We start from the raw sequence: 60948 nt of genomic DNA on the forward strand, positions 1-60948 counted from the left end.
GCTGGGAAAGGGCCTGTCTCAGGGGGCAACCAGCCCCCCCACCTTGCTCCCAGACCCCGGCCCCCTTGGCCAGAGACCAAGGCTGCTTCCTGGCAAACAACGGCAACGAAAGGGGCTGGAAAAAATCCCATTGTTCTTCCAGCCACTTCCCGTCCAGGTGCCGGAGGCACAGGGGATGCGGCCAGGGTTTGGGGTCGGCTGGTGTTTAGGGAGGTTCCATTTTTGCCAGCCCCCCTGGAGGGGCGAGGAAGCCGCCAGGCTGGGCACTCGACAGTGGCACCCCCCCAGCTCAGTGGCACCTCCTAGCTCAGTCCCTGTCTCCCCCAGTCCCAAACAATCCAGGCTTGGAAAAGAACCCACAAACTCTCACGGGTTCCCCCCAGTGTCCGCGGGGGCTGGCCCTGCTCCCTGAGCCTGGCTGCTGCCCTGTTTCCCAGCCGGGCCCTGATAGACTCTCGCCTGCCTGGAGCGCTTGCTTCCTCCCGGCCGTACCCCCAGACCGAGCTGCAATCTCCCCCGCACACTTTACTGCGCTGTCCTATAGCTTGGGAGACCCTGATCCAATCCAGCTGGGCTCATCCTGGCATCAGGCACCCAGCGCCCCAAATGCTTCAGCCAATGGGGCTCCCCTGTAAAAAACCCGTCTGCCTGAAATCATGGGGCAACCTGCCCTGCCACTGGGGAGCGCGGCTCTGCTGGCCCCACGGATCACACCCCTCCCCTGCCCCAGGGCGGCCCGGGAGCGGTTTGGCTCAAGATTCCTCCTAGGGGCCGGCAGCCGGAGGGGAGCTGGGTCACGCCACCCCCTCCAGTCCTCTTGCTGCCTCCGAGGGTTGCCCAAACAGCCCCCTGCATCGAGAGCACATGGCAGGGAGGTGGGAGGGGCACAGCAGGGGGGAGGAGATGTGGGGGGGAGGGGGGAGAGGAGGCTGGAATTAAATCAGAAGATGTGGGGGATGAAGACGCAGGCAGTCTCCAGACTTTGGCTGCAGTATCTAACCGGTCTGCCCGTTCACCCACCTGCCGTGCCCCACTCCAGCGCTACAGGAACCTCAACTTTCCAATCGCACAAAACCAGACACCCTTCTCCTGCACCCTGTCCTGCCCCTTCCCAGAGGCTCCACCCCTTTTCCAAAGCCCCGCCCCCTGCCCATTCCATTCCCCCTCCCTCCCTTGCACCCTCTCTCCCACCCTCACTTTCATTGGTCTGGGGAAGGGGGTTGGGATGCAGGAGGAGGTTCAGGGCTGGGGAAGGGGGTTCGGATGCGGAAGGGGGTTCAGGGCTGGGGACAGGGGTGGGGGTGCGGGACGGGGTGTAGGGCTAAGGCAGGGAGTTGGGATGCAGGAGGGGGTTCAAGGCTGGGGCAGGGGGTTGGGATGCAGGAAGGGAGAGGTCTGCAGATAAGGGCTTGGGATGCAGAAGGGGGTCCAGGGCTGGGGTGCAGGCTCTAGGAGGGAGTTTGGGTGCGGGAGGGTGAAGGGAGCAGGCTCCAGGCAGCACTTACTTTGGGTCTGGGTGGCTCCCGGAAGTGGCCAGTGAACAGCTGACTCCCAACATTCAAGCTCTGGGAAGAAGAGGGGACAGAGCGCGACTCAGTGGATTCGTGGGGCTCCGAAAGTGCTGGGAGGGAGGGGGAGGAGCAGGGAGTGCGGACTCCGGTGCCCCCCTGCACTAGAGTCATGTGGGGGAGGGGAGCAGATGGGGGGGTCCGCAGGCTGCAGGTTGCCCACCACTGGCATGGGGCCTCCTTAGCTGCCCTTGAGCCTAGGAGCTGGAGGGACGCGCCGGCCACTTCCAAGAAGCCAAGACAGGCAGGGAGCCGCTGTGCTGCCGGCGGGACTTTCAGTGACGCCTTTTTGACGTGGCAACCCCATTCCACCCCCGCCCCCACCCCCCCAGCTGTTTCTAAGCCCTGTGCCTGCCCCTGTGTCTGCTGACTGCATCTCCCCACAGAGCACGCTGTCCGCTAACGTGACCGCCCTTCTGCGCGCGCTCGCGGCCACCCAGCTGGAGGGCAGCGAGATGGACACCAGGAACATCGCCTTGCAAGGTGCGGGAGGGCAGGGGCGTCCAGCATGAGGGATGCATGGGATGGAAGAAATATACCCCCCTCCCCACCCCAGTCAGGCTGTGTTCCACTCTGACCAGTGTTCCCTGTAGGCTGGGCGCTTGGGAGACGTGCAGGAGATGTTCAAATGCCACCCAGCTGATGAGCAGAGCACCCACCGCTTGGTTTTTCCTGTGTGCTGGTGGTGCCCATTGGACATTCCTCGGTGCACATAAAATTATTCCGCACATGGATAGAAAAAATCCTGGAAAAGATTAGAGGGAACCTTGCATCAGCCCCATCCTACCCTTAGAGGCTAGGTGCCCCGCATGGGTCCGGCTGCACTGGGAGATCCCGGCGGGGCCCCGGTGGCAGCCCAACCCCCGTCCCAAGCATCATGGAAACTGGCCTCAGTCCATTGTTCACCCTGGGGGAGGCCCCAAGCTGCAGGTGCGGAGGGGAGATGACACATTAAAGGGGGGGAGGGCGACCCCCTCACCCAGCCCCCTGCCTTCCAGTGGAGGTGAGCCCGGCTGTCTGCCTTCCTCCCGCAGTGGAGCTGACTCAGTGGCAGGGGAAAGCCACGGAGCAGGAGCAGCGGCTGGAGGAAGCCCTGCAGCAGCACCAGGCATCGGAGGCATGGAGGGGAGAATGCGAGGCCCGGCAAAGCGAGCTGCAGCACAGCGTGTAAGGAACCGGCACCCCCCCATTCCCAGCCAATCACATCCTGGGGAGATATTAGCTCCCGGCCAATCGGATCATCAGGAAGCCTTCACTGCCTGGCTCCCAGCCAATCATATCCTGGCCAAGCATTAACCCCCATCTCCTAGCCAATCGCATCATCACGGAACCCTGTTCCTATCCCATCATATCATTAGCCCCCAGCTCTCAGCCAATCACAGGCTCCGGAATTGTTCTCTCCCTACTCCCAGCCAATCCCAAGGCTCCTCCCGCTGCAGGGATCTGGAGGCAGAACCCCGCCTTCTCCGCCCCCCTCCCTGGGGAGGATGCAGAGCAGCTGGCTCTTGGGGAGGGACCTGGGGGAGCCAGGGAGTTTGGCCGGAATGCCCTGACCCTCCTGTGCTTTTGCAGGCGGGACTGCAGGGCCGAAATCGACGCCCTCCATCGGCGGCTGAGCTCCCGAGCCACCGGGCGCAGGTGCCCCCCATTCTGGTATTTTGTGTGGGTGATGGCAAGCGCTTCTTGCTTTATTTTCCCGCTTGTAAGTGCCAAGGAAACAAGAGACTTGGAAATAACAGCATGTGTACTGGGGGGAAGGGGGACTGGGTGGAGAGGGTCAGCTGGGATGAGTCACCCCCACAGGATCACCATGGGGATTGCTGGTACTCAGCCCCACACTCAGCCCCACTCCTGGGTCCTGAAAACAGCTGGCATCGTACGGCTGGACAACAGCGCTGGGCTTGGGTAGACAAAGCCGGCGCCCGTATGCACACTGACATGTGCACCCACACTCAAATACCCTCACATGGACATGCACACGCTTGCTGGTCCGTGCGCTCACACATACGCACACAGCCACGTGAACGCACGTGCACAAGCTAAAAGTGGCTCCACAGCGTGACACTGTTGCAAAGAAAAGCAAGCATCATTCTGGGCTGCATTCTCATTGTGAGCAAGTCATTCTTCCGCTCTGCTCTGCTGGAGACTTGTGTCCAGGTCAAAGCACCACATTTCAGGGAAGATGTGGAGAAATTGGAGCTGAGGGTCCAGAGAAGAGCAACAAAAATGATTAAAGGTCTAGAAAAAACAATGATTAAAGAACACAAATGATTAAAGGACTGGAGAACATGAGCTATGAGGGAAGATTGAAAGAACTGGGCTTGTTTAGTTTAGAAAAGAGAAGACTGAGAGGGGACAGGAGAGCAGTTTTCAGGTATCTAAAAGGGTGTTACAAGGAGGAGGGAGAAAAATTGTTCTCCTTGGCCTCTGAGCATAGGACAAGAAGCAATGGGCTTAAACTGCAGCAAGGGAGGTTTAGGTTGGACATTAAGAAAAACTTCCCAACTGTCAGGGGGGTGAAACACTGGAATAAATTGCCCAGGGAGGTTGTGGAATCCCCATCCCTGGAGATAGACTCATAGACTCATAGACTTTAAGGTCAGAAGGGACCATTCTGATCATCTAGTCTGACCCCCTGCACAGCGCAGGCCACAGAATCTCACCCACCCCTCCTAGAATAATCCTCTCACCTATATCTCAGATATTGAAGCCTTCAAATACTTTGAAGACCCCAAGATGCAGAGAATCCTCCAGCTGTGATCTGTGCCCCATGCTACAGAGGAAGGCGAAAAACCTCCAGGGCCTCTGCCAATCTACCCTGGAGGAAAATTCCTTCCCGACCCCAAATATGGCGATCAGCTAAACCCTGAGCATGTGGGCAAGACTCACCAGCCAGACACCCAGAAAGTTCTCTATAGTAACTCCTGTCATCCCTCCATTGACCTTAATGAATGGTCAATTAGTTACCAAGATCATGTTATCTCATCAAACCATCCCCTTCATAAACCCATCTAGTTTAATCTTGAAGCCAGATAGATCTTTTGCCCCCACTACTTCCCTTGGAAGGCCGTTCCAGAACCTCACTCCTCTAATGGTTAGAAACCTTCGTCTAATCTCAAGTCTAAACTACCTACTAGCTAGCTTATATCCATTTGTTCTTGTGTCCACATTGGTATTAAGCTTAAATAATTCCTCTCCCTCCCTGGTATTTGTCCCTCTAATATATTTAAAAAGTGCAATCATGTCCCCCCTCAGCCTTCTTTTGGTTAAGGTAAACAAGCCAAGCTCCTTGAGTCTCCTTTCATAAGACAGGTTTTCCATTCCTCGGATCATCCTAGTGGCCCTTCTTTGTACCTATTTAAGAGCAGGTTAGACAGACACCTGTCAGGGATGATCTAGACGGTGCTGGGTCCTGCCGTGGGACTGGACTTGATGACCTCTCGAGGTCCCTTCCAGTTGCAATGTTCCAAGATTCTATGTATACTCACAGACCCAGGCATGAACATCGGCCCAAATATGGATGCACATGTGCCTTGTGTATACAGCCATGCCTGCACACATGTCCAAACAGTCATGCATGCACCTGGACCCACAAGGATTTCAGACACACATGGCAGGAAGGACGCTGCTTTTTTCACTGCTGCCCGTATTAATCCTAAACCCCGCTCCCGAGTGCGCAGAAAGCCTCTGGCTTCTCCCTGCACATCCAGGCCTGTCGCCAAGGCACCAACTGGAAATCGGCCTGGTCGCCATGGCTGGAAGGGCGGATGGGTCTGGCTTCCCAGTTCTATCCTCAGCTGGTTTCACAGGAGGTGAAGCTACGTTGACTGCACCCCGCCAGCGTGCCCCAGCCAAGGACACAGGCCTGGATGTGCAGACTAGTCTTGCCAGATGCTTTCAACAAAAATCTTGAACATGGCAAACTTGGTCGAGGAAAAAAAAGAGGGGGGGAGGGGGACCAAAGTTATTGAGCAAAAAAAAAAAAAGTCACCGTGTCTTTAAATGGCCTCAAGCTCCTCACTCCCCCCCCACCACACGCGGCAGGGGAAAACTGTCCCCAATGGGCTTCCATCCAAGGAAAACAGGAAATACTGGACATGTGAAATTTTCTGGGTTTTTTGACTGGATGGGAGAGCCAAATACCGAACAGTCTGGCAACCCTAGAAAAGACCCTTCGCATGGGGCTTTGCATGGAGACTACCTAGAACAACAGGCTTTTGCTGTTGCTTTCACTTTGAGTGAACCATTAACCCTCTGTGTGAATGATACAAGCAGCCTGGGCGCAGCCGTGTACAGCCTGTGTCCTGATGTGAATTACTCACGTGACCATGTATGTTCTCTCTAATGTAGGAAGGGCTGAAATCTTCCACCTGAGGCATCACGGGGAAGCCAGGGCTACCTGAGAAACCGTTTCCAGTCTCCCCTTCTCCAGAGAAGGGCCGCTCCACACCAGAGTCAGCTGCCAGGGCCCGAACACAGCGGCAGCACAGAATTGCCACATCCCTCCCCTGGAGCCAGCGGCTGCCTCCAGCAACGGTAACAGCCATCCATGAACTGAAATGACGCCGAATCCACTGGGTCCTACTAGGTCACAGCACCCCAAGGAATGCTGGGAAATCTGTCATTGTCCCGTTCGGAGTCTGTGGCATGGACTTCTTTGTGTCCCGGCTCCGTTGGCTCCCTGTTCCTGGTCCTCCCTTATGCTTCTGCCTGGCGTCTGTGTCTTAGCTGCCTGGTGTATTCACCGTGAGAAAAATCACACCTGATGCTAATTTTCCCTCCGGGACTGGACTCGCCCACGGAATAGCTTGTGTATGCAGATCTGCTTGTTAATATTCAAAAAGTACCTGCCTGCTCTCATTGGTGACACCCGCAACACCCTATTCCCAGCTTCTGGCAAACAGAAGCTGTTGGCTCTGCCCCACACCTCCCTGCACCACTTTGGAAGTCTGGCAGGTTGTACGGGTGTTAACGGGGATTCAGATTTGGCCTCGTCTTCACAGGGATCTTTCCCCTACCACTGAAATCCACCCACCGGTGGGGAAGAACGTCACAATTAACACCAAGCAAGGCAGCAGCGCCACAGCCGGGTTTGGGACAGGAATACCCTCTCCAGCACAAGCAGCAGGGAAGCAGAATTCGATGCTCCAGGTCGGAGCGGGGTTGGGATGTCTGGCGGAGGGCCCCACGTGGATTGGAAGTGTTGTTCTGTGGGTGCGGCTGCTTTTGAGCTGGAATCCCCTGCTCGTGTGGGCATCCCCCTGCGAGCTGAACGTGCACGCCTAAAAATACAGCACCCGCTGGCATGGGCTCGCTACTGCTGTGAGTGCTAGCCCTGCTCAACCTCGGGCGGGCATGTTCTCGGGCAGCAGTCAAAGCTACCACCCCCAGGGATGGTAGCTACCACCCGCTGATTGAGGAGCTAGTGAGATACTGTGTACGTCTAGACGACAGGCTTCTGTCGACAGAATGTCTAGACAGAGTGTCTAGACTGCATCCAGTTCTGTCGACAAAGCAAGCCGCTTTGTTGACATGACAGTGTAGACGCAAAGGACAGAACTCTGGCGACAAAAGGTGTCATTCCTCGTAGAACGAGGTTTACAGCCATCGACAAAACTGCCGAGTTCTGTCGACAGAACTCGGCGGCAGTGTAGACGCAGGTATAGTTTTGTCGACAAAACCCTGTAGTCTAGACACACTCACTGTGCCCCCGTCACAGATGGGCACAGTGACGCCAGCTGGCACGTAGGCGTTCGCTCTGTCTCTGCAAGCAGGTGCTGCTTGATAGGACATTAGTCCAACTCCGACTCGAAGCCCAGCCCTGGGTAACTCCATTCCTCTCTTTTCAAAGTTTCTAAAAGTCATTTCCATCCATATTAAATAACTAGCCAATTAGCCCGTCTTAAGACGGGATTTTCAGGTCTCTCCTCCACGTCGGCCTTCTCTCCTGAGCCTCCCGTCTCTCGCTCCGTCTCTCTCTCTCCTCCACCTCCTGCCTCTCTCTCTGTCTCCTTCTTTCTCTTCTCCTCCCCCTCCTACCTCTCACTTGGGGGACCGCGGAGCTCAAACGACCGTTTGCGCCACTTGCTCCCCTGTGGCAGCCCGGCTGAGAAGTCAGCCGAGTGCCACGACGGGAGGCAACAGCGCCACCCAGAGGGAAGAGCCGGCGGTTCAGCGTTGCAGAATCACAGACATTGGGCTACTATATAGATGATGCTTCTATTTTCACCGCATGGGCCAGCTTTCTCTGCAGGAGCAGGGTAATGAATCGCCCTCGGAAGACTGGTTACTTAGCTAGGTGGGAAACGGAACAAGTCCTAGAACTGCCATTTATCAGCTAAAATGTTAGAAGCAAAGAACTGTGCTGTTCTGTCGCTGGGGACTCTGTCCCAGTGTCCCCTGCATCTGCTTCCCCCCTCACCCCCACCCAATTACTCCTGTGGTTCATACCCGTGAGCATTTAGTGCACTGGTCGGACTTTAGTGCACGGACAGTTTTGTAGTAAAGGCAGGTCAGTTACATAAGACCAACCAGACTGGGTCAGACCAAAGGTCCATCTTGCTTAATATCCTATCTGCCAACAGTAGCCAATGCCAGCTGCCCCAGAACAGCCAAACATCAAATGATCTCTCTTTGGCCATATATTTCCAGCCCCTGACAAACAGAGGCTATCCATTCTGACTAATAAGTATCAATGGACTTAACCTCCATGAATTTCTCTAGCTCTGTTTTGGAAGCCTATTAAAGTCCCGGTCTTCACAACATCCTCCAGCAAGGAGTTCCACAGGTTGACTGTGCTCTGCATGAAGAAAAACTGCCTTTGGTTTGTTTTAAGCCAGCTTGTTTGTCTTACACAGAAAGAATGCCTTGATCTGTGAAGCAAATTGCCTCTTTTCCCCAAGGTCTGTCCTGTCTGTCATGGCCTTGAGGTCACAAAGTTAAACCTGAGGGGTGGCTGGATTTTAATGTTTGCTTTCTCGGTGTCTAAGCCCCCGTGAATTCTCTTCTCCCGATTCCACAGATCATTTATGACCCACAAGGATTTTTCTTATGCCACCTGGGTGCTGCTAATCCAGTCTCATGTTCTCTGCCTCCTAAAGCACTGTGCCACGGGACATCGGCTACCACTTGTGTTGCTGGCAGGATAGGTGCCGTCTCGCCCGCTGGAAGCCGTGGCTCCCATGGGACTAGGAGGGATGGAAATGCAACAGGACAGGCCCCAGAGAGCAGAGATGAGGGATACACAGGCCAGCACTGTTGTCACAGAGTTATTTATTGGCTTCTAGCTGCTCTTCCAACTGAACTCTACAGGTTTCTGGGAAAGCTACAGATTTTTCTGCCACGGCTGTAGCAACTTCCTACGCAGAGGGCAAGCGGTTACTGTTTGCATAAGCGGTTCTGGCCGGCAGCCCGCACAAACCGCCAGTTCCACCCACCACACTGAATTCTGAGAACCACAGTGCAATGGACAGGCAGGGTCCAACTCGGGCAAAAGTATCCCGGCTGGTCAGCCCTCCCGCCCCCCCCCGCTCCACGCAGTGTGGCTGTACGTGTACAGACACTCCCCTGTGCATAGGCTGCCCAGATGGGTGAGCAGTCGTAGCATTTCCATGAACGTGCGACGGTGGGGTTTCTCCACTCCCATGCTTCAGGCCCCCAGCTGATCACCGCAAGGGTCAGGAGGGAATTCTTCCCCCACGTGGGCAGAGCTGACGGGATGCGCAGAGGGCGCTTGCACCTGTTCGTGATGCATCGGACATCAGGCCAAGATGGTAAATCCAGAGTCGCTGAACTCATGCATGTAAACTTCTACGCTCAAGCACAACCACGCACGTGTCCGCATAGTTCTCATATACAGCGGGGGTGAGGAACCTTTTTGGGTTCCTGATCCACAAAAAAATAACCAAACCCAAAACACCCGACTGAGGAGAAGGACTCTCCCCACATTCCTCCTTGCACAGCAGAGCCTCGGGGGGGGGACCCCCCAAATTTTGTGTGCTCCAGCCCTGCCATGGCGGGGAGGGGCTGCGCCTTGGGGGCCAGATCCCGGCAAGCCGGGGGCCACATCTGGCCCCCGGGCCTAAGTTCCCCACCCCTATATCCAGATACACAGTTCTAGATATACACGTCCATGCCCCTGCACACCCCCACGCAGATACACAGCAGGTACACGCTGTTAGAAGTGCTCACGCTCATGCCCCCCACCGACAGATTTTTTTTTAACCCGGCTGATTCGGTCTTTCTCCGTGACGGGACAGTGCACGGAGCTAATATGTCCCTCGCGGCCCTGGCGGGTCCTCCCAGAGACGCAAACGCCCATTGGAGACTCACTTTCACGGCTGGGTTCCTACCTGCGTTTTCCCTCCCCCGGTCGGTAATTACATCTTCTCGGAAGGGTCTTTGCTGGACGTTTCTCTCACTGGTCCACGGAGCAGGTGTTGGGCTGGGGGGGGTGTTCGGGGGGGAGGGCTCGGGAGAGGGAATTCAGTTCCCAGCTGGGAAATAGATTTGGCCTCTCCGGGCCCCGGCTGTCCTACCTGGAGAGGGATTATTCCCTTCTCTCACCCCCTTTGTGTGGGGAAAGGCATCTCTCCCCCAGTGCCTGGAGTGTCCAGCCGGATGGGCCCTTGGCTCCATGGCATAAGGGCCTGGCCACCACACGGGGGAGCTGCAAGCTCAGTGAAAAATGCAGGCCTGGCGCCCCCAGAGAGGCTGGGGCACCTCCAGGAAGGAGGGGGGTAGCCCATTCGCTCGCAGCAGCCTCGCCGGACCCCAGGGGCAATCGAAGGGTGGGATTCGCTCCCCACCAGCTTTGCAACCCTTGCACCCGATCCCAACGGGGTGCCCCCCATAAGGAGCCCTCAGCCCCTTCCCCTGCAAAACAGCGCCCCTGGGACCCCACCGGGGCCAGCACTGACCCCTAGGGGGTGCCCCCCATGCGGGGCCCCCAGTGGAACTCCCAGCGTGGGACAGAGCAATCGCCAGCAGGGACCCCTTCTCCTGTCCCCTGGCTGGGGGGCTGGGCGGGAGGTGACTCACAGTGGCTATTCCCAGTTCAGGAAGGAAGCGGCAGTAGCTAGCCGACAGCAGCCGCCGTAATTACTGACACTTAGCAGCCCCCAGCCAGCCCAGCCCAGCCCAGCCGCCTCTGGGAAGACGCAGGAGAGAGGCCAGGGCTGTTGTGGGATCCGTGCCTGGGTGTGTCTGAGCCCCCCCATAGACACACGCTGCTCCGCCAGGGCTTAGGCCATCTCCGTAACCTGGCCCCCTGCCCCCCGCCTCCAGCTGGGACCGGGGTGGGAGCATGGGAACTTGGGAGCGCTCTCCTTGTGAATGCCCCCCCCCAAAAGACCCAGCTACCCACCCCTGCACCTGGGCACCGCCCAGCCCTGCCCCCCAGCGGGTGCCTGGCTCTCTCCGGCTCACAGCCCCACCTCTAGCTCCCTCTCCACCCACTCCCCACGGCGCCAGCTTCCCGGAGCCCGCTGGAAGAAGCAGCCCTTACCCAAACCTGGCTCCCCCCCGTCTGGGTCATGTGGCGTCACATGCCCGTAGGTCCTCCAAGGTCTCCTTGTGGGAACCTCAGAGACCCACCCGGAGAGGGGCCTCTGGTCTCCTCGGCTCCATCCACGGAGCTGGCAGCCGCCTCTCGGCACGACCTCCCCACTGGGAGCTCTGCATCTCCGGCCACCCCACCGGACACCCCGCTCCCCCCTCCATGCCCCCGCGGGACACGGGCCGGGGAATCCATCCCTGGGGTGGCTCGCTTGGGGCTGGCTTGCCACCGGCATTGGGACTGGCTTGTTGGGAATCTGCTCCTGGAACGAGAAGCGCCACGCACCGGCTGTTTTCGGCTACCTCGCAGGATGAGCCTCAGCCCTAAACAACCCCCAGGGCTCTCGTAGGCTCTGAAAGCTGTTCCCCAGGCCCGGGAGGGAGCCCACTGGGGCCGCTTGGAGAGGCCAGGCCCTTGTCAGCATTTTGATACACGACCCCCGCCGTTTCCTCCAGCCTCCTGGGGACTCAGGGGGCCCTACAAGGGGATGTTGGGACAAAATCCCCCCCAAAGAGCTTCTCCCTGGCCCCGCATTGGGGCTCTGCCCCCCGGATTTGCCGCAGAGCTGTACATTGGACTGTACCTCTCTCCCAGCTCCCTAGTTCGCTGCCGTGTGAGCCGTGTTCATTTTCCAGGTGGGATGCATGGAAGCCCCTCCCCCCGGAGCATCGCTCCCTCTCGGATGCGAGCTGGCATGGGCGCGCAGGAAGAATTTAAGTCCCGCCCACCTCATTAGAGTCCCGCCCACCTCATTAGAGTCCCGCCCACCTCATGGAACATGAGAACTGGAAGGGCCCTCGGGAAGTCGTCGTGTCCTGCCCCCTGCCCTCACAGCAGGCCCAAGCACCATCTAGAGCAGGGTTTTCCAACCGATGGGTCGGGACCCATATATGGGTGGCCATTACATTTCAAAAGGGTGGCCAGGTGTCTCCCCGGGTGGCTCTCCTCCCCTTCCTCCCCCTGTTTTTGAATTGCTCTGGATCACCAAGTCTCTCTGAATTGTCAAAATGGGTCCCCAGCTGGACACGGTTGGGAACCGCTGTTCTAAACCATCCCTGACCGGTGTCTGTCCAACCTGCTCTTAAATCTCTCCAGGGATGGAGATTCCACAACCCCCCTGGGCAGTTTATTCCAGTGCTTCATCACCCCTGACTGTTGGAAAGATTTTCCTAATGTCCAACCTAAACCTCCCCTTCTGCAATTTAACCCCATTGCTTCCTGTCCCATCATCAGAGGCCAAGGAGAACAATTTGTCTTCCTCCTGCTTCTAATGCCCCATTAGGTACTTGAAAACCGCCCTGTTCCCTCTCCATCTTCTCCTTTCCAAACGAAACACGCCCAATTCTTTCAGCCTGCCTTCCTCGCCCATGTCTTCTAGGCCTTTCCTCATTGGTATTGTTTTTTTCTGGCCCCTCTCCAATTTCTCCACATCTTTCTTGAAACGTGGCCCCCAGAATGGGATACAAGCCTCCAACTGAGTCTTGTATTTTGATACACGACCCCAGCCGTTTCCTCCAGCCTCCTGGGGAATCGGGGCCCTACAAGGGGATGTTGGGACAACCCCCCCCCCCCCCCCCGGAAAGCGTCTCCCTGGCCCAGCACTGCACACAACCATGCACTAATGGGCTATGTTTTCACCGGCGGCTTCTTGCACCAGAAATATGCAAATGAGGCTAAGCATGGAATATCGCTGAGCCTCATTTGCATACCTAATGAGCTGCCATTTTTGCAGAAGAGGCTCTTGCGCCAGAAGGAGCATCTACACGGCCCCTTCTTGCGCAAGAAAAACCCTCTTGTGCAATGCTGTTATTCCTGAAAATAATCAGTGTCATGGCATTGCACAAGAGGGGTTTTCTTGCACAAGAAGGGGCCGTGTAGATGCTCCTTCTGGCGCAAGAGCCTCTTCTGCAAAAACGGTGGCTCATTAGGTATGTAAATGAGGCTGGGCAATATTCCACCCTTAGCCTCATTGGCATATTTCTGGCGCAAGAAGCCACCAGTGTAGACATAGCCATGAAGTCCTTCTTCGTACCCGGACGTGGACAAAGACAAGCTGCTGAGCCATAAAAAAAGGCTCAGTCCAGCCAGGTGGCTCTGTGCTGTCCCCAGGGCTGGAGCTGTGGCCAGGGCCACCACAGCTGCCACGTGATGGCAACAGCTGCCACGCTGGAACTGGGGTTGTGGGGAGGCTGCTCCTGGGGCCGGAAGTTCTGAATGTTGTATGTTTAGTTCTAATTCTAATGCTCCTCGTTCATTATCGTTAATTATCCCTTGTGTTTAATACGTTGTCTCCCGCACCACTGAAGTGTTTAAAATGGATATTTGTTCTGTGAAAGTAGAAAGAATTATACTGTAAGAGAAAGATGAACTGTGCTGTAATAATTGAATAAGTTGAAGGAATACTAATAGAAATGGAGCCGTGTTAGTCTGGGGTAGCTGAAGCAAAATGCAGGACAATGTAGCACTTTAAAGACTAACAAGATGCTTTATTAGATGATGAGCTTTCGTGGGCCAGACCCACTTCCTCAGATCAAATAGTGGAAGAAAGTAGTCACAACCATATATACCAAAGGATACAATTTAAAAAAATGAACAAATATGAAAAGGACAAATCACATTTCAGAACAGGAGGGGGATGCGGGGGGGGGGGGGGGGGGAGGAAGGAAGGTAAGTGTCTGTGAATTGATGATATTAGAGGTAGGGAGAGTGGGATGTTTGTGAGTTAATGGTATTACAGGTGATAATTGGGGAAACTATCTTGGTAATGGGTGAGATAGTTCAAGTGTTTGTTGAGTCCTTTTTGGAAAGTGTCGAATTTTAACATGAATGACAGTTCAGAGGATTCCCTTTCAAGTGCAGATGTAAAAGGTCTTTGTAGCAGAATGCAGGTGGTTAAGTCATTGAGGGAGTGTCCTTTCTGGTTAAAATGGCAAGAAACTGTTTTTTCTTTGTGATCTTGTCTGATATCTGTTTTGTGGGCATTAATCCTTTGGCGAAGTGTCTGAGATGAAGGAATACTGTTTGTCTCTGAACAGGAAGACGAAAAGTATGTTAATGTTGTTTGTAGGTATGCAGATCAATGTGCTAGCCAGGTGGGCCTGAGTTAACAGGAAAAGGAACATTGAGGTGTTAAGCAGAAAGCAATTAAAATAATCAGGGAGATATGGACTGGAGATTGCTGTGTGCTTGATGTTGAAATGAAGATACTTGACTAAGTCTCACACTAATCATGTGACGTTTTGGCCCTCCTTTTAATCCTGTTAACTTAGCTTTCTTTTGACTGTATAAATCAAGGGGTTTGAACCTTGTATGGTGCTCACATTTTCTGGGTTAATTTAGCAGAGCAGCTTTGCTGAATAAACAGAGCGGTCTGACAAATCTGTGAGTCCTGTCTGACTTTGACAGTACCTAGGGGTTTTTTTTTTTTATCCCTACAGGGACAGGCTGCACCTTCACATCCACTTCAATATGAGTGAGGCACATAAGAAATTTCAGCCTGCCCAAAAGAAAATTCAACCCGCCCCAGGCTGGAGAGGGTTATAGGGAACGCTGCTCAGGAGTTCGACACCATCTCTTGCTGGCCTTTGCTCTTGGCACCTGCTGCAAACACCTGCGCTGAGAAGGCAGCTTAGTGGCGCGAACTAAAAACATCTGCATGGCTGCCTCCCTGCTGGGAACATCTGCCCTGCATCCTGCCTGCGTGAGCAGACGGGTGCTACACATGGAGACCATCCGCAGTGCCAGCTCCCTGCTAGAAAGCCCTTTCCTGCCTGGGTGGAGAGCCCCGAAGGGAGCAGCCAGATGTGTGGAGGACTCAGAGGTTTGCTCAGCCCCCCTGCAGATCCCCAATGGGCTAGGCTGCATCTTGGCATGGAGCTGGCTGAGAGCAGGAGCCTGGTGGGACCCTCCCCACTGCTGGGTCCTTGCAGCCCCTACGTCAACCCTGCAGATTTGTAGCCCTTCAAAACCCAGCTAGCGCACGCCCCCCACTGCTAGCCTATGCAGCGTCTCCTCTCTGGGCACACCTCAACAAACTAGCCAGTTTCTGGTCATTCAACTTTGTGTCAATTTCAGCCCCCTCAGTTTCTACCTCCTGAGCCATCTGGTTGCAAGCAAAGGGCACAGAACCCTGCAGCCCCAAGGCCCTCCTGAAACCAGCGCTGTGGGGACGCGGCAGGGCTCCCCGAAGAGGCTAGAAAGCAGGCAGGTAAGCAGAGCCAGGCTCAGGCCCCAGGGACAGGAGGAAGAGGACCCATGGAGCAAGGAAAAAACCCCCATGATGTCAAGTCCCAGCTCTGGGCCTCGCACCAGCCTCCCTGCAGCACCTGACTCTCACCAGCCTCAGCGCTTCTCCCTTTGGCCAGCAGGGCTGGGGTAAATCTACCCCTATCTGCCCCCCGTGAGAAGTCAGTCTTTCCCCAAAGCCCAGCTTTGTCTGTTTCCCCTATGGGGCAGGCACATAGCCACTCTGCTGAGAGCTGCTACCCCCAGTGCCTCCCCCTCACTCTCTCTTTCCTTAGTGCAACAGGGGAGGGGTTTTAAAAGGTCTCAGGTAGGCCTTGATTGGACTCAGCTGGCCCTAACCAGCCCAGGAGTTTCCAGTTTTAATCCTGACCCAGCTGAAGAAAATCATTGGTGCCGTGACATAATGTGACTGGAGCGCAGGTGGTGGGGGGGAGCTGAGGATGAACTTTGGGGTGTAGGAGGGGGCTCTGGCTTTGGGGTAGGAGGGGCTGACCTGGAGCAGCTCTTAGGCAGTGATGCAGCTGGGAGGCTAAGGCAGCTTCCTGCCTCTGCAGGCCCTCCTGCACCCCAACAGCAGGTTCCCAGCCAATGCGGGGCTAGTGCTCAGGGCAGGGGCAGTGCACGGAGCCCTGTGAGCTCTCCCCCCACCTAGGAGCTGGGCCTGCTGCAGCCACTTCTGGGGCGCAGCACAAGCTGTGGGGCCAGGACAGGCAGGGAGCTGCCTTAGCCCCCATCCCACTGCTCATCTGATCCCCCTGCAGCCATGAGACCCCAGGCCCAACATTCCACCCTCCACTCCTGGGGCTCGACCCCCTAGGTTGGAAACTGCTGGCCTGGAGCTCACAAACCTGCCTCCCCAGACCCCTTGCAGCGGGCTGCCCGGCATGTCGCTGGTTACATTTCCTCGCAAGCTGCTCCCAGCTTTCTCTCCTGCCACTCCCAGGGCCGGTGTGATGACTTGCAGGGCCTCGCCTGAATGGGGCACTGTGGTCTGGGCTGCGGGTGGCCACGCACCGGGCCTGGGGCCCCTGCAGCTGCTCCACCTGCGGCACAAAACGCTCCCAGGCCAGCAGTGCAGGGGGGCTGGGCCTCCCAGGGCACCCTCGCCACTGGCACCTGCAGCAGCCTCCTCCCCTTCTCCCGCAGGCCGAGGGTCCCGCTGGGCGTGGGGGTCGCTGCCGCTATGCACATCCTGCAGCCTCAGGTAGGACACGCTGTAGGCGGGGCCAATAATAAAGTGCGGGGCCATGTGGGGGGGGGGCAAGGTTGGGGCAGGAGGGGCTTACCTGGAGCAGCTTACCCCAGAAGCAGCCACCAGCTGGTTCCCAGCACACGCCCCCCCGCCTAGGAGACATTTAGTGTAAACGTCCCCTCATCATCCTTCAGATCCCGCCTTCTCCCCCCCCCCCCCCCCCCGGCCCCGGCTGCGAGGCCTGTAGGCCACCCGAGGGCCCTGAGATGTACAGACCAGCACTGTCCGGCTGTATCCTTGCTCTGCCTGTGTCCGTCTGCTGGCTTGTGTTCTGCTTGGATGGTAAGAGTCGTGTTTGTACAGCCCCTGGCACGGCAGGGTCCCGGTTCCCAGCCTACGTTCACACAGGTAAAAAATGACCAACGACAAGCACCTTTGTTCGGCAGGGAATTCAAGAGGCTGGTTGGAGAAGGGACAATAACAATTTAGGTTGGACATTTTAAAGAGAAGCTAGATAATTTCCTGGAGGTTAGGTCCATAAAAGGCTATTAGCCAGGGGATAGAATTGGTGTCCTTGGTCTCTGTTTGTCAGAGGCTGGAGAGGGATGGCAGGAGACAAATCGCTTGATCATTGTCTTCGGTCCACCCCCTCTGGGGCACCTGGTGCTGGCCACTGTCGGAAGACAGGATACTGGGCTAGATGGACCTTTGGTCTGACCCAGTACGGCCGTTCTTATGTTCCTATGACATTAGGAAAAACCTCCTGTTTTAAACCCTGCAATAAGTTGCCATGGGAGGTTGTGGAATCTCCATCTCTGGAGATATTGACAAGCAGGTTGGACAGACACCTCACGGCGCTGGGTCCTGCCGTGAGGGCAGGGGACTGGACTCGATGGCCTCTCGAGGGCCCTTTTAGTTCTAGGATTCTAAGAAGAGGATTTCTGGTCAGGGCCGGCCCACAGCATTTTGACACCCCTCGCTTTGTAAGGTCTCAGTTCTGCCTTCTTCCTGTTCTACTCCTCCGGCTACGTCTAGCCTGGCATGATTTTGCGCAAATGCTTTTCACGGAAAAGTTTTTCCGTGAAAAGCATTTGCGGAAAAGAGCGTCTAGATTGGCACGGACGCTTTTCTGCAAAAGCACTTTTTGCAGAAAAGCGTCCTGCCAATCTAGACGCGGTTTTGCGCAAGAAAGCCCCGATCACCATTTTCGCCATCGGGGCTTTTTTGCACAAAACAGTTTTTAGCTGTCTACACTGGCCCTCTTGTGCAAAAGCATTTGCACAAGAGGGCTTTTTCCCGAGCAGGAGCAGCATAGTATTTGTGCAAGAACACGGACAATCTTACATTAGATCGTCCGTGCTCTTGCACAAATGCAAGCAGCCAGTGTAGACAGCTGGCAACTTGCCAGTCTAGACACAGCCCTCTCTGTGCATCTAGAGCAGAGGGAATACACATGCACCAGCAGTAGACACAATTCTCTACACTCTGGGTCCTAGTAGTACCCCCCCCACCCAGTCTGGCACCTGAGGTGACTGCCTCAGTTTACCCCATGGTAAGGCCGGCCCGGCCTCTGGGTCAGACCAAAGGCCCATCTAGCTCAGTGTCCTGTCCGTGACAGTGGCCAACGCCAGGTGCCCCAGGAGTGAAGAGAACAGGAAACCATCACATGACCCCTCCCCTGTCACCCGTTCCCAGCCTCTGAGAAACAGGCTATGTCTTCACTGCGAGTTCTTCCGGCAGAAAATATGCTAACGAGGGACTCATGAGCATAAGTCGCGACATCATTAGCATATTTTCTGCCATTTCTTTTTGTGCAAAAAGAAGCAGTGGGGGGGGGGGGGGTTTGCACAAAAAACCCATGTTGAACAAGATCCTTACGCCTGTCCGAGGATCGTTTTTGCACCAAAAAAAAGTCCACACTGCTTCTTTTTGCGCAAAAACCCCTTGGGCAAAAAGAAACAGCAGGAAATATGCAAATGATGTTGCGACTTTTGCTAATGAGTCTCTCATTAGCCTATTTTGTGCCGAAAGAACTCACAGTGAAGATGAAGCTACAGAGACTATGGACACTGTTCCTACCCATCCTGGCTAATAGCCATCAATAGACCTAACCTCCATGAATGTGTCAAGCTCCTTTTTGAACCCTAGTAAAGTCCTGGCCTTCACAAACTCCTCTGGCGAGGAGTTCCACAGGTTGACTGTGCGCTCCATGAAGAAATCCTTTGGTTTGTTTTAAACCTGCTGCCTGTTTATTTCTTTTGGTGACCCCTAGGTCTTGTGTTATGGGAACAAGGAAATAACTTGTCCTGATTCACTTTTCCCACACTCGTCATGGCTTTATCTCTGTGCCTATCCCCCCTTAGTTTCCTCTTTTCTGTGCTGAAAAATCCCCATCTTTTGAATCTCTCCTCATAGTGCTGAGCAGTTCCCGCCCCACATCGAGCATACTCAGGCATGCAACTGTGCCAGGGATGGGATGTGGCTTGGCTCTCAATGACCGTGCCTCAGTGGGCCTCAAGCCCACAGCCTGTGTGCGACCAAAATACCCGGCGTTTGAGGGCCAGGCAGAGTCACTGAGGGGCTGAACCTTCACTGCTGTTCCCACAACTGCAGGAGCTGGGTCTCTCTAGCCCAGCCCCGCCCACCCTGAGAGGCACCAACTTCTGCTGGAACTTCCCCTCTGGGTCTGGCTTGCGGCTGGGAAGCCAATCACCCGCATGCAGGGAGCAGGAAAATGCACCGCCGCTGCCGCCGACCCCAGCCTGCTTTGCTGCAAGATTTTGTGCTGATAGAGCCGGAGCCACAGACTGGCCCCAGGCGGATGTAAAACATCAGCCGGCACCCTGCCCAGCAGAAATCGGGCCTTGGTTTCTCAGAACGAAACGCCAAACCTGGCAAGTTTCCACTGGTGTCCCATCAAAACCCTCAGGGCTGCAGACGACATCCCTGCTGACTTTTTCCAGGGGTATGCGGAATAATAATTGTTTTGTGCACCGAGGCAGGTGCGGATGTGCACCCTCAGTACAAACTTCTGCTGCCAGTGGCGGGCGCTCTGTCAATCCACTAGGGGGTGTTTGAATCTCTCCTGCGCAGCCACTGGAGCACTCTGCTTACAGGGAATGCTGGCTGCAGGTGGGAGACAGGCAGTGCGGCTCCCGGATAAACCGGGTGGGCAATCAGAGACGTCCCTTATGGTCAGGTCTACAGTTACCACCTGGCTCAGGGAGCCCTGGTTCCACCACTGGCCGGCTCAGCACTTAGGGCTGGGTTTACACCCCCTCTGATCCGCTGCAGGGCTAGGTGAAGAAGGGTCCCCTTTCGCGTCCCCTCCCGGTCCCTGGCCAGAGCACAGAGCAGGCTGGCAGGACAGGGCACAAGGAGAGCCCTGTACCCGTGTGGTTAACCAACCAGCTCCGAGCCATCCCTCTGAAAAATAACATGCTGTCCCCCCTATGTGCCGGTCACTTTGGCTGGATAATTGAGTCACGGGGTAGAGAAAGTTTGCCATGTAGATCATAGGGAAGAAGACGCCATTCTGCAGGGCCTGGGCCTCATTCTATTCCTGGCTCTGTAACTTCCCCCTTGCTGCCTCAGTTTCTCCTCCTGCCCTTTGTCTTGTAAATGTGGAAGCTTCCTGGGACAAGGGCTGTATCTCACTGTGCGGCAGCCACACGAGGCAGCGTAGGACTCCTGATCTCAGTCGAGGCCTCTAGTCGCTAGCGTAATAACAAGGAAAGCTCCTTAGCGTCTTGTCGACAGGTGCAACAAGCCAGCGTGAGAAGCTGCAGCTTTTGGGGCCTGTCGCTGCGCTGTAGCCGCATCCACATGAGAGGTGACTGTGCAGCCAACAGGTAGGTTCAGTGACTCACCGTGGAGACTGGCCCTAGGAAGAGACCATAGAAAACTCCATTGTGATGTGGTGGGCAGGCCATACCCTCTGGGTATCCATTGGTGGCTGCGTGTGGGCTGGGGCTGACCCCTACTGGCCAGTACCTGTAGCACTGCACAGCAGGACGGCTACCTTAAAAAGATCCAACCGGTCTGACCGGTTGAGGGCAGGCAGGGAACAAAGGAAGGGAGGTTTCGGGGGAAGGGTCAGTTGCTGGCTGGGGAACATGAAGGAAGCAGCCTTAGCTGAGGGTCTAGTGATGACAATGGACCCCCTAATCCAAGGGGTCTGAGGCACCCTGGCCCTGACTCCTGAAACCACATCACGTCTATGCGGTATCCTGGAGGAGCAATAAACCCTTTCTTTACTACTGCTTGGCGGAGTCTCATCTTGCTGCAGATGTGGCCGACGTGCCGCCACACCTATACAATAAGGGCACTGGGCTGTAATATTATTGCACCGTGAAAGTGAAAAGCAGCAGATTTAAAATAACCCAGAAGCAACTCGGGCGTGATTGTCCTGTGGAACTCCCTGCCACTAGGTAGCACCGAGAGAAAATCAGCTGAGCTGATTTCTATTCATCATTAGAGCAACCCTAACAACATTCCAGAGGCTAAAAACCATTAGCAGGACTAAAAATCCACCTGCATCAGGGCATAAACAACGCGAGGCGAGTAGAGTCAGGAACTCTGTTCCCTCTACTTTTTTCTGCCCCATGTGCAGAATACATTTTGTTGCATGCGCCAAAGCATATGCAGCTGTGCACCACCACTAGAAAAACACATGCTGCCAAGTGCATCGGTGGGCGCTCTGCTAATCAGCTAGGTGACCTTTGGATCTCTCCCGGCTGGCTGCCCAAGTGCTCAGCTTACAGGGAACGCTGGTTAGGACAAGAGAGAATTTCCCCCAAGGGGAGATTATTCCACAATTCTCCACTAGGGGCTTTCTTGGCCCTGCCTTTGAAGCAAACGATAGAGACAGGATATGGGACCGGCTGGCCCATCCCAGTATGGGAGTTTCAGGCTCCTTGTTGACACTGATCCTTCGGTACGTGCGTAACTAGTCACACGAGGAGCTCCAGCGAGGCCAAGGCGATGAGTCACCTACGGACAGTCACACGTCAGCTGGCAGGGCCGCATTATGACCTTCGTGGGCCCCTTCCTCCATAAAAAAAAATATTAAAAATTATTTTTGCTATAACTTTAAATACTTCAACATTTTATTTTTTTTCTGTTTTGGGCAAAATGTAATAGATTTTCGTGGGCCCTAAAAGTTTCATTTTTTTCCGATGTGAGAAAAAAATGAACACATTTTCTTCGACCCTGAAAGTTCATTTTTTTCTTCTGATTTTAAAAGAAATGAAAACATTTTCGTGGACCCCTAAAAGTGTCATGGGCCCTAGGCACTGGTCCTAGCTCTGCCTTGCACCACTTGGGTAGGATCCATTGCTTATGTATCCAACCCACTTACTGGGAGGCTCTTTCCCATCTAATGACACAGCACAATGAACGAGTCTACTTGACAGCCAGTGGGGGGGCTTGTGCACTAAGCACCAGGGGGCACAGGGTTGGTTCTGCCCCCCGACGACTGGGATCTGCTGGTGTTATGTTCAGTCCGGTGCAGGTGACTTGGGGAAAACGCCCGTTGAGCCTAAAGCAGATTTTTCCTACTACCTGCGGCACAGGTATAATCCTCCCTTAATTCCATTCTATTGGGGAACATTTTAACTCGCCCGGGGACTCATTTGTGGATCTCAAAGTCACCCGGGTGTTTCAGGCCAATTCCACAAGCCAACGACACATTCATTTACAGCAGTGGACCCTTTTTAAGCATGAGATCACTTTTTAAATTGAAGCACAATCCAAGATCTACCTCAAACCTGAATACCTGTAGAAGGCGAATGGCATATTAGGTTGCATTAGGAGGAGCATTGCCAGCAGATCCAGAGATGTCATTATTCCCCTTTATTCGGCTTTGGGGAGGCCACATCTGGAGTATTATGTCCAGTTCTGGGCCCCCCACTACAAAAAGGATGTGGACGCATTGGAGAGGGTCCAGCGGAGGGCGACCAAAATGATGAGGGGGCTGGAGCATATGACTTATGAGGAGAGGCTGAGGGACTTGGGTCTGTTTAGTCTGCAGAAGTGAAGAGTGAGGGGGGATTTGAGAGCAGCCTTCAACTTCCTGAAGGGAGGTTCCAAAGAGGATGGAGAGAGGCTGTTCTCAGTAGTGACAGATGCAGAACAAGGAGCAACGGCCTCAAGTTGTGGTGGGAGAGGTCCAGGTTGGACATTAGGAAAAACTATTTCCCTAGGAGGGTGGGGAAGCATTGGAATGGGTTCCCTAGGGTAGTAGTGGAGTCTCCATCCCTAGAGGTGTTTAAGTCTCGGCTTGACAAAGCCCTGGCTGGGTTGATTTAGTTGGGATTGGTCCTGCCTAGAGCAGGGGGCTGGACTTGACCTTCTGGGGTCTCTTCCAGTTCTATGATTCTATGACCTTTGCCCCGCCTCCTTTGTGCCCCTTCTCTGAGACCCCACCCCCTGCTCGCTCCATCTTCCCTCCCTCCCCCCATCCTTCCTCACTTTCACCAGGCGGGGCAGCAGGTTGGGGGGCAGGCTCTGGTCTTGGATTAAGGGATCTGGAGCGTGAGAGGGGCTCTGAGCTGCGCTTGCAGCAGGCAGTTGGGATGCCCAAGGGGGTTCTAGGTGCAGGCTTTGGGGGGATGTTTGGATGCAGGGGTGCTTGGGGCTAGGGCAGGGACTTGGGCTGCAGGAGGGGGTTCATGACTGGGGTAGGGCTGCAGGACGTGGGCTCTGACTGGACACGGCTGACCTCAGGTGGCTCCTGGGTTGTGGTTTAGTGGGGCTAAGGCCGGCTCACCCCAGCCCTGGCCCTGCACTGCTCCCAAAGGCAGCCAGCGAACTCCCGCCTAAGTCCTGTTGTGCCCCCCATTCTGTTCTGCAGAGATAGAATACAGCAGTGGTCCCCAAAGTGGTGCCCGCGGGCGCCATGACGCCCACCGGGCCATTTCTGTGTGCCCGCCGAATGATCGGGGCCAGCCCCGCCCCCGGGTGCACAGCGCAAGGGCTGTGCCAGCCCCGGGCGCGTGACGTATGGATGGCACCAGCCTCAGGTGTCTGGCACAGGAGCGACGCTGGCCCCGGGCGCGTGGCACATGGGCGTTCCCACCCCTGGGCATGCAGCACAGGAGCAGCGCTGGCCCCAGGTGTGCGGCACATGGGCACTGCCAGCTCCTGGGCACACAGTGTATGGGTAGCCCCACCCCTGGGAGTGCGGCGCATGGGTAGCGCCAGCGCTGGGCACGCGGTGTATAGGTGGTCCCATCCCCGGGCATGATCCCGCCCCCAGGCGCGGGCGTGGCCCTGCCCCCCGGGTGTCCCGCACATGAGTGGCCCTGCCCCCGGGTGCCCGGCATCCCCTAAAGGTTGGGGACCACTGGAATACAGAGTGGAAGGGGACACCTTGACATCAGCAACCCCTCCTCTTCTTCCCCTGCCCTGCACAGCAAGCAGGAGACTCCCATGGGTGGGGTGAGGCAGCTCAAAGACAAAGGGCAGGAGATATGCAGGGGGGGGGGGGGGCAGCTGAGAGCCTCTTGGCCAAACCAGTCAGGATCCCCTGTCAGAGGCTCCAAGATCTCCCGGTAGATCCCGATCGACTGGTTGGTGACCACCGATTTACAGGGTTGATGCCTATCACAGAGGTATGAATAAAGGACATTATCTAGATGGCCCCGGTACATTCCACATCCTAATGACATAAAAACCAAACAATGGGTACTTAAGAACGCGATGCAACTTCTCTACCAGCTTCATGTAGCACGGAGACTCGCATGCAGTGATTCTCAACCTTTTAAATAAGGTCCCCCATTAAAAATATATATATATATACTTACCCCGAGCACCTACAGTTTTCAGACACACACCATTTTTTTCTGCCATTGCAACACATTTGTTTAAACGACTTAATCGTAGCCAGGCAGGCAATGAAATTCCTGGGTGTAAAAAGTACAGAAATAATCAAGCGCTGTAAAACGTAAAACAAAAATTCCGTTTTCTCCACATTTCAGTTGTGTGGACGTCCCCCCAGACTCCTCTCAAGTACCCCTAAGGGTACTCGTACCACTGGTTGAGAAACACAGCTCTAATTGACTGGTTTTTTTCCTTTTTTCCCCCTCCCGCCATCCCCACCCCTGCTTTAAGCCAACCCAGAGAATGTAAAAAACAACAGAGAGTCTTGCAGCCCCTTAAAGGCGAACGACACACGTCGATGGTATCATGAGCTTTCGTGGGCACAGCCCACTTCAAAATTTGTATTTCAAAAGTTTTTATTTACTTCAAAACTTATTTATTTCAAAACTGGCCCTTTAATCACTCCGGTCATCTGAAGAAGTGGGTTGTGCCCACGAAAGCTCACGATACCATCAACGTGTGTTGTTCGTCTTTAAGGTGCTGCAAGACTATTTGTTGTTTTTTACGATTTTACGTTCTTTGCGTTGGCTTAAAGCAGGGGTGGGGAATCTAAGGCCTGGGGGCCGGATGCAGCCCCCGGCTTTCCTGGATCCAGCCCCTGTAGTTTGGGGCTCTCCAGCATTGGGCAGCCCATGCTGGTGAGAGGTGATTTTTGTTTGTTTCTCACTCGTCTGCAGACCCGGACTGATTGTTCTGTGGGTCAGTGACCCCCGACCCAACAAAGGTTCCCCACCTCTGGCGTAAAGTTTCCACAGAGAGGTCTCGCTCTCCAGTGAGTCTGATGGGACCCAGTGGCCTTCCCTCCAGGCATCCCCCTCTTGGATCAGACCGTTCCCGTAAGAAGTGCCGTGGGCTGTAATAAGAACCAGGCCGTTTCCTGAGAGACAGATCCGGAGGGGAGATTTTTCCAGCCTTGGACCAAGCCGGGAGAGCCCACCCCAGCGAGCACCCCTCACCCACCCACCCACCCAACTCTGCTTCGAAGCAGCAGCCGGGATGTCAGAGCAAATAAAGCTGGGGGAGGAGGAGGGTTGTCCCATGTTTTGCCCCTGCCCATGACAGGCTGGGAACAATAGCACATGTGGGAACGGCAGCAGGGTCGTGATAACTCAGAGCCCAGCGTGTCCGGAGAGGCAGGAAGGAGCCAGGCAGGAGGAAATATTAAATAGAGCAATATAAACACTCCGCTCAGGGGAGAAGGGGCGGGTGGCCCAGCTGGTGGACCCCGCCCAGCCGCCCTTGCTGATGTAAAGGGGAGCCAGTGAGCCGGGAGGCAGTAGCCAAGCCGGCAGCATGGACAAGAACGCCTACGCCATGGCCAAGTTCGGCTTGGAGTCCAGGGACAACCTGATCTCCAAGAAGGACTGCGGCTTCTACGTCAAGTACATCTTCCTCTTCACCTCGGTCATCCAGTTCCTGATCATCCTGGGACTGGTGCTCTTCATGATCTACGGCAACGCCCACGCCGGCACCGACACCCACCTGCGGCACCTGGAGGAGCAGGTGCAGGAGCTGTACGGCAAGGTAATGGAGCTGAACATGAAGAACCGCAACCTGACCCTGCAGCTCAATGCTACCACCAAGGAGAAACTCACCTACTTCCAGATGAAGGTGGCGACGCAGAAGGAGCTGGAGAAATGCAACAACAGCCTCCGGGCCTGCAGCAGCAAAGAGGTAAGCCTGCTTCGGAGGACCAACTAAAAGGGCAGCTAAAATGATGAGGGGTTTGGAACGGGTCCCAGATGGGGAGAGGTTAAAGCGACTGGGACTTTTCAGTTTAGAAAAGAGGAGACTCGGGGGATAGGATAGAGGTCTATAAAATCATGAGTGGTGTGGAGAGGGCGGATAAAGAAAAGTTATTTATTAGTTCCCATAATAGAAGAACTAGAGGACACCAAATGAAGTTAATGAGTAGCAGGTTTAAAACTAATAAAAGAAAGTTCGTCTTCACTCAGCGTGTAGTCAACCTGTGGAACTCCTTGCCAGAGGAGGCTGTGAAGGCTAGGACTATAATAGAGTTTAAAGAGAAGCTAGATAATTTCATGGAGGTTACAACCATAAAAGGCCAGGAGATAAAATGGTGTCCCTGGTGTCCCTGGCCTCTGTTTGTCAGAGGCTGGAGAGGGATGGCAGGAGACAAATCGCTTGATCATTGTCTCCAGTCCACCTTCTCTGGGGCACCTGGTGCTGGCCACTGTCGGCAGACAGGCTACTGGGCTAGATGGACCTTTGGCCTGACCCAATATGGCCCTTCTTATGTTCTTATGACCATCCCCTAGGGGGCACGTGCCCGCTCCGTCCTTCCAACCCTCCATCCTCATGGGCGTCTCTCACCCTTCCTAGAGCCTGGTGTAGCAACCCCGCCATCCCTTGATCCTAGGCTGGTGGGCTGTCTATCCCATAGCCCCCACCAGGACCTCTTCTTGGTCGCAGCCAAGAAAGAACAAATGCAATGCACATTTCAGAGCCAAATTCACCCTCGGGTACAGGGCTGGATTACCCAATAGGCAGACTAAGCACGTGCTTAGGGCACCAGCAAAGCAGGGGCACAAAAAAAAAAAAAGAGAGATTTTACGCTATAGTATTGTTTTTATTTTGAATTACATAATCTTTTCAGTGCTTAGGGCCTCTAAAGGTCTTAATCCAGCCCAGGGGGTAATCCATGGAGTCCCACCATGTCTGGCCAATCCATCCGGCCCTTCAGGGACAGATGAAAATGATATGATTCACTGTGGCATGGAGGTATTTTTCCAAGCAGGAAAGTGACCAATTCAGATTTCATCTCGAAATAGCTTCATCTGCTGATGAGCGCTGTAAATGTTGGGACCGTGCTATTGAGCATTCAATCCATGGGGCTTGGCTGTAATGTACGTAGACATGGTAACACTAGACAAGAGAAATTTGGAATGAAATTTAAAAAAAAATCTCTTCTTGAGGGCGTTCTATGCTGTTAAAACCCTGCCATGTTCCACCCCAGAAATGGCAGCATTTCAATGGTGGTGAGCGAAATTATTCCTTTATTGTCTCTCCATTCGGGTCATGCTCATTGGTGGCATTTTTTAAAGCTTATCTCTTGCTCATGAGCTAGCTAGAGACAGGGGCGGCCCTAGACTAGCTGCCAGCAACGGGAGCCCTAGGCAAACCATGCAATTGGCACCCCCACCTCCAAGCCCCTCAATGATTTGGCTCCCTAGGCGACTGCCCAGTTCACCTATATGGACGGGCCGCCCCTGGCTAGAGAACTGGGAAAGGGATTTTTTTTTGTTAAAAAAAAAAGCCAAGGGGATTTTCATTCAGCCACATTTTCATTCACCCATTTCCAGACAAACAGAGGCCGGGGACACCGTTCCTACCCATCCTGGCTAATAGCCAATGATGGACCCAACCGCCACGCATTTATCTAGCTCTTTTTTAAAGTCCTAGTCTTCACCACATCCTCTAGCAAGGAGTTCCACAGGTTGACTGTGCCCTGCATGAAAAAAAAACTTCCTTTTGTTTGTTTGCAACCTGCTACCTATTCATTTCATTTGGTGATTCCTAGTTCTTATATTATGGGAACAAGTACAGAACTTTTCCTTATTCTCTTTTTCCACACCACTCATGATTTTATAGACCTCTCGCATCTCCCCCTTTAGTCTCCTCTTCTCTAAGATGAAAAGTCCAAGTCTTTTTAATCTTTCTTCCTATGGGACCTGTTCCAGACCCCTCATCATTCGTGTTGCCCTTCTCTGAACCTTTTCCAATGCCAATGTATCTTTCCTGAGATGAGACGACCACATCTGTACGCAGTATTCACGCTGTGGGGGCACCATGGATTTATAGAGGCAATACGATATTTTCTGTCTTATCCTCTATCTCTTTTGTAATTATTCCTCACATTCTGTTTGCTTTTTGGCTGCCGCTGCGCACTGAGTGAATGTTTTCAGAGAACTATCCACAATGATTCCAAGATCTCTCTCCGGAGTAGTTGTAGCTAAATTAGGTCCCCATCATATTGTACGTATAGTGCGGATTATTTTTTTCTAATGTGCATTACTTTACATTTATCAACATGAAATTTCATTTGCCGTTTTGTTGCCCAATCACTTAGTTTGGTGAGATCTTTTTGAAGCTCCTCACAGTCTGGTTTGGTTTCAGCTATCTTGAGCAGTTGAGTATGCTCATGTTTTGTTTTCGGGTTTCGGTTGAAAATGTTTGTTTTCTAAGAGAGGCTGATTTAGGAGCAAAGAAAAAAACAAGTTTTCTTGGGAAAATATCAGCTGAGTTTCGGGTTTCGGTTGAAAATGTTTGTTTTCTAAGAGAGGCTGATTTGGGAGCAAAGAAAAAAACAAGTTTTCTTGGGAAAATATCAGCTACTTTGGGGTGGAGAGCTAATCCGCACTTGTAATCACTCTTCTCACGGTGACTCAGCTGTTATGAGGCCCAGATGGTAATAACCACAATGATAAAGCAGGGGCAAGGAACCTTTTTTGGGTCAGAGGCTGCCGACGAGTGAGAAGCTGGTACGGCAGTGAGGGGGTAGGGGGGCCTGGAGCACCGAGGCGGGTTCCCCAATGCTGGGATAATTTTACGTCCTGTAAAAATCAGCACCAAGATTGGCTTTGAACAGCGACTCAGACTCTCCTCTCTCTAGCTCCGGATCACTCCTAGCCCAGCCCTGCACCAGTCCCGCGGCACCCTGAAGACGGACCCGTTTCTTTGGGCATCAGCTTTCATGGGCGGGAATCTTTCAGAGGCCTCAAGGCTCCTGGCTGATTCTGCTAAGGCAGACTGACCCGGCGGCCCCTCCTGAAGCTTGTGGAGAGGGGGATTAATGCAGAGAGGGCCTGTTCCTACTGCAATCAGGCGCCCGCCACGAGCAGGGGCTGGGACACAGGACTTAGGAGGAGAGGCTGAGGGACCTGGGTGCATTTAGTCTGCAGAGGAGAAGAGGGAGGGGGGATTTGAGAGCAGCCTTCCACTCCCTGCAAGGGGGTTCCAAAGAGGCTGGAGAGAGGCTGGTCTCAGTGGGTACAGACGGCAGAACGAGGAGCAACCGGCTCAAGTTGCAGTGGGGGAGGATATTAGGAAAAACGATTTCCCAGCAGGGCGAGGAAGCGCTGGGCTGGGTTCCCTAGGGAGGGGTGGAATCTCCATCCCTAGAGGTTAAGTCCTGGCTGGACAAAGCCCTGGCCGGGATGATTGAATTGGGGCTGATCCTGCTTTGGGCAGGGGGCCAGATGCGATGGCTCCTGAGGTCTCTGCCAGCTCTGGGATTCTGTGACCCTGGCTCTTTATTTGCAGGGCAGATGTACGCAGAGGTGACAGTGCATGGGGGGGGTGCCCTGGTGCGCCGCTCCGGCAGAGACTGGCTGAGCTGCGGCAAAAGCCAAGAGGGAGCTATTGAAAGAGCAGGCAGGGATCCGGGTTGCAGTCGGACAGGACCTGTAAGCGGGGGTGTCCCTAGATTGGCGCCCTAAGCGACCCATGCAATCGGCACCCCACCGCCAAACCCCTCAATGATATTGCACCACCATTTGGCGCCCCATTTAACTTGGCGCCCTAGACGACTATATGGACGGGCCGCCCCTGCCTGTAAGAAATTGGAAGTTACTTTCACCCTGGGATGTACCCAAAGTGACTCAGCCAGAGCAGGGAAGGTGAACACTCGAATCGCTGGACCATCCTTCCGAGGGCTATAGTCTCCCCTCCCCGAGGATGGTCCCTGCAGGTCCAGGTGAAGCGGCACCCACCTTTGCTGTAGCTGTTTGGGGCAAACGAACGCCCAGAGTCAATCGGGAGCGAGTCCAGTGCTGCCCAGCTGATGAGCCGAACGCCCACAGCGTGTGCTTCTAGCGGTGGTGCACATCCACCCTGCCTTGGTGCACAGAACAAAATTTAGTCTGCACATGGGAGGGGAAAAAATCTGCTCATGGATGAAAAAGAGGGGAGGGAACATTGGAGGGAGGTGTTCACAACACACAGTATCATCTTGCAAGTCCGACCAGTGCAAAAATCTCCCAGGTTCTGCGGTCCGAGACACCCCCCTCCCCCCCCCCGTCTCATTCCCGTGAGCCATTCTGAAGAGAACAAAGAGTCCTTACCTTCTAAGCTCCCCATGGGGATCACGGTGCTGAGCAAACTATTCTGAGCCATAACGAATGCCAGGGAATCCCTGCTTCCCAGAGAAGGGGCTCTGGAACAAAGGACTGCACCAGATCTGGTTTCAAGTTCACTGTGGGGCTTGGATCCAGGAATTTGGCTCAGGTCTTCTTATAAAGACACATTGTACCTGGACCATGTCCCAAGCACCCCACAGCTCCCAGAGGGATGCATGAGACCTATGGGTCAGCACTTTCTGAACATCAGAAAGGAGCCAGCGGGGTTTTATAGTTACCGAGTAAGAACATAAGAACATAAGAACGGCTGTACCGGGTCAGACCAAAAGTCCATCTAGCCCAGTATCCTGTCTGCCGACAGTGGCCAGCACCAGGTGCCCCAGAGAGGGTGGACTGAAGACAATATCAAGCGATTTGTCTCCTGCCATCCCTCTCCAGCCTCTGACAAATAGAGACCAGGGTCACCATTTCTATCCCTGGCTAATAGCCTTTTATGGACCTAACCTCCATGAAATTATCTAGCTTCTCTTTAAACTCTGTTCTAGTCCTAGCCTTCACAGCCTCCTCTGGCAAGGAGTTCCACAGGTTGACTACACGCTGCGTGAAGAAGAACTTTCTTTTATTAGTTTTAAACCTGCTACCCATTAACTTCATTTGGTGTCCTCTAGTTCTTCTATTTAGGGAACTAATAAATAACTTTTCTTTATTTGCCCTATCACACCACTTACGATTTTATAGACCTCTATCCTATCCCCCCTCAGTCTCCTCTTTTCTAAACTGAAAAGTCCCAGTCGCTTTAACCTCTCTTCATATTAAAATAATGGAGATATACCAATCTCCTAAAACTGGAAGGGACCTTGAGAGGTCACGGAGTCCAGTCCCCTGCCTTCACAGCTTAGTCTGATATGTTGCAACATCTGTTTCATCCACAAATGTTTCTCTCCTTTTCTCCTCCCATCTGCCTCCACTCCCCTGCTCCCTGTTTCCCAGACAAACAGACTCACAGGGACTCCCTGCAAAGTTCCCCTGGGGTTTAGACAGATGCCCCAAAAGCAGATGACAGATTTCCCGGTCAACGGGGAAAAGGGGTTTCTGGGGCCGTGTTCCCTGTAAGCTGGGTGCTTGTGCGGCCATGCTGGGGAAATTCAAATGCCGCCCCGCAGATGAGCAGAGCTTGGTGTTGTGTTTTGATGGGTGGTGCACATCCACACATGCCTCGGCGTGCATAAAATTATTCCACACGTGGATGGAAAAGATTAGAGGGATCATTGCTCTGGGGAGACACTGCCTGTCTCATTGCAGGAAAGAACCGTGCTAAGAGGGTGCAGAGACCGGCCCCAAGCGCTTTCCTGCGGCTGCCGGGAACTCGGCACTTTGCCGGGGCGAGCACTCGAGGAAAGCAAACGCACACAAGGCACCACCCTTTGGCCATTGTCTCTCGGCAGCTCCTCCAGCTGCGGAACGCGCCGTTCACGGCTGGCTGCCAGGCCGGCGGCGGGAGGGAAATCGGCCGGAGATCTAGGAGGCCGGGGATTTGTGGGACCTCTCTTCTGATCACTTTGCACCGGACTCTTCTTCCTTTGAGCTCACAAGACTTGGCCTTTCGCTGGCTCCTTCTGCCTGTTTCACCTCCCCCGGGCTCTGTTCCAGGGTGGTCTGGGGAGCTGGGCTGCACAAAACGGCACCCGTGGGCATGGGCCCAGGCCACACAGCATCAGCGGGGCAAAGCTGGGCACGCCTCCCCTCGGGAATGGAATCGGGATGGGGGATGCAAACCAGGACTGAGGGGCACGAGGGCTGTGTATGTGGGGAGCCCAGGGCAGGGCTAGCAGGGGCTGTGGGTCGGGGCTGAGGGGCACTGGTGGAGCTGGGTGTGTGGGGAGCCCAGGGTGGGGCTGTGGGTCGGGGCTGAGGGGCACTGGTGGAGCTGGGTGTGTGGGGAGCCCAGGGTGGGGCTGAGGGGCCCTGAGGGGCTGAGCTATGTGTGTGGGGAGGCCAGGGCAGGGCTAGCAGGGGCCAGCGGGGTGGGAAGGTTCCCAAGGGAGCAGCTTCCGGACGATGGCTTCCCTTCCCGAGGGCCCAGGTTCCTCCTCATGCTGCAGAGGGAGGCCGGCCAATTCCCTGCCTCCATCTCTGCCCTTCCCCCGGTGCCGTGGCCGCGCTGACGCCCCGTCCCCCCTTCTCTCCCCAGCTCCAGTACCAGGGTGTCATCGACTACGCCGTGGTGCTCCGCATGACGGCAGACGAGTGCCTCCGGAACATGAACTTACTGAACGTCACCTGCTACGGTGGGTGAGATCGGCAGCGTCTCTCCCTCCCCGCCCGGACGAGCCCCAAATCCCAGCTGCCCTCCCTCCCCGTGCGCTGAGAGACCCTTCGCCCCCCCCAGTTGGGGGAGCTGCCCCTGGCCCCCTCGGTCCCAATGGCATCTGTGCAGCCAGGCAGGGACATTGTGGGCTCTCCTTGGCACGGGGCCCACTGGCTCTCCATACCATGGTGCCCACTGGCTCTCCTTGGCACGGGTCCTGCTGGCTCTCCATACCATGGTGCCCGCTGGCTCTCCTTGGCACGGGGCCTGCTGGCTCTCCATACCATGGTGCCCACTGGCTCTCCTTGGCACGGGGCCCACTGGCTCTCCATACCATGGTGCCCACTGGCTCTCCTTGGCACGGGGCCTGCTGGCTCTCCATACCATGGTGCCCGCTGGCTCTCCTTGGCACGGGTCCTGCTGGCTCTCCATACCATGGTGCCCGCTGGCTCTCCTTGGCACGGGGCCTGCTGGCTCTCCATACCATGGTGCCCACTGGCTCTCCTTGGCACGGGGCCCACTGGCTCTCCATACCATGGTGCCCACTGGCTCTCCTTGGCACGGGGCCCACTGGCTCTCCATACCATGGTGCCCGCTGGCTCTGCTTGGCACAGGGCCCGCTGGCTCTGCTTGGCACGGGGCCCGCTGGCTCTCCATACCATGGTGCCCGCTGGCTCTCCTTGGCACGGGTCCTGCTGGCTCTCCATACCATGGTGCCCGCTAGCTCTGCTTGGCACGGGGCCCGCTGGCTCTCCATACCATGGTGCCCGCTGGCTCTCCTTGGCACGGGTCCTGCTGGCTCTCCATACCATGGTGCCCGCTGGCTCTCCTTGGCACGGGTCCTGCTGGCTCTCCATACCATGGTGCCCGCTGGCTCTCCTTGGCACGGTGCCCGCTGGCTCTCCTTGGCACGGGGCCTGCTGGCTCTCCATAGCACGGTGCCCGCTGGCTCTCCATACCATGGTGCCCGCTGGCTCTCCTTGGCACGGGGCCCGCTGGCTCTGTTTGCCATGGGTGCATCCCCCAAGATCCCAGGCAGCGAGTGACTTTCCGAGCCTGCTCTCAGCACCTCCCTGACCTCCGAGGTTCTAGCCTGCTCCCCCCTGGCCCCCTCACTGGGGCTAGTCGTCACCTGTGCACCCCTGGGGAGCAGGGCACCGGGAGCTGCAGGGAGCCCCGGGGAGCAGGAAGGTCACATGGCAGCTCTGTGGGGCTCACTGTTGCAGAGTGGGGTATAAACCCTACTTTGTCTGGGCTGCAGGGGTCCTCCTGCCCGGGTTGGAGCCGCCGGGACCCCCCCTTCCACTCCCCAGTTTTAGCACCAGATGGTTTCAGTTTTGTAGGGCCTGCTCCCATCCACTGAATTCCTGCCGGGATCGTCCCCCTCCCTCCCCCGCTGTGGAGCGGGGCGCAGTATTGGCCTGTGGGCACCCTAGAGTGACCCCCCCCCTGCTCACCCCAGAGTTCACACAGCAAGAGTTGCACCCCAGGAGACCACCCCTCCCCCAGCCCAGTAAGCAATTCTGCACCCCACATCCGCCCCTCCCCAGCCTGGCAATTAATGCTGGACCCGTCACTGCCCCTCCCCCACCCAGAAATCAATTCTGCACCCCACATCCGCCCCTCCCCAGACTGGCAATTAATGCTGGACCCCTCACTGCCCCTCCCCCACCCAGAAATCAATTCTGCACCCCACATCCGCCCCTCCCCAGCCTGGCAATTAATGCTGGACCCCTCACTGCCCCTCCCCCACCCAGAAATCAATTCTGCACCCCACATCCGCCCCTTCCCAGCCCGGCAATTAATTTCATGCACACACATCCCCCCCCCCCACATATCACAGCTGCTCCTCTCCCCCATCTCACCCCTCTGCTGCTGTAGCTCCAGGGGCTCTTCACCTCCCCCCCCCCACACTGTTGCAGTGGGGAGGAGGGAGCAGACTGACTCACTGTTGTGGGTGGGGGACGGAAGGAACCATCCTGAGCTGCTAGGCTCTTCCCCTCCCCTCCTGTAGAATGGTGCTGGCTGCTCCCCCCCCCAACCAAGAACCCCTCTGGGTTTTTGGGAGGGAGGAGGGAAGGTTCTGCCTACTTCCTGCAGCAGCTGTGATTGGCTGCTCCTCCCCAGAAAACTCCGCCTCCTCCTCCCCCTCTCTCTCCATGCCCCCCCCCACCCCGCAAGGTGATTGGCTCCAGCTGGGGAGCGGGGTGCAAAGGGTGCAAGGGATGGACGTGCAGGGCAGAGGTAGAATCATGGAACACAACGTCCCTTAGTCCTTGAAAATCGAGGTTTACAGGAGCTTGCGAAAAAGGGGTTTTCCCGACAAACGGTCCCGTCTACACAGGGCTCTTTATGGGCAAAACCCCTTCCGCACAAAGAATCGGAAGAAGATATGCAAATGAGAGCACGATTTGCATATCCTCTTCCACCAAAAACCGGCAACGTCGCTGTCGCCTCAGTTTCCTCTTTTCCAAACTCAACAAGCCCAATTCCTTCAGTCATCCCTCCCAGCTCAGGTTCTCTGGCCCCTCTCCAATTTCTCCCCATCGTTCCTGAAATGTGGGGCCCAGAACTGGACACAACACTCCAGCCGAGGCCCCATCAGCGCAGGGCAGAGCGGCAGAAGGACTTCCCGGGTCTTGCTCACCACACTCCTGTCCATGCAGCCCAGAACCAGGGTTTTTTTGTTTGGTTTGCAACCGTGTGACACTGTTGACTCCTCTTTAGCTCGTGGTCCCCTAGGACTCCAGATCCCTTTCTGCAGGACTCCCTCCTGGACAGTCGCTTCCCATTTCGTATGAGTGGAACTGATCGTTCCTCTTGCTGTGCCCAGGGGGATGGGGGTGCAAGGCATAGGGGAGCTGGAAGTGGAGGCCCAGGGGGTTGGGTACAGGGGAGGGGGGAGCTGGAAGAGGAGGCCCAGGGGAGGTTGGATGCAGGGGAGGGGGGAGCTGGAAGAGGAGGCCCAGGGGAGGTTGGATGCAGGGGAGGGGGAAGCTGGAAGAGGAGGCCCAGTGGAGGTTGGATGCAGGGGAGGGGGGAGCTGGAAGAGGAGGCCCAGGGGAGGTTGGATGCAGGGGAGGGGGGAGCTGGAAGAGGAGGCCCAGGGGAGGTTGGATGCAGGGGAGGGGGGAGCTGGAAGAGAAGGCCCAGGGGGACTGGGTACAGGAGTGGGGGGAGCTGGAAGAGGAGGCCCAGGGGAGGTTGGATGCAGGGGAGGGGGGAGCTGGAAGAGGAGGCCCAGGGGAGGTTGGATGCAGGGGAGGAGGGAGCTGGAAGAGGAGGTCGAGAGGGACTGGGTACAGGAGTGGGGGGAGCTGGAAGAGGAGATCCAGGGGGACTGGGTACAGGAGTGGGGGGAGCTGGAAGAGGAGGCTCAGTGGAGTTGGGAACAGGGGATGGGTGAGCCAGAGGAGCAGAGGCCAGGCGAGCGGGTTCCTAACTCCCCCAGTCGGCCTCACCCCGCCTTGTCTTCTCCCTGCCCAGCGGAGAAGCTGAGCCTGCGGGAGGCGCGGGACCGGCTGTTGCGGGAGGCCCAGCAGCAGCGGGAGAACTGCTCGCAGATGACGGAGACGCTGAAGCAGGCGGCCAGCGCCGCGGGCAGGGAGCGGGAGCAGTGCCGGCTGCAGACCATCGACCTGCGGGCGCAGTACAACGGGCTAGTGCAAAGCCAGGGGGAATGCTGCAGCCTGGGCACGAAGGTGACAGCTGAGATCAAGGCCGCCCGGCAGGGCATCCAGGACAGCGTGGACAAGACGATGAGCTACCAGCCCAGCGACTGCGCCACCCTGCCCCAGCTGGTGAACGCCAAGCTGCAGTCGCTGGGGGACACGCTGCAGCGGGAGATGAAGGACGAGACGCAGGCCCGCGCCCGGCTGCACGGCGAGAAGATGAGCTGCGATATGAAGCTGCAGGATTCCAGGCAGCAGAGCAACATGGAGATCCAGGGCCTCCGGCAGCAGCTGCAAGCCCTGCAGACCTCCTGCGACACGGAGGCCAAGCGCAGCTTCCAGGAGAAGCAGGCGCTGGCGGAGGAGAAGGGGCGCCTGAGCCAGCAGCTGCAGGAGTGGAGCAAGGTGCTGGCCCAGGCTGAGGACATGAAGGCCCAGCTGGAGAGCTGCAGGAAGGTGAGAGCACCCGTGCAGGCACTGGGAGGGGGAGCACGCCCTTGTGGGTCCTCATAGGTTGGGGGCAGAGTTCCCTGTCATCAGGGTGCTCGCCCCGCTACCCCACCCCACCGCCAGCTGATAAGCACAGCGCCTGCAGCGTATGTTTTGATTGGTGGTGCACATCTGCGGCGCACCAAACAAAATTTATTCAACGCACGGCTGGAAAAAACCAGAAAGGGAACTTTGGCTGGGGGAGCTCCACTCCCCTCCCACGCTCCCTTGGAGGAGATCCCTCAAGCTGAACGACTCCCCCAAGGCCTCCTGCAGGTGCGTGGGCTCCCCAGGGCTGGGCCAACACACAGTAGGCACAGAGGCCTTCCCCCCACATCCTTGCCCTGTGTCAGCGGGGGTGGGGGAGGGTCTCCCCAGTTTCTTCCACACACGGCTCTGTCTGGTGCCCCCTGGCCAGAGCGAAGGGTTCCAGGCTGCATGTATGGGGGGCTCCGGGCCCCCGGGTATGGGATCTAGGGGTCTGCGGGTACTGACTTGGGGCTCTGCTGACCAATTGCCTGCCCCTCTGTGACTCCCAGCCAGACAGGGATGAGGACTGACTTGCAGCCCCCTCCTCACCCCCGTAAAACCTTTCCCGCGTGTGACTCTCCTCTCGTCCACAGAGCATCGTCTTCCCCGGGAACCCCGCCCTGAGAATTCCCGCCAACCCTGGCGTCCCCGGCAACCCTCCGTTCCTCCGGAACCCCGGCATCGTCCGGAACCCCAGCATCCTTGGCAATCCCGGGACGTTCGGGAACCTCGGTGAGTGCCCGGGCGAGGAAGGGCCGAAGGCAGCTGCCCGGGGGCGTTCCCGTGGGGGGGGGTCGCTTGCTTTGGCAGGGGGCACCTGCCCCTAGAGCCAGCTTGTGGGCACAGCCCCCCACCAACCCACGCGTCCCTGCTCCTGCTCTAAGCACCCAGCCCCGCTCCCGACTTCGTTATTACAGCGGCTCCAGACTCGGGCAGCTGGGGTACGAGGTTCCTCCAGGAGCGGCCAGGCCAGCCCAGGAGTGTGAGGGAGCAGGGAGCAGGGAGGTCCCCCCCCCCCCCATAGTGGCAGGTGATTCCAGCCACGTGATCTCTGGCGCGTCTCGCCCTGTTAGACCGAACCAGCCTGGAGGCCTGGAGACAGCGCATCCTGGAGGAGGCCAAGCAGCCCAACCAGGTCCCCCGCAAACCCCTGGAGCAGCCCAGGTAAGGCGTGAAGGGCCTGAGCAGCCGTTCAGAGTCGCTGCCCCCCCAGCATCCCCTCCCCTCGCCCCCCTCTGGCATGGGCGGCAGCGTCCCCATCCCACTGGTACGCCCGGTGGACCCCACCGCACAGCGCGTGTCTCGCTCCAGACCCTTCCTGACCCTTCTGACCCTGAAGCATGAGCGTGGAGGGCAGGCAGCCTCTGGGCTCTCCCCCTGGCTCTGGTCAGGAGCCCCAGGCGCTGACGCCACGGCAGCGCAAAGCGGTGGCAGTGCGGGCGGCACGGGGGCCAGACCGAACCGCTCTTGCCCCCCTGCCGCGCCGAGTATGTTTCCCGGGGGGTGGGGGGCAGAGCTCCTGTTTCAGACACGCCCCGGGCCTGCCGGCGTGGGGGGGTCATTAGCGTTGGCGACGTGCTTTGCGCGCCACCGAGGCCAGACGCGGCGTTCTGAGGGCAAAGCCCCCACGGCAGGCGCGGTTACTGCCGGGGTGTCATGAGGGGACCCCCCCTCCCCAAACGTTTCCTGCGCGGCTGGGGGTGGACGTTGCTGGGACACGTTACTAATGCTCAGCGCCGGACAATACCGGGTGGCCAGTGACTCCCGGATCAGGCCTCTGGAGCCAGGGGCCGGCCGGGGGGCATGAGAATCAGCCAGGAGGCCTGCAGCGGCTGCCCCAGACTGTGACGGGGGGAGAGGGCAGGGGCCACGGGAAATCCTGGGCCGGCAGGATGCCCCAGCAGCCGGCGACTTCCTGGCAGGGCGGGAACCCGGGCGCGGGCCCTGGGGCGGTGCACGAGCCCCGGCCTTTCTGCCTGTTTTCTTTCCCACTCCAGCGGCTAACCCGAGCGCGCGGCGGCGGGGCGCGGCGCTGGAGCAAAGGAGAGGAGGCGCGATTCGACCGGCGAGGCACGCGGGGGCCCGGCCTGGAATCTCGCTCCGCCTCACCGACAGACACGGGCCTGGCTGGAGCCTCGCAGACCGACGCGGGCATCGGCACGTGAACGACCCGGCCCCCCCGTGCCGCGGAGCCGAAATCCATCTCACACGCCTGACGTCTCTCACACTCACTCACACTCACCCCCAGCGGCACCCTCTCGTGCACACGCACACTCGTGGCCAGACCCTCTGACTCCCAGCTCACGCTCGCCCCCAGCGCCTGCTCTCTGGATCTCTCCCTGCCCCCCCTTACTACCCCAGCTCACCAGCCCCCCTCCCCCAGCAGCTGGGCATGGGGCAGGAAGGGGGGCTCATCCTGACCTAGTTTCCCTGCCCTTTGGCAGCCCCACCCCCACAACTTGTACCCCTGGGGGGTGGGGCGCTGCTGCACTGACCAAGCCGGGGGGGGGGGGGAGATGGGGACTGGGACTCCCTCTTGTCTGACCCCGCTAACACCCTGGGCTTCCGTCACCCTCACGGCCCTGCTGAGATCCCTCCGTCCTGCCACCTCTGGGCCTGCACCAGCCTCACCCCCGCCCTCCTCCAGTCTTTCAGGCAGCCCTACCCGGACCTCCCTTCCCCGGTCCCCCAGCCGCTGCTCCGCTCCGCTGCCCTGACCCCCCTCCAGCTCCTTTCCCCAGGCCTCCGGGGCCTCGCCCCATCCCAGGCAGCTGCCGGGGCCAGGGGTGGGAACAACATAGGGGCTGCGGGGTAGGGCTGCCAGGTGGACACACGCGACGCGACATCACAATCGACATTCCGTCTGATTGGCAACACGCCGGACAGTTCTATTGTCTCCGTTCTATTGTCTCCGTTCTATTGTCTCCGTTGGTTTCCTGAACAGAAAGCTCAAATACTGGACGGCCCGGTCCAAAACCGGACACCTGGCCACCCTACTGCCGGGGTGGGGTGGGGGTGGGGGTGGGGTGTTCTGTGGGGCTGGATCAGCCAGGAACGTGAACGCATGGGGAGGCCCGGGGAGCCGCCGCAGTGGGTGCAGCTGCTCCCCCGGATTAACCCCCCCCCCCCCTTGCTTTGCTGTAACTTCACCCTCCCTGTGCTGAATACACGCCTGAGGGCAGCCCGGCCTGGCTGTTGCCTGCTTTGTTCTCGCCCCCTGGCAAGCTGGGCCCTGTGGAGGGACACGCTGGCGGGTCTGGTTCTGCTCTCGCGGACCCTGGCCCACCTCGGAGTTCCCATGAGCCCCCAGAGATCCCTGCCCTGAGCCAAAGGTGGGGGAAAGCCCCTTGCACTGGGGAGAGGGGGGTGAAGACCCTGTAGGTGTGGGGGGTGGGGAACACACCTGCCACGTCTTTTCCCCCAGCCTCGTGGCCATCCACCAAGGTCATTGGCCGGCTCTCCCTGCCTTGGGCCCAGCCACGCCATCAGCCCCCCCCCCCGAGCCCCCCGGCCGAGCGGTGTGGCGGATGGCGGCTCAGCGCAGGGCCAAGCTATTGAGCAAACGGGGGAACGTCCCGGAGGAAGGGCCGGCCTGCGTCGCAGGAAGAGCCAGGCCAAGCTGGGACCCAAACCAACAAAAGCTGAAGCACGTTCCCAGAAGTGCGGGGATCGGGCTCCATGCCCGGCCCGGCGGCCTCCGGTCAGGAACTCCCCGTGCTTGGCCTTTGGCCTCCTTCCGGCTCCCTTACCGCTCCGGCCCCGGCCCGGCTGCCAGCTCCAGCCGGGCTGAAGAGGGGTGAGATCCGGAGCCGGCTGTCAGCCCAGGGGGGCAGGTAGAGGAGGGGGGACATGGGCCTGGCTGCAGGAGGGGGAACCGCTCCCCTGCCTGCCCCGGCAAGGGAACACCCCTCTGCTGCTCTACATGCCGGTGACCCAAGGGGGCCAAGGATCCAGGGACTGGTGGCAAACCCATGGGCCTTTTGCTGGCTTAACTGATGGTACCTGGCAGCAACTGGCTTTACCTGCCCCCAGGTAGGTCCCCCCAGAAGCCTACACAGTGACACCCCCTCCAGCCCCACAGCCGTGGCTCGTTGGACAAAGAAAGGGGCCTGAATCTGTCCCATGCCTGAACTTGCCCTGAAGACCTCATGGCTGGTGCCCCCCCCGAGAGGAAACATGCCCCGGCTGGAGAGGTTTGGCCCTCCGAAGCCCCTTCCCCCTCAGCTGGGGCTCAGCGTGCTCTGTGAAAGCCAGTTACGTCCCAGAGCAGCCCCGCGAGGGAGTCATGGGAACCGCTTACAGAGGGGGAAACTGAGGCACGTAGCCGCAGAGCTGGAGGTAAAACCCAGGGCTATGTCTACACTGGCGTGATCTTGTGGCAGAAATATGCAAATGAGGCTAAGCGTGGAATATCGCCGAGCCTCATTTGCATACCTAATAAGCCGCCATTTTGCGGAAGAGCCTCTTGGGCCAGAAGGAGCATCTACCCGGCCCCTTCTTGCGCAAGAAAAACCCTCTTGTGCAACGCCGTTATTCTGGAAAATAATCGCACCAGTGTAGACAGAGCCCAGGAGTCTTTTGACGCCTGTGCCTCTCTACCTGCTAGGCCTCACTGTCCCTCCCCAAGCCAGGCCCAGAGTCCTGCTCCCCAGCGCCACACGATACTACCAGCGTGGCAGGAGGACACCGCGCGAGGGGCACAGCGACTCCCGTTGACTGCGTTAGCCCTGCCGCGCGGCTGGGTCGCTTCGGGCCGCCAGCGGGAGGTTCATTTCGAGACCCGCAGGACAGCAGAGCTGGCAGCCAGCGGGCTGTCGCCGGGCCATGATTTACGGCGGGACTTTATCGCCCCGTGCGAGCGTGTACTCGGCGTTTCCTCGCTGGGCTGACTTGCAAACACCTTGGGGAAGGCCCTGCATCCGCCTCGGGCTTAGATTCCATCCAGCCGCCGTGGCCACCGGAATCGCTCGCTTCCCTCGGCCACCGCAAGGCTCCAGCACAGAGCAGGACTCACGGGTAATTATGGATCCAACTGCCCTTTGGAATCGGGGAGCAGGATTTGGGGGGGTAAAAGGACCCCCCCCAGCGGTGGTATTGGAGCAGGACATGCCGGGGGGGGGGGCATTAAAATGAACCAATGGTTTCATGAGGGGAGAACCACCCCCCTCTTTGAAGCCCCGTAACATGGTGCAGGGACGAGGCCAGCATGGGCTGCGAGGGGAGAGCCCCCCCTTCCTAACCCCCCTTCTTTCCCACCTACATACTCATGGGACTGAACCCCAATTAGCAGATAAGGTTGCAGGGCGCAGGAACGGTTCTCCCCCCCGTCATTGATTGGCTCCGGTTGCACAAGGCCACAGGGTAGGCGCTTGCCAGAGCGGGGGCCTGTAGGTGCTCCCCCCCCCCAGCTGAGACAAACAATTGTCCCCTTGTGGAGGCGGCGGGTACCCCCCGATCCTGCACCCCCGTCTGCAGCAAGACGAGACTCCGCCAGGCAGTAGAATAAAGGGGGTTTAGTGCTTCTCCAGGACACAGCTCAGCACGGACGTGATGTGGTTACAGGAGTCAGGGCCGGGCAGCCTCAGACCCCTTGGGTTAGGGGACCACAAGCCCCCGAACCCTCAGTACTCAGCTGAGTCTCCTCTCTTCATGTTTTCCCAGCACTGTCCAGCTCCCAGTCCCTGCCCCCCAGCCAGGTGGCCGTCTCCAGCTTCCTTCCTGTGTCTCTTCCCTCCCCCCCACCCCCCAAGAGCCTTGTTATCTGCTCCAGCTGGACCTAGGTGTCTGGGCCATACCCATGTGGGTGGGTCACTGGGAATCACATCACAACGCAGGCGAACCCCAGAGGACAGAGCAGACAGCCCCCCCACTACATCACAGCCCTCGCTTGCAGCATTCGGAAACCATGACCCCCCCCCCCTCCTTCCTCGCTCTAGGTGCAGCTACACCCTCCCCTGGAGAGGCAGCACGGCTGGCCTAGCAGAGCCTGGGGGTAGCACCCAAGGGTGCTGGCTACCAGCAGCCTCGCTGCCCCCTGGGAAACTCAGCTGCGTGGCTGCAGCCGTGTGCACCGGGGCTGGAGCTATCGGGAGCAGAGCGCACGTCCGAGCCGCCCCCAGGCTGCTGTGGCTGGCACCAGGCAGGGCCCTGCCCGCGGCCAGCGGGTGCACAAAGGTGGCGTAGCGCCAGGCAGACGCGCCCTCCCCTCGGCACGAGGAGGGAACAGACAATCAGGCCTCCGCCGCGGTTTGCCAGCTCTGCCGCTGCTGGGTCTGGTAGCGCTCACCTAGCTGCTGCCAGGCCCCAGGGCAGCCGCCCTGCAGGGGATGGGCCCGAGGGGGGGGGGGGGGGAGAAAGACGACTTGGCTCTGGGTTCTGCCCCCGCCGCACTTCATGGAAGAGCAGGGGAAAAGCTCGGTACTGGCAGGAGAGTCAGGAAATCCTCTATAAATAACCCGTCAAAACAAGGGCTTCCTCAGCAGGAGGCCGGGAGCCCCACCGTAACGAGCCCCAGGGGAGGGCCCGGGGCCAAGGAGGCAGAGGAGCCAAAGGCCAGGGACGGGAAACTGAGCCCAGCTGCCAAGGCGGGAGGGGGCACAGCCCCTAGAAAGGGCTTGCAGGAAGCAGGCTGCGTCACGGAGCAGGGGCCCAGCCCCCCACGCTCAGCTCCGACCCCGCCCCAGTGGGTCGGGGAGACAGGAATCCTGGCTTCCCTTCCTAGCCGGGACGGGGGGGGGGGGGGGGGAGGAATTCCAGGAGACACACCCTCCGCCACCAGAGAGTGGGTGCAACCAGAGAGTGGGTGCACCTTTGCTGGCTGGATGCTGAACTGCTCAGTCGTGTGTCATAGGCCCCACACAGCTAACAGGGATTCTCCTTCAGCCCCAGCGCTCACAGCACAGAGGCCTGGGGCAGCTGCTTTTGCCCAGCCTGCCTGGAGAGACCTGGGCTCATCCTGAGGCGCAGCCCCCCCCGCTGGTTAGTCTAGGAAGGGCAGCACCAGCTCCTGCCTGGGCACCCACCCCCCTGCTGCCCCTGGAGGCTGGAGGCCAGAGCAGGTGGCCCCCAGAGCCGGCCGCCTGGGTTCCATTCTTGGCTCTGCCCCCACCAGGGCCCGGCAGCTCCAGTTCCCCACCGCAACCGCAGCGCAAGGGGGAACCCGTCCCCGCGCCTCCTGCCCCACCACACCCTGCCTGCTCTATCCCCTCCTGCAGCAGCCAGGCCTAAGCACACAGTTGGCTCAAAGGGGAGACGCCCTCCCCCCTGCCTCAGTTTCCCCCGTCAAGTGGGGCCTTCAGGGCTGAATTCATTCACGCGAGAAAAGCTCTTGGACCCTGCTCTGGCAAAGTATCGTTAACCCTCCTTGTTAAAGGGAGCACCGCCCCCCCCCAAAGCCCTCAGCCAGCCTCCCCCTCGGCTCCTCAGGGCGGTACAGAACAGAGGCCCAGCCGTTTCCCTCCGCACACACGGCTTCCCCGAGGGCCAGGTGTTCCGCCGCCCCTGGAAAGAAGGAAAATAGTCCATGGACAATCTCCCCTGGGCCTCTTCCCCCACCCAGTGCTGCTGGTCACGGCCTAATACCATGAGGTCCGTGGAGGGGCCCTACCCTCTGGTGGGAGGAAAGAACAGATCGCAGGGCAGGGAAAGGGACCCGAGGGGGTTTAATAAACATAACGGGGAGCAAACAGCCCCGAGAGCAAGGGGGGGGGGGAGGCAGGGGAGGGAGCTGTCCTCTGAGCCCCCAGCTGCAGCTGCCCCTCAGTCCTAGCCTGCAAGCCTCCCCCCTCCCCCCCCCCACACTCCCAGCCCTGGGGTCCCCACACTCAGACCCCTGGTCCCTCCAGTTCTCCCACCTCCCGAGCTCACTGCACTCCTGCCCCAGGGACAGCTGCTGCCGGAGTGTTGCTGAGACCCGCAAACTCATCACAGCCACAGCGGCTCAGACCCGGCTCCTCCTGGGCTGCCAGGGCTCAGCTGACACAGCCCCCCGCTCGTCCCACAATGCCATGCACGTGCTCTGACCGGAGCCCCGCCGCCCCTCACTTCCCGACACAGAAGTCCCTGAAGATGATATCCAGGATCTCCTCGGCGCTGACCCGGCCCGTGATCTTCCCCAGGTGCCTGCGAGCCAGCCGCAGCTCCTCAGCAGCCAGCACCAGATCCAGGGCCTTGTAGCTGTGGTACCGGCCCAGCGAGGCCAGGCAGCTGGTGAGGTGGAGGCGGTGCCGTGCCTGCGTGAGGCTCGGGGAGCCGGCCAGAGGGTCGCCGCACCTGGTGGACAAAAAGAGGGGTCACGCCCATTTCCCGGCTCACTTAGGAAACCAAACAGAAGCTTTGGGCAGCTGGTGGCATTGCTGCCTTCTGCACTGCTGTGTGTCATAAGCCCTGTACTGCTTGCAGCTGATGGCGATTCTCCTCTAGCTCCAGGGGCGAGTCCTAGTCCCACTGCCACCAGAGTGGAGCCCGAAGGGGGCACAGACCTGAGACACTACGGGCAGGGAGCCAGTTGCCGGCTTTGCCAGCGGGAACAGCTGGAAATCAGAGGCCTCTCAAAGCTCTTGCCCATTCTCGTGGCTCTGGTTTTCCTGCGGAGCAGTGTTTGTGCTTTGAAGGAGGCGGGGTTGCCTAGTGGTCAGAGCACCAGGCTGGGGCTCCGAGAGCTGGACTCTACTCCCAGCTCTGCCACATCCTGCGGAGTGAGGTTGGGTGAGGACACGTTGCTGCGCCTCAGTTTCCCCTCCCACCATTTATCGATTCAGGCTGCGAGCTCCATGAGGCAAGGCCAGTTATCGGTGCAGCGCCTGGCCCAGCGGGGCCCTGATCTCGCCTGCAATACTGACAACGGGCTGCCCCAGCATGCATGGGGATCAAGGCCCTGCTGGGCTGGGCGCTGTGTGGACACGGAGGGGACGGAGCTCACCAGCGGGCTGGAAGAGGCTCCATTGTTTAGAGCCAAGCCGGCAGCGGAGTTAACTCCCCACAGAGTTTGCAGCATCTTCCCGGATTTCCAACAGCTCCTACCAGCCCTGTTCCCAGTCCCGTACAGCGGCCCCCTGCCAGGGGTCCCACAGCACCCTCCGGCAGAGAATAGCCCCCCAGGGCCCAGCTCCCAAGACCCCACCCCTGCCTCCAAAGCCAGGCTTAGCTTGTCCCACCCATCCCACCCCTCCCCTGTTAATCCCGGGAACTCACAGCTGCTCCAGCTGCATCCCCAGCCGCCCCAGGAGGCTGTCAACGCCCTCCCCGGTCTTGCAGGAGAGCAGGCAGGCGGGAGGCAGCGCCCCCTCCCCGCAGGCTCCCAGCAGGGCCCCCCGGTGCCCCTCCTCCAGCAGGTCGGCCTTGTTCAGGACCAGGATGCAGGGCGCCGGCCGGGCTGGGGTGCCGGGGGGCAGGACGGCTCGCAGGGCGTCGGCGAGGCAGCCGGGCTCCGGGGTGAGATCCACGGCGGCCAGCACGGCCAAAACCACGTCCGCTCGCTGCAGCCTGGAGAGGAAAAGGGCCGTGTCGCTGGCTACGGAGGCAGCCCCAGGCCCGGCGGGACCCCTGCCCCACAGGAGCGGGGCCCGCTGCAGAGACGGCGCTCGCTCCCAACGGGCGGCAAACGTGGGGTTCCTGGTACCATGAGGGCATGGCTCCGCCCTGCTCGGGTGCTGTCCCCCCCCCAAAGGAGCACAACCCCCCCTCACAGCCAGGGGGAGCGGGTCTGGGGACCTGCCCCACACTCAGTGCCTCACTCCCCCACCGGGAGCCCGAATGGACAGGACAGAGAGAGGCAGCAAGTCTGTCCCAAGCCCCCAGCCCCGGTTGTGGCCTGGCCCCCCCCCATGATTCCCCCAGCCTAACTCGCAGACTTGCAATTCCCTCTCGCCTTAGCCAAGTGCCCCCCGCCTCACAGCCCCCCCATTATCCCTATCCTGCTGGCACCCCTCAATCCTGACCCATAGCCCCCCCGTTATCCCACCCTCGCAGCCCCCACTATCCCCACCCTGCCAACACCCCTCAACTCTGACCCACAGCCCCCCGTTTTCCCAGTCTGGCTGCCCCCCCTAAATCCCCTCCCCGCAATTCCTATTTCCCCAAACAAAGCCGGTGGGGGGCATACGACAGGCCCTCCCCCCATCTCACCTCTCCCGAGCTCGGCTCACACCCTCCCGCTCGACGGGGTCCTGGGTCTCCCGCAGCCCGGCCGTGTCGCTCAGCACCACCGGGTAGCCGCCGATGTTCAGCGCCGACTCCACCACGTCCCGCGTCGTCCCGGCAACGGGAGACACGATGGCCGCCGGCCTCTGGCCTGGACGGGGAGAGCGGGGCGGTTAGGGGGGAGTCCGGGGGCCAGGCTGGGAACAATCGGTGGCGAGGCCTGGCACTGGGGGGGAGACACAGGATGGAGGAGCCCGCAGCATGGGGGTGCTGCCCCCCACCACACCTCCCTTGGCCCCGAGACCTAGCAAGCCCTGGCCCCCACCTCCTTGCCAGAGGCGTCCTGCAGTCATCAGACCCTGAACCTGGCGAGGCCAGTGGGGGACAGAGACAAAAGGGGGGGCTGGACCCAACAGCTCCATACAGAGGGGGCCCCTCCACACTAGTCCGAGACCCCTAATCCATCATGTGGTAGCCGGGGTGGTGGGAGGGGGGGGAGGGGAAGGCGGCTGTATCACCCCCCTGCATCCTTCCAAGGCCCTGTCCTGCTGCCGATATCAACCACCCACCCGGCCCAGGACAGCCCGTGGGTACGGAGCCAGGGACTCAGCGCCCACCCTGCACCCGGCAGAGTCCCATGCTGCCCTCTAGCGGGAACTGGGAGCTTCCCAGCACGTCTCCTCCCGAGCCGGTTTCTCCTTAGCAATAACCATCGTCAGCCCAGCCCCTCTCAAACCCAAATAAGCAAATGGAGGCCCCCCCCCCCGGGGAGGGGGTGCCCCGATCCAGAGCCTCACCCCCACCCCGCCCAACCGCAGCACAAACACACAAAACCCAAACAGCAGGGGCTGAAGACTTTGGCTCCGGGGGCCAATTCTGCAGGCGCATGGGGAGAGTGGCAGGATGGTGTCCGGGGTGCTGAGGAAGGGGGCACCAAGGTAACCCACTGGCCGGAGCACCCTGCCTGATCCACGGAGCACACCCCAGCCCCCTGTCCGATCCGGGCTGTCGGGTGCAAGCTACGTAGCCCAGCGCTTTGGGGTCTGGAGGCCCCGGTCCAATCCCCGGGGTCGGCCAAGACGCTAAGGCACTGGGGGGGGGGCCCTGAGAGCTGCGGATGGAGCCCCCCCCGCCCCCGACTCACACAGGAGGTTGAGCAGGCTGCTTTTGCCGGCGTTGGTGGGGCCGGCGATCACCACGTGGACTCCCCCGCGCAGCCGCTCCCCGCGCCGCCCGTCCTGCAGGTGTCCCCTCACCTCCTCCTCCAGCCGCTGCACGGCCGCGTCCACTGAGACCGGGTCACGAGTCGGCATCCCGGAGCGCAGGGAGGGAAGCAGCAAAGTGACACGGGGACACGGTGTGAATGGAGGGACACAAGCAAACCCGAAGCAGCCCCGAGCCTGCAGCGATCGGGCACAGCTGCCTGGGCAGGCTGTTAGGGTTCATGCCGTATGGGAACCCCTCAAAGACAGAAGTGCACAGTGTGGACCCTGCTCAAGGTGGGGCCCCCTTCCTGCAGGCAGTCTCTGCCCCACAGAGCACTCAGTCTGCAAGATAAAGGGAGGACCGGTCACCCCTCCTGCACCACAGAGAGAAATGGAGTCCCAGACTAGATTAAGTGACATGCCCGGGGCCACACAGTGAGTCTGTGGCAGAGCTAGGAATTAACTCAGGCCAGTCCGAAGCCCGTACCACAAGCAGGTCAGCACCTCTATCGGCCACCAGTTTGAGGGCTCAGAGTTTAGATTCCGGTATGAAATCAAGGGGAGTTCGCCCAACAAAAGAGTCATTCTATTTTTCAAAGGCGCTGACCCAGAATTGCTCGGATCCGTCATTGGAGCTATTGAAGAGCAGGTTGGACAGGCAACTATCAGGTGCGTGGTCCTGCCGTGAGGGCAGGGGGTGGGACCGGGTGACCTCGAGTGCCCTTCCAGTTCTACTGTTCTAGGATTTTAATAAAAGAAACCAACACAAAAGCCTCTTCCCTCTGCCACTATGGGAACGCGGCCCTAGCAGCCTCGTGCCCCTGCGTCACCCTCGTGCAAGGCACGGATGGCCTCGGCCCGGGGGATGCTGCCAGCACCGCTCACCTTCAGCCAGCATGCCCTCCTCTAGGTTGTCCTCTTCGCTGAAGTCGATAAAGGCTTCTAGGTGGGCCAGGGCCTGAGGGGCAGACAAGGGGAAGGCCCGTCACGAAGGACGGCCCCGATCCTGCTGTCCGGTCAGACTCCCGCACCCAGGCTCCGACTGCAGGATTCGGGCTCAACCTTTGCTCCCCTCCCTGATCAGCAGCGACGGGCAGACCCGAGCTCCTGGGAGGCCAGGTCTCTTACACGACCCTCTGACGTCCCCCCTCGGCCTGCGGAGTTCGGTCCCTCCAGCTCGGGGTGGGCCTGGTCTGATTCTAACTCTGTCTGGGGAGGGAGTGGGGTGCAGCCAAAGGCAGAGCTTGGGGAGGGGGTAATACCAGGCGGGGCAAAACTATTTAACCCCTCGGCCCCCCAAGGAGCTCCAAGCACGTGGCAAAGGAGGGCTGGTACCGGCACCCCGGTTACCATGGGAACCAAGGCCCACAGGGATGGAGCGACTCAGTCGGAGTCAGGATGAGAGGCCGGGGTCCCCCCCTTCCCTCCCTCTGCTCCCAGCCCAGGCGTTCGGGGCCGGGGACACGGGGCGCTTGCCTTGGTGAGTGCGTCGCTCCAGAGCTGGTACAGCTGCTCCAGCTCCCCCTCCATCTGCCGCAGGGCCTGCCGCCTCTGGGCCTCCGTCTCGGCGTGGATGAGGTCGCCCAGCCCCTCCACCTCGGTCAGGCCCAGCTTGCCATTCTGGAACGCCCGCTTGGTGAACTCGCCGGGGTCGGCCGGGCGCAGGCCGGGCAGGCGCCCTGGGAAAGGCACACGCAGCAAACCTCAGCGGGGCCCCCGGGGCACCCCTCCTCGCGCAGTTCTGGGGGGAGAGCTCCCCCCCAGGAGAAGGGGCCACAGGGGACCCCAGAGGACCCCCCACTCAGGCCCTGCTGCCTGGCGAGCCTCCAGGCTGCTCTAAGAACATAAGAACGACCCGACTGGGTCAGACCAACGGTCCATCCACCCCAGTGTCCTGTCTGCCCACAGTGGCCAGTGCCAAGTGCCCCAGAGGCAGGGAACACAACAGGGAACCCTCATATGATCCCTCCCGTCACCCCATTTCCAGAGAAACAGAGGCTGGGGACACCGTTCCTACCCATCCTGGCTAATAGCCATCGATGGAACGAAACTCCAGAAATATCTAGCTCTTTTTGGTTAAGTTCTAGCCTTCACCACATCCTCTGGCAAGGAGTTCCACAGGTTGACTCTAGCATACACTCAGCTCCTCTTGCACTAGCGAGACACAAAAACAAGCTCTGGTAAGCTCTGGCCACTCCTCAGCATGGCCTGTCGCCTGGGCAGTGCCCTGATGCCTGCTCCACCCCAGCCAGGGAGTCATCCCGTTGTGTGGGCCATACTTCCCCCTCCAAGCCCAGAGCGCAGCGGGGACAGAGCGACCGAGAACCCGGCTCGCTGATTTGCAGAGGGAGGGAAGGAGACGCTCACCCAAGGCCTGGAGCACGCCGCTCACCACCGCCGGCCCGCCATGGACGTGCAGTTCGGCGCAGTCCTCACCGGTGAAGCTGTAGGGCCCTGCAAGGCACAGGACCTGTCAGACACTAGGGCACGTGGCCCCCGGGGGGAGCCGCCCACTCGGGGCTGGCACAGGATTAACCGTCAAAGCAGCTCCGTCTGTGTCCGCGCTGGCGCTGTCAGGATCGGACACGGGCCCGTCAGAGTAAGGACCAAGGTGCTGCCGGGATGGGACAGGCAGCGGAGACGAAGGACGGCCGGGAAGGAATCAAAAGCCCCATCTGCAGATTAGAACCCGACGGGGATGGAGGTGGGGCAGGGGAAGCGGCGCCCCAACAGGTGCCCTCACGCAGAGCCTCGTCCACAAATCGCTTCCCCCGCCACTCAAGGGCGGCCACCTCTGGCTGCAGCTGGTTTGACAGCCCCCATGGCGAGCTCGGCAGGGAGCAAAGGCGAATCCGACAGCCGGGGTGCAGAACAGAGTTAACAGCCCTGCTCTTGAGAAAGGCACCAGGAACAACTAGTGCTTCAGCTCCGACCTGGGGAGGGGGGTCAGAGAGCCAAGGCCTGGGGGTGGGTTTCTGGGAAATCCCAGCACCCAGTAAGTGGAACGGTCCAGCTATCCGGTCCCTCGGCCCCTTACATGGGACCCTGGCCCTGCTGGGAGCCCAGCCCACGTTCCCGAAATCCTGGCCTGCAATCCAGCCACGATTGAGCCCCACACGCCATTCCCGGGTCCCATCTCTATGACACGCGACCCGCCCTGCCCGGCTTCCTAGAGCAGAGATGATCCCAGACTCTGAAATCCAGTCATGGGTGTCACGCACGCTCCACGGCCTGGCTCTGTCCCCCACTGGAGGGCGCTCGAGGCACAGCTGTCTATGGCTGCAGAGCTGCAGGAGTCACTAGCTCAGACAAGAGAGACGGGGGCTTGCTCAGCTCCACGAATCCCGGGGTCAGACCCAGCTAGGGATGCGAATGGTTAGCCAGTTGGCATCATCCTACCATAAGAACAGAACGGCCATACTGGTCAGACTAAAGGGCCATCTAGCCCAGTGTCCCGTCTGCCGACAGTGGCCTGTGCCAGCTGCCCCAGAAGAAGTGAACAGAACAGGGAATCATCAAGTGATCCCTCCCAGCCTCTGACAAACAAAGGCCAGGGACACCATTCCTGTCCAGCTTGGCTAATAAGTATTGATGGACCGAACCTCCATGGATTTATCGCCCTCTTTTTTGAACCCCGTCAAAGTCCCGGCCTTCACAGCATCCTCCGGCAAGGAGTTCCACAGGTTGACTGTGCGTTGTGCAAAGAAATACTGCCTTTGGTTTGTTTAAAACCTGCTGCCTATTCATTTCATTTGGTGACCCCAGTTCTTATGTGATGGGAACAAGTCACTAACTTTTCCTTATTCACTTTCTCCACATCGGGCCTGATTTTATAGATCGTTGGCGGGAGGGGCTGCTCCAGCCCCGCCACCCCCGTTTAGTTAATTAATTAATCCGTTAAACGTAATGTTTAACCGGTTAAGTGGGATTTTACTCCCTGGTCCCCACAGCTTCTGCCCCCAGAGGGGCATGTGGTATCACAGGAGAGAGCCGCTGCTGAAAGCAAATCCAATCCCAACTCCGCATAGATTAGCTCATTAGTAATTAGGGTATGGCTGGCAGCCGGCCCCATCCCCTCCCATCACCAGGGATGCCAAACCCTGCTCTGACTATCCCCCGATTTAGCCACAGGAAAGCGACTGGGAAAAGCATGTGGGAACCTCTCAGCCCTTCAGCGTCTGCTGCAGAGCCACTCGCCCTCAGACAACATCCTCGTTGGAATTCTGCCCGGGCACCAGGCGCTTTCTGGGAGGCTCCCCTCTGTGCCCGTAGGTGCCACTTGCAGTGAGTGTTTACTTTGCCCAGGGCCACGATATCACAGCCGCTCGCTGGCAGCCTTGTGGGACTAGGCGGGGAACAGAGAAGGAAGCAAAGATCCTGTTTTTGGGCCAGAGTACTCAACCACAGAAAAGGAGGGGGAGGTACGGAGAATAGACCACGGCACACAATGCTGTTGGTTAAGGCCGTAAGAAACCCATGACCTCTTTGGAGCCTTGTGGACGCACCACGGACAGAGCTGGGATCTTCCTGCCCCAAAAGCTCTGGAGTTAAAGGAAAACTCCTCCTAAGCGGTTCTCAGTACGGGGCTTATGACCCACGGAGCTATGCAGTTCTGCTTCCCTTGCACACAAAGGGCAAGACGCCACCAGTGTGGAGAGAGAGGTGGCAGATTTATCAGACAAGTGGAAAACCCAACTCGCCTGCCTCATGCCACATGCAAGCGAAGGGTCCGGGCACTGCAAGGAGGACAGACCCGCCCCGGCCTGGCCCAGACATGGTCATAATGACGTAGCATCATTGAGTCATAGCACTCATCATGTCTAGTCCCCTGCACTCATGGCAGGACCAAGCACCATCTAGATCATCCCTGACAGGCGTCTGTCCAACCTGCTCTTAAATCTCTCCAGGGATAAAGATTCCACAACCCCCCCAGGCAATTTATTCCAGCATTTCACTACCCTGACCGCTAGGAAGTGTTTCCTAATGTCCAACTTCAACCTCCCTTGCTGCAATTCAAGCCCATTGCTTCTTGTCCTGTCCTCAGAGGTCACAGAGAACAATTTGTCTCCCTCCTCCTTGTGACACCCTTTTAGGTACTTGAAAACTGCTCTCCTGTCCCCTCTCCGTCTTCTCTTTTCCAAACTAAACAAGCCCAGTTCTTTCAGCTTTCCCTCCCAGCTCATGTTCTCATCATTTTTGTTGCTCTTCTCTGGACCTTCTCCAATTTCTCCCCATCTTTCTTGAAATGTGGTGCCCAGAACTGGACACAATCCTCCAACTGAGGCCTAATCAGCACAGAGCAGAGCAGCAGAAGGACTTCCCGTGTCTTGCTCACCACACTCCTATTCATGCAGCCTAGAATCACGTGTGGTTTTTTTTGCAACAGTGTCCCACGGTTGACTCCTATTTAGCTTGTGGTGCACTCTGACCCCTAGCTCCCTTTCTGCAGGACTCCTTCCTAGACAGTCGCTTCCCGTTCTGTACGGGTGAAACGGATTGTTCCTTCCGAAGTGGAGCACTTTGCATTCGTCCTTATTGAACTTCATCCTATTGACCTCAGACCATTTCTCCAGTTTGTCTCTAGTTTGTGCGACCGGCCTCCATTTTGGACCCAATTCTGCAGACGCTGCCGAGAGCGCCCCAGATGAGGTCAGCGCAGTGAGAGCAAAGATGGGTCTTTAATGACCAGGAGGATGCAACTGAGAACCCCATCTATGTAGTGGGGGTGGAGGGATCCCTATGGGAGAGAGGGGCTGTAAATAAGCACGTGCCTATAGAGGGCTAGACTGGACACCTCGCTGCAGGTACCCCCGCAGTGCAGTGTCAGCGTTGGGAACTGCAGATAGGAACGAGAGATCAAGCCGCTCTAGAAGGGGCTGCGGGAGCAAACGCAGCCTGGGCAGGGCAAAGCTGATCGGGCCAGGGGTTTATTAGGGGGCAGCTCCCCCCATCCAGCTAGTGAGGGCCACCAGAGAGCACACATCACCGTGTGCGACAGATTCAATATCTCCCGGTAGCTCATTGCTTGTCAGTCCCCATGTGAATCCGAGGTGGGAGCTGCCTGTAACAATGTGGCTTTTCTGTTGGAAGGCCTGTACTAGGCCTGAACCAAAGCCGCCTTCTGCAGCCAGACTGAAGAGCAGCAGCCATTAGCTTTAAGGCCTGGAGTCTCCTACTCACAGTTCCGTCTAAATTGTATTAAAAAGTGTGTGGGGAGGGGACTGCGAGGAGGGGACTTTGAGGAGGGGTCCAGGCTGTGAGGAGGGGACTTTGCTCTGATCACTCCCCCACTATCACCAGATAAAGAAACAGATCCCAAGATGGGTAAAGAAAACTTAAGTCCCACCATTCTGTCTGGCAAGAAACTGCTTATCAATAGAGAAGGTTGTGGAATCCTCATTCTATGATGAAACAAAAAACAGGACTATGCAGCACTTTAAAGACTAACAAGATGGTTTATTAGGTGATGAGCTTTCGTGGGCCAGACCCACTTCTGGCCCACGAAAGCTCATCACTTAAAGACTAACAAGATGGTTTATTAAAGTGCTACATCGTCCTGTTTTTTGTTTCAGCTAGACCAGACTAACACGGCTACATCTCTATTATCATTCTATGTTCATTGTCATTACTCTTTCCTATTGTTTGACTGTGTGATCTCTGTCTGGTTTGTAACTGTTTCTGTCTGTTGTCTAATTAATTTTGCTAGGTGTAAGTCCATTAAGGTGGTGGGGTGTGATTGGTTAGGTAATTTTGTTATGATTGGTTAGTAAAATTATACTAAAATAATTGGTTAAGGTCTAGCTAAGCAAGACTCAGGTTTCATTAGATAACTGGGGTCCAAGAAGGAGATCAGAAAGCAGATCAGAAGTAACAGAAGGAAGAAAAGGCTGGAAGAAGACCAGGAGGAGGGGGAAGACCTGGAAAGAAGAACTCACCAACGAGAGACAGCCTAAGACCAGAGAGACTGATATTGCCTGGCCAACAGGGGAAGTCTGCCTGCACCCGCATTGGTGAGCATGACGCTGCGTGCTTAGCATGTGTATTCTGCTTGTTTGAGAATTGTCAATAAATAGAGGATAAGGATATTACTGTGTGAGGCTCTTTCAGTGGCTAAAGATCCAGCAAAACCCACAGGAAGATGCCCCCTGAGCCCTAGGAATTGGGTAAGGGTGGATGTATAAATTAACAGGGTTGCACCTTGAGTCCTAGGAACTGGGTAAAGGTGTGTGTCCCTACAGTGTGGAAGGGATAGAGAAATTTGTGCGGGTAACGTGCCCAAAAGGCCCTGTGTACAAGGGTGGATGCTGCAGGTATCAGTTCTAACCTGGGAACCAGATGACCAGGCCCCTGTCCAGGGTCTCCGCAGAGCTGGGGTCGCGGATCCTCCGCAAGGTGACGGCTCTAGGCCGTGGCAGTTCCTGCTGCCCGGTTAGACGCCGCAGGGCCGTCCCGCTGGCAGGGCCGCTGGTCCGGATCACGGCCACTCCGCATTTCCCGTGGCCCGAAGACAGAGCGAAGATGGTGTCTCTCTTCCCGGCGGGGCAATAGAGCCGCTTGGCCAGCCTGAAAGCAACCGGAGACAAAACCCAGAGGTGACACTGCCCCGAGCGATGGGCACGGGGCAAGAGATTCCCAGCCCTGTGGCTAATCCGTGACCCATGGCCGGGCACAGCAGCAAAGAGACTCTCCTACCCATGAGCAGCATCATGCTGTAGGCCAGGTACATTGGGTGGCCAGTTTAGCATCTTCTACCGAAGCTACCAAGCGCTGCCAGACACGGCCAGACCCAGTGCCCTCATGCCAATGCTACCCACCCCTGCCCGGCTGGGCAAGAGGCTGGAATCTTCACTCTGGGTCCCAGCTCTGGAAGGAGCCTCGTGCCAGGCGCCTTCCCATCATCCCATCCAATCCGCCCAGGCCGCAGGGCTCCTGCCCAGCAGGGGAGATCCTCACGGGTGCACAGACTGCCCCACCCGGGCAAACAGATGCTCTCTCATGAGCAAAGGGGCTGCTGCTGCACCCACAGAGGGCTGCAGGCCTGTGCATCCACCCCCACCTGGGATTGCACAGACAATACCCCCCACCCCCAATCACAGACAGCAGCAGGACGGTCCCTGCCGCTGCAGCATTTGCCACCTGGGGCCTCTGCCAGCTCAGAGCCCATCCTGGGGCTCCTGGCAGCCCCTTGCCCAGCGCCCCGTGAGCTACGGTCGCACAGCGCCCCCCAGCCCATTACACAGACACCTGGGACCCCAGCAAGGGGGGGGGGGAGAAGCCACTGGCTCCGGGTTATGCAGCCACATGCCCTGAGCTGGGGGCTAGGAGCCAGCCCAAGCAAACAGCCCATGCCCTCTGCTGCTGCCCCCCCGGCGCCCCCCCAGCTTAGGGGGACCCCCCCACACACACACACCTGACAGCAGCGCTGGGCAGGGGGCTGCTCCCTGCAAGCACCTTCCTCCACGTGCCCGGCCACATGGCCCCCACCCCCGCGGGGCGCAGCTGCAAGGGGGTGGGGCGCGAGCCAGGCCCCGCCCCCAGCAGCACCCCTCTCGCGCAGTCCCCCGCGCGCGCCCGGGGCTCCTGCGCCCGCAGCCCCGGCTCCCGGCCTGCCTCTGCCAGCACCAGCTGACGCGCGCGGCGGCCTCAAGTGAGGGCGAAAGCGGCCCCGCCCCCGCTGCACGCTGATTGGGTCGCGAAGCCAGGGAAAGGGGGCGGGGCTTCTGTCTGCGGATCAGCTGGCGGGCTGCGCGCGTCCTCACGCAACCCCTGGGCTGGGTTGGGGGGGGCTGCTGCCCGCTGGCCCCCACGCCTGTCCCTGCCCACTGGCCAGGGCAGCTGGCTCCCCACCCTGGGGGGGTCTCTCCATTGCTTCCCTCTTGCGGTTGGGGGGGCTGGCATTTCTGGGGAGCAATTTAGCCGCTGCACCCCCCCGATCTCAGCTCTGTGCCCCAGCGTGGGGGGCTGCGCCCCGGGTGGGCATTGGCACCTGCCCTCTGCATGAGGGACTCCCCACTCTCCCGTGCATGGAACCGCTTCGGGGTGCTGTTTGGAAGCATTGGCTTGTCCCTGCCCTGCAATAAAAGCACGTTTCTGGCCTCCTCCTAAAAACAAGCAGACCCTCTGGCTGGAGGGAGAATGCGATTTGCCTTTGATCTCGTGTGTTTCGCTGGTGGGGGAGGGGATTCCCTGGGGCGAGAAGAGAGTGAATTATTAATTGCAGTGAACTGATAGATCCAGGAAGCTTTCTGGCTCCTAGGCTGCAAAACAAGATAACCTCACGCCTGCTTGGGGCAGCCCCACCCTCCTGGATGACTCCACCTCATCCCGTGGCGCTACCTCAGGATGTAAATACAACTGCCTGGTCAGGGAAAAGGACCTGGGACACAGGGGCAGGTTGGGGCATGAACTCTGGGGCCAGGTCCTGCCACGGCCTCCTCTCTCTTGGGGCGTTTTCTAAGCTGAGATAAAATATTGGGAACTGCTTGACCTGGAAAACATCTCCCCCTGACTCCCTAGCTAGGTCCCATCCTCACCCCACTAACTGTCCTGCATCCTCCTAGTGACCTCACTGCTCCCCTTTTTCAAACTTCTCTTTCCTTCTTCCTGGGATGCAGGGCAGGAGGTTTATGGAGCATGATCGCTGGGTTCTCGTTCACCTCTTCTGGCCTCTTCTGCTCCCCTATCCAGCCTGCTGCCCCATTGGCTGTTCCCGGGTGCTATTCAAATTGCAGCAGGGTTTAGGGGCCCCCCACCTGTTCCCCAGGCCAGGTGAGTGTGGCTGGGGCCCACCAGGAGCTGGTCAATTTCTAGGCCAATCAGACTGATGAGTGAGACAAGATTCCTGATGAAAGAGGGAAAGCTGGGGAAACTCCCCACGGGGGCCAAGCATACTGGAGCCTGGTGGCCTGACAGTGCCCAGACAGCTCTTGACAAAGGAGGCTCCAGGACGACATCACCAGGGCTCCCAGATTGGCCGTCCTGGATCTCTCAAGTCCAGGAAGTTTCCACAACCAGCCAGGGCTGCAAGTGCCTCTCAGGAGTCCAAGTGGCCCCTCCCCACCACTCATGTCCCTAAAGAAAATAAAGATGGTGGAGTCAGGAAGAAGCCGGGAGCTCCCCGACCACGTGCACGGCACAGCAGGGCCTGGCAGGACAGAGGACAACAGGAGTCAGAGTCGAGTCTGAGAAAGACCGAAAATAGCTGGGACTCCAAAGGTGTCTGGGCTCAGGAGGCTGGTAACAGGGCCTCAAGAGCCCAGAGTCTCAGGGAAGCCCTGTGGGAGGGTGTCGGTGCAGACACAGATTATGCACCAAAAGGGCTTTTTCCCTCGCTGACGAACTCCTCCTGCCTAAGCAGCTGGGATTAGGTCCGTGCAGCGACCTCTGACTGGCAGGGAGCAGCTGGTGGGGGCTGCTAGTTTAGGTGCACAGGGCCCATACAATTTACACAGCCCTGGAAGGCTCCCAGGATTGTCACAGCCTGAAACACATCACAGTGCCTGTGATTTTCCCATCGGCTTGCGACTTTGTTCCGTGTCCCTGACCCCCTCCAGGGTAACTCCCGTGTCCTGCCAGGCTGGCCTGCATCCTGCCCCAGGCATTGCAACCTGGCACCTGAGGTTGCCAAACCAGAGTGGGACTGTAACCCCGCACGCCTGACTGCAACAGCTGGAGCAGAGGGGCTGAGCTCAGCCCGGTGGGTGCTGGGGGGGAGGGTGAATGTAAGGTTGCCTTGCTCTCCTGACCCCTATTCCCCTGGTCTCCCCTCCAAATGGTGCCAATCAAGGGCGGGGGCGGGTGCTGCCATGGGATGGAGCCACAATAAAACATGCCTGTTGGGCCTCTTTTCCTTTGCCCCTGCCACAGCTCGCGGGGTGGGACTTAGTGCACACCAGGCCGTTACCATCCTGAGCCTCCAGCAGTGCTACAAGGACAGATCTGCTAAGGCAGGGGTGGGGAACCTAAGGGCCATGCGGCCCCTGGGTTGCCTGCATCTGGCCCCTAAGGCCTCCCCCAGCATTGCAGAGCCGGGGCTGGCCCTCCAGCTCCCCCTCCCTCCCGCCTCCCCACATCCCCTGGCCTCCGACTGATTTTTCTGAGGATCCGCGGCCCCCGGACCCAAAAAAGATTCCCCGCCCCTGCGTCAGGGGGTGCGAACCGCTGGTGTGTGACAGAGATGAGACCCAGAGGGGATGGCGAAAGGGCCATTTCCACAGCCTTTGTTTTCTGCCCTCCACATGGACATGAGATGGGAGCTTCCGGGGTTCCTCTGCTATTCCCCTGCGCAGCACCCATTCGCCTGGCTTTCAAGGGCTGCCTCTTGGCCGCAGGGGAACCTACCAGCCTGGCTCACCCTGGACCCACCGCTCGCTGCTCCCTAACACCTGGGCCTGCTGCGGGGCCCCCCTCTCGAAGGCCCCGTCATTCGCCCACTTGGAAAACGCAGCCTCCTGAGGCAAGCGTGAACCACAGAATTTATCCTCCCAGTGGCAGTGTGCGGCTGGCAGGACCAGCGCTCCAGCTCTGTGCTGCCTGCCTGGCTTATGCCAGCCTGGGGCAGCTGCAAGCGCTGCTCCCCACCCAAGGGGAACCCCGAAGCTCTGCGGGAGCCTCTCACCCCACACAGCGAGGGAGCACAAACTAGGGGAGGGTCTAGTGGTGAGTCCAGAGGGTTGGGAGCCAATTCAAACCCTGCCTCCCACTGGACCTGGAGGTGAGTCCGTGCTCCGTGCCTCACTTTCCCCCTTAATACAAGATTACGTCCTACCTCCTGCAGGATCTATTGAGTCACCCTTTGCCCCCCCCCCCCCCCCCCGCCAGAGGAGGCCCTGAATGGGGATGGCCGGCCCAGATGAGCGTTGTCGAGATCAGGGGGAGGTAGGGCAAAGATTGTACGGATGCGAACTCGGTTCCCAGGGAGAGCCCCCCCCCCCCCAGCAGGACTTCCTAGCACTGCTCCTAGCAGGACTTAATAGGGCAGCCCATCCCCATAGTGAACACACCCATGATATGTTCCCCACGCTCACCTCCCCCACATCCCCCCACACCCCAAAACAGCCTAACCTCATCAGAGCGGCGCAAGAATGGAGCCGTTCTAAAGGAACTTCATACATCCCCTCCCCGCCCCAACACAAACACCCTGCAGTTCCTGGGAAAGCTTTCCTGGCACCGATCCCTCCCAGAAAGGGTCTGAAGAACCCAGGGAGGCCTGGGAAAGGTTGCCCCCAGGGAGGGGCGAAAGGAAGCCTGAATCACAGCTTACAGGGTATTTGCCAACACTTGGGGCAGAGCCCTGCCGGAACCCTGGCTCCTCCTCCCTACCCTCAGCAACCGGCCTGATCTAGCCCCATGGAGAAAAGAACACCCTAGGGATGTTATAGTGTAGTCGATTAACCGATAAGCAGGTGAATGCTATAGACGACACACATTGCTCTCCCCCTCCTTGCCCATACATTTTTTAGCAGGCTGGCCAGCAGCCCAGCTCAGTCTGGGACCTACCCCGCTGCGGCTCTGCATTTAAAGTGTATTAGGACCAACTGGGCAGGTAGCCTGGCTCAGTTCCAGC

At 58.3% G+C, this 60948-nt stretch overlaps 3 protein-coding genes across 6 annotated transcripts in view; 2 read left to right on the forward strand and 1 right to left on the reverse strand.

Moving 5' to 3' along the window:
• CCDC194 (coiled-coil domain containing 194) overlaps positions 1-6692 on the forward strand; it is a 9191-nt gene extending 2499 nt beyond the window's left edge. The window contains exons 2-5 of one of the 2 annotated variants that reach the window (XM_075902787.2): positions 1955-2051; positions 2603-2735; positions 3141-3270; positions 5919-6692. In XM_075902787.2, coding sequence (XP_075758902.2) covers positions 1955-2051; positions 2603-2735; positions 3141-3270; positions 5919-5942 — 384 coding nt within the window. In that variant the 3' untranslated portion in view covers positions 5943-6692. The remainder of the gene's footprint in view (positions 1-1954; positions 2052-2602; positions 2736-3140; positions 3271-5918) is intronic. The other variant, XM_075902789.2, reaches the window with a different exon arrangement.
• Positions 6693-15190: 8498 nt separating this feature from the next.
• On the forward strand, positions 15191-39175 carry PLVAP (plasmalemma vesicle associated protein). 3 transcript variants are annotated; one of them, XM_075902785.2, is made up of 8 exons: positions 15191-15331; positions 16516-16573; positions 25856-26116; positions 32732-32828; positions 36335-36975; positions 37632-37770; positions 38112-38202; positions 39036-39175. In XM_075902785.2, exons 2-8 carry the CDS (start codon positions 16553-16555, stop codon positions 39040-39042), a joined length of 1257 nt encoding a protein of 418 aa, XP_075758900.2. In that variant the 5' UTR covers positions 15191-15331; positions 16516-16552; the 3' UTR covers positions 39043-39175. The 3 variants fall into 3 exon arrangements, with proteins under 3 accessions (XP_075758900.2, XP_075758899.2, XP_075758901.2); XM_075902786.2 differs by lacking the exon at positions 15191-15331 and adding an exon at positions 20321-20412 and having other exon boundaries at positions 16535-16573; XM_075902784.2 differs by lacking the exon at positions 15191-15331 and having other exon boundaries at positions 16531-16573; positions 25635-26116.
• A 97-nt stretch (positions 39176-39272) lies between these two features.
• On the reverse strand, positions 39273-56999 carry GTPBP3 (GTP binding protein 3, mitochondrial). Its single transcript, XM_075902783.2, has 9 exons — positions 56794-56999; positions 55708-55946; positions 50751-50837; positions 49860-50062; positions 49269-49341; positions 48323-48466; positions 47164-47329; positions 46231-46521; positions 39273-45309 (listed from the first exon to the last, which is right to left on the reverse strand). The coding sequence occupies exons 1-9, from the start codon at positions 56856-56858 to the stop codon at positions 45078-45080; spliced, it is 1500 nt and encodes a 499-aa protein (XP_075758898.2). The 5' UTR covers positions 56859-56999; the 3' UTR covers positions 39273-45077.
• Positions 57000-60948: the final 3949 nt, after the last annotated feature.

The sequence above is a fragment of the Pelodiscus sinensis genome, chromosome 32 (assembly GCF_052426305.1).
Source record: "Pelodiscus sinensis isolate ZL-2025 chromosome 32, ASM5242630v1, whole genome shotgun sequence".
NCBI lineage: Eukaryota > Metazoa > Chordata > Testudines > Trionychidae > Pelodiscus > Pelodiscus sinensis.

Bases quoted from the DNA above. Each gene is read 5' to 3' on its own strand.
- GTPBP3 (XM_075902783.2), bottom strand. From the start codon at position 56,858: ATGTGGCCGGGCACGTGGAGGAAGGTGCTTGCAGGGAGCAGCCCCCTG. The intron at 49,342-49,859 runs GCAAGCGCCCCG...TCTGCCCCTCAG, and splicing joins GGAGCGACGCACTCACCAAG to GCCCTGGCCCACCTAGAAGC. The intron at 45,310-46,230 runs GTGAGTTCCCGG...TTTGTCCACCAG, and splicing joins GGGATGCAGCTGGAGCAGCT to GTGCGGCGACCCTCTGGCCG.
- PLVAP (XM_075902784.2), top strand. From the start codon at position 25,736: ATGGACAAGAACGCCTACGCCATGGCCAAGTTCGGCTTGGAGTCCAGG. The intron at 26,117-32,731 runs GTAAGCCTGCTT...TTCTCTCCCCAG, and splicing joins GGGCCTGCAGCAGCAAAGAG to CTCCAGTACCAGGGTGTCAT. The intron at 32,829-36,334 runs GTGGGTGAGATC...CTCCCTGCCCAG, and splicing joins ACTGAACGTCACCTGCTACG to CGGAGAAGCTGAGCCTGCGG.